This window comes from Hypomesus nipponensis, chromosome 6, assembly GCF_054491055.1.
Source record: "Hypomesus nipponensis isolate SF chromosome 6, ASM5449105v1, whole genome shotgun sequence".
Lineage (NCBI taxonomy): Eukaryota > Metazoa > Chordata > Actinopteri > Osmeriformes > Osmeridae > Hypomesus > Hypomesus nipponensis.
In genome coordinates, this window is record NC_140366.1 from 4,297,571 (window position 1) to 4,369,659 (window position 72,089).

General features: G+C 41.7%; 3 protein-coding genes across 3 annotated transcripts; 1 reads left to right on the forward strand and 2 right to left on the reverse strand.

The window, feature by feature from the left end:
* The first annotated feature begins 16,576 nt into the window (after positions 1-16,576).
* LOC146286459 (voltage-gated potassium channel regulatory subunit KCNF1-like) lies at positions 16,577-18,058 on the forward strand. The gene has a single exon (XM_084700210.1). The coding sequence runs from the start codon at positions 16,577-16,579 to the stop codon at positions 18,056-18,058; it is 1,482 nt and encodes a 493-aa protein (XP_084556336.1).
* A 5,913-nt stretch (positions 18,059-23,971) lies between these two features.
* On the reverse strand, positions 23,972-28,100 carry LOC146286460 (uncharacterized). The gene is made up of 7 exons (XM_084700326.1): positions 27,008-28,100; positions 26,369-26,597; positions 25,977-26,207; positions 25,543-25,828; positions 25,217-25,443; positions 24,985-25,112; positions 23,972-24,801 (listed from the first exon to the last, which is right to left on the reverse strand). Exons 1-7 carry the CDS (start codon positions 27,444-27,446, stop codon positions 24,398-24,400), a joined length of 1,944 nt encoding a protein of 647 aa, XP_084556452.1. The 5' UTR covers positions 27,447-28,100; the 3' UTR covers positions 23,972-24,397.
* Positions 28,101-32,565: 4,465 nt separating this feature from the next.
* On the reverse strand, positions 32,566-34,678 carry LOC146286461 (uncharacterized). Its single transcript, XM_084700458.1, has 2 exons — positions 34,590-34,678; positions 32,566-33,889 (listed from the first exon to the last, which is right to left on the reverse strand). Exon 2 carries the CDS (start codon positions 33,885-33,887, stop codon positions 32,904-32,906), a length of 984 nt encoding a protein of 327 aa, XP_084556584.1. The 5' UTR covers positions 33,888-33,889; positions 34,590-34,678; the 3' UTR covers positions 32,566-32,903.
* Positions 34,679-72,089: the final 37,411 nt, after the last annotated feature.

The following is a 72,089-nucleotide window of genomic DNA, read 5'->3' on the forward strand; positions in this document are numbered from 1 at the left end:
GATAATTATATAATAAATGGAGAAATGTTTAACGCAATCCAGACATCTATGGAATTTATCTCGCTGATGGTAATCATCTTTTAAACTGATCTATGCGTCAACCAGGTTATTCCTGGGGAACAACAACCCAGTAGCTCAGTAGTAGACTGTGCTCCCAGTGTCCCTAGCTCAATATCTTTTGGAGTCTTAATTGTAAGGTAACTAATTAGTGTTCTCAGCAAGGCACAAGGTCATCTCACATTTATATTATTATTAATATAAATTTATAGGGAAAAGTGTGATTGTGGCTGCCTAAATTAGGAAGTTTGTTTAGTTACACACCTATTGTTTTACATTAATATAAAATGTCCAGTATTTGGTGATACAGACAAGTTTTCATGGGGTGTAAAGTATGTATATTTATTTGGGGTTCAAGCCAAGGTGGGGCTGAAAGCCTATTGTCTTTGTGCTGATGTATTTCTACATAAATGAAGCTTGTTGATATATCACAATTGTCAATATATTGGCCAATAAACTTCTAAAGGGGAATGGTTCAGCAAATACAATTTAAAAAGGCAACAACCATTGGGCTATTGATCATCACAACACTCACATAATATGTCCACACAAGTACCAGAAGACAGTTTCATTCAAATCAACCATTAGGGAGCACAAAGAAATGGACATGGTTTAACACAGTTTCTGCCATAAATCTGTGACAGTTTGTCCAAACATCATCAACTTAGTGGATATTTTGAACTAAGTTTGTAAAAATATCTTGGAATTTGCCAAAAGGGGGTGCCACAAATCCATATACTCATGGGCGTCAGCATCATTTAGAGAGTGGGGGGGACACATTTTCCCGCAGAGTCTGGGTGTTGCTCCTCCAGAATTTTTTTAAAGATGTAGATGCGATTTCCTGCATTCTGGTGCATTTACCACAACTATTTACCATAGTTGTTATACATACTGAGGGGCTGGACATTTGAAAACTAAACTTCCCAATAAGCAATGGGACATCTTCAACTACCTGTCACTTTTCAGCACTCACCTCAGCAACAGAGCTGTCTCCACTGCCCCTGCATGCTGCCCCTGCCTCGGTTTAGGTGGTTGAATCAGTTTTCCTAAATGGCACAGCCCATAAAAGTATCATCCACATACTCCAATTACCAATAGCGAATTTATTATGCATGGGCCGCATACTAATATGGAGAGTAGGAAGTGTCTCTTGTCTCATTAGATAACATCCTGAGGGTATAAGATTTCTGAGGATATATGGTTTTAATGGTTGAATCAGTTTTGCCTTCATATTATAGACTAATATGTACAATGAAATTCTGTGAATTGCCAAAATTACAAGTTGAGCAACCTTGTTTAATTTGGAAGACAATTTTAAAATAAAGGTTTTCTGTTTCTTCTTTTTTTCAGTCGTTAGAAAAACTAGCATTTTAGCTAAAGTTAACTCCAGATTAGGTCACGGTTGTTATGGCAATCAAAAAAACACCAGCATTTTTTTTTTGTAGCTACTTGGAAAAAACATCCTTGTCATCTCTTCTGCCTAAAAAAGACGCTTAAGTCTGAACACGGCCAAAAGCACAAGAATTCACGGTTTCAAGTCAGCCGCCTGTAGCTGGCTGCAGCACTGCATGAAGTGAATCCATGTCGAATGCACCTGAAGTTTCGAAGTGACACGAGCAGCTGAGACAAACGGCGTTTTATTCAAACGCTTAAAAATACATCAGAAATCACGAGCTAATATTCGTAGGTTATAGAGAGGAGACATAGGCCTATTTACGGAGGATAGAACACATTCATTTGACAGAGCCAGACATACAGATAGATTGCCAGAGCAAGATAGATAGAGATAGATACAGATGTGAGATAGTAGGCCTAGGTGTAGGCTACACAAGCACATAGCCTACATCTTTCTCTAGTTCTACCAGCCTTCAAATGTGGCCATCCCTTTCCCGGTAAGAGCATGTTCCAAAACCGTAACCGCTAGCCAACATTATCATATAATCATGTAGGCTATTCATTTGGCATATAGGCTACTTCCACTAAAACGCGATGCCCGGATGCAATCTCACTATGTCTGAGTGAGGGGCAGCGCTCTTACCACTAGGCCATACTCAGTTGGGGTGTTCGTGTAATATTATAAGAACCTAAAAATAAATGTTATGAACGTAATATATCTTGTTGTTTATAATACAACAAGATATATGATAACATATTTTTGACACTTGCAAATCTAAACACATAACCTTTATTTCTGCATGAAACGACCGGCGAGAGTAGCCGTTTGCAGACGGGGAGGAGTTGAAAACGGCTCTGTGAAGTCAGACATTCCTTTTTTTTTCTTTTTTTTTGGATTTATATATATATTTTTATTTTATTTGATTGATGCATAGTGACAATACAATAATACAAAGAACATCATACATTACAGCAGTACATTAAAACAAAAACAGACAAATGACAATGAACAATGACAACAGAAAAAAAAGAGGGAGGGACGGTTGAATTGCAATTTCTTCAATAAAAATGTATTGAAGAAATTGTTTTACTCAGCCTCTTCACTAACGGAAAGACTACGTATAATCATAAGTAAAGTAAGCAAACAGCGCTTAATCGGCCGAGACTGACGTCAACGCAGCAAACCACGAGAAGCTGAAATGTCCGACTTCACAGAGCCGTTTTCAACTCCTCCCCGACTGCAAGCTTCAGTCATTTCATGCACCCGCAGTCCATGTCGAACGCACCTATTGATACAGTATGGACAAACCTTGTGTGGAGTGGACACCGTTTCAAGACACTGCTATGAAAAGTGGAGAGACATTGACATTTCTCACCCCAAGCTACCCACCCATAGTTTTTTTTTAGCTTTAGGTAACAAACATTTTACAAGCCATTTTTCACTTGGTAAAATCTTGTCTACACTGTATACAAAATAATACAAAATTATCGCACTCTGTAAATTATTATTATTTTTAAGTATTATAAGTATTTTTGTATTTCTGAATAACATGAAATACAGATAGAAAGACAATGGCAAACTGTACGTTTATAATTTTACATAAGAATTACAGCCAAATGTTGTTACTTAAATACACTAAATGTCAGTTTTTTTACAATTATTAATAACATGTTCTGTACATGAACGTGTAAACGTTCTGTTACAACACATAATTTCACTTAATCAGAACTAGCTATTTTAAGTTACTTTGCAGATATTTACTTTCATCCCATGGACAAATAACTTGATAACATAATTTATGGTTTAGACATGATAGGAACCTTGAATTGTGAACTGAGCTTGGGTAGTTGACGTCATGCAATCCCAGCATGCACCAGTCAATATCAAAGACTACAAAAGCCTGCAAAAGCCTTTTTGGGACTATCTTGTTGTTTATGATCATTGACCAATGCGCTTATAGTAAAGCTCTCTCTTGGAAGTCGCTTTTGATAAAAGCGTCTGCTAAATGAATACATGTAAAGACATGTACATTTCCCCATTTCGGAGTTTGTTTTGCGACATGTGGAGGGCGACACATCACCTAACCGTGCATTTTGCAAAATACGTGACTCGCTGACTGAGCATGTTGTTGTTTATAATAGTCATGGTGAGGAAAATAAATATATCCATGCATACTTTTTGGAGTCAAACTCTTTGGACAAAGCGTGAACAAAATGTAATACCTTATAAAATCAGACTTTTTAATACCTTTATAAGGGCCTTAATTTTCCCTAAATGGATTTATCAACTTTTAATACTTTAAGACCCCGCGGATACCCTGTATAGCAGAGCCTGTTGTCTGGCTATACCCCTAAAATCCACTTTTGTCAGGGTATAATTTTTTGTCTAGTAATTTGAATTCTGAATTTGGGGAGGCAAAAAAAATACACACTGCTAGGGGATAGATTTTTTTAAAGTCGCTTTTCTGTTCTAAAAAGTCTTTTAAAATGTAATTGACGTCATACACATTGTACGGCCCGAGATACTGCTTGACGGCAAGCTCTGGTTACTGCCACTTTTCTCTCGAGGCATCGACAACACAGCTGACGGGGAGGCTCTTCCTGTCAATACACATGTTAGAAAGAGTTTTGGTCAGCTAATATTGTTGCTAATGCTCTGATTGTGGTTCTGCCAGAGATGCCATCAAGCGGGATCTCTGGTCAAAGTCAGTCCTTCACTAACCAATCACCATTCGTTAGCAGAATGCTAGCATGTTATGAGCAACGATTTACCCTGTAAGAAATCGAAAGGACACAAGTACTCGTCCATTTAACTTTCGAACTGTAATCCATGTTGAACATGCAAAAACGACGATCAAATCTGAGATTTCTCAACGACAATCAGGTGAAGAGATATGCACCTATCTCCAACAGAAATGACCATTTCACAGTCTCTCGCTTGCTCGATATACGAAATCCCTGATTTTCAGGAGATTGCATTTGCGGGCGTCAGGGAGCCGCTATTGAAATGTGGGAGACTCCCGGATCTTCTGGGAGACTTTGGATGTCTGCATTAAGTGTTCACCCTGAGTGTGAATATTGTCCAGTTAGATGCCAATCTAACCTTTTTTTACTGTAATTTAATGGTTGTAATCTGGCGTCCCAGCTGCCAGATTGTTCCTGTTTTTTTTTTTCCTGCTTAGTGGCGACGTACTTAGTAGGCATATTTTAAAATACTTTCGAACATACTTTGCTGTGACATTGCCGCCGATAGACTTCCTTACATGCCGTTGTCATATGGTTAGGCTGCTCCTTCTGCTGATAAGCCTTAGAATGTCCCTTTCCACTTGCCATACATGTCACACGCGCTAATGCAATGTTTACAAAGGTCACGTCGCCGCTGTCAATGTTTCCACACGTACTACGTCGCCGCCATCACCCCCATTGCATTGGGAACCAATGACAACCTCCGCAAAATGGCTAAAGTAGAAGCAAAACAACTTAATGTTTGGCCAGAGGAGCAATTCAGAGAGGGATCCCCTCCTCCAGAGACGATTGGTGAGAGAGAGGAGCAGAACACAGGCTTAACAGTCATACAGTGTCAATGGGTTTTGAAACACCAAAATCAATTTTTCGGCTTTAAACAATAACATTACAAACATCTAACTGAAAAAACACAACTGATATCCCTCGCACGGCTATTTTAACCGCACTATTTTCCACAAGTCTTTGCCAATTTGACATACCGCACTGCATAATGGGTACCCAAGGGGCACTGATGCTGATTATCTAGCTGTGCTCCAACTGTGATTTGAGTATGTCCTTTGGTCAGATTTGGAACAAAGGTTAAGAAACGGTTGACATTTCAAGGTGAAATGGCACATGGTATATCAGAATGATGTCATCCTGTTTAACTAAACAGATAATTCAGTGATCTTTTGAGATATCAAGGCAGGGGCAGGCAGGCAGGGCAGAGCAGGCCAGCTGGGTGAAGCTGTCTTGGGGGCAGGGCTGAAGAAAAGCTGTCCAGAATGATTGCCACTGCATTTCACAGTCAAAACTGAAGTCTGTATCAATTGTAGATGGAAAAAGCTTAATTTTTCACCACTGACATGGACCCTTTATTCACCTTTACAGGCCATGCAGAGGCCTGCTCAACAGAGTGCAACAGACCATGCTGAGAGCAACAAGAGAAATGCAGTGGCAATATTTGAACTTGAATCCAAATGTGTTGGAAACCCATGCAAAGTCACTCAAAACACAAGGCTCTAACAAGAGTATTTAGCTCTAAACTGGTCAATATATACACATCTGACCAAAGACCAGCTCGACCTATGCCTGTAAAGTGATTCTGACAGTCAGAGACCTTTTAAATAGGCTGACCGAGTGAAACTAACCTGGCTAACGTAGGTCGCTTTCTCAGGAAAATGGCAAATGAAATAGGCTTGTTTTGAAAGATCCTAGAAACTGGCTATCTTCAGCAGACTGTTGTCTACAAAAAGCAGCCCTCCCTGACGTTTTAGGACTAGAATTTAGTGAATTACAATATTGTTTACACACTGCCAGTGAGTGAGCGAGCCGATTCTGTCTCTGAGGCTAAGTTAAAACAATGTACCCCAGGGGCGCAATCTCACTCCACTTGCAAGTTTTCCACAAATCACAAAAATGATCAGAGCATCTGGCTAAAAGCACAATTCCCACATCTCCTAAAGGCTGCCCTCCTCGACATTTTTGGTGTCGACCAAACTGTGAAATGGTGAACTTATGAACATGACGCAACCAAAACATGGCTGCCACCTAAGCCTATGCGGTCTCCCTGGCACATAGGCTTATTACAAAGACTTTCACGACCAAAATCTAAATTCTGAGCCGACAGGTCTGTGGGGAATTGTTTGTTCTCCTAAAAGCTGCTCTCCTCAGACTTTTTGATGAATTCGTTGAGATGCTTCAGTAATTACACAGAGGGAAAAAGCTAGCTACTTTTGGAGTTCGGTTTTCCATCACTTCAAACTCACGATCTAAAGGTCTCAAAGTCCTCAAACCTTCACCATAATTCAAGAGTATGTACTTTCACGAACCCAATCATTGATTCTAGGTTAAAATTTGTAAAAATAGGACTTACTGAAAGTGGCTGCCTCCAAACCGGCTATCAGGCGATTCCAGTTGAAAACAACAATGGCCGCCAAATTTGTTATTTTATTTGTATCGGCGAGCTGCGATTGGAAGCAAAATTAAACAGGAGCTAAAGACCAAGGGTGGGGGCTTGGTCAGCACACCATTTCCAGAAAGAATGTGTGTGCGTCTCGGCAAGCTTGCGCGTGTGTCAAGTAGTGTGACCACCTGTCCCTCTTTGCGCTGTATCGCACAGCATTTTCAATATGCAACGTGCGGAACAAGGGGTGAAAATGCTGTGCAACACAACGCAAAGCCAGACAGGCGGTCAACCTAGTGTCAAGGAGCTGGATGAGCCTGTGACAATTTGAAGCGCGAGCTGTGGAGCAATTCAATTGAATTCAATCCTATATAGACATACCAAGGTGAAATTGTTTATGGTACTTCAGAGTGATGTAATCTTCAACCCTATTATTTTTGAAAAACCATGAGTCAAAATTATATTAGATTTATTGACACAAAGATATTGAGGCAATGAGGACATTTACATAAATACACCCCTTTCAGCAATTTTGTAATGCATTTCTTATTCAATTTGACTAATTATAAAAACATGTTTTCTACACATCTGTAACAAATTTCAAGTCGATTGAATCTATGGTTCATGAGGAGAAGGGTTTTGAAGTTTGTACCAAATTTGGACAGTACAGCAAAATCTATCATGGCGGATCTTATGGGTTCTTGAGGCTTTTTTGTTCCCCATGAGAAATAAGGCATGTTTACCAATTTTCAGGCATTTTGGAATAATGGGGCGCTGGGGAAATCATGTAGACTTTGGGCATGATTTATAGGGCCACCTATGGGAGCACATGGGCCACTAGCTGTTTGGGGATAGTGAGGGACCTGTTGTATCATTGGGCCAAATTGTAAAAAATTGGGTCCAGGACTTTTTGAGCTGTTGGGCCATTTAGCGGAGAAATATAATAATAATAGGAATACTAACAAAAACAATAGGTTTCCTCCTACCGGAGGAACCCTAACTAACAAAAACAATAGGTTCCCTCCTACCGGAGGAACCCCAAATATAGCTGCAGGCAGCAATGGCGGGTTCCTCCTCAACATTGCAAACCATTACAAAATTGACACAACATTTCAAGACAATTGGATCAATGGCTGATTTTAAGTCATTTTTGGAAATTCTTCACAAAGTGAAGTCACTGTAGAGAAATATCCATGCTGCCGACATTATAGGTTCTTGAGACTTTTTTGTTCCCCATCAGCAATAAGGCATGCTTACCAACTTTTAGACATTTTGGGCTGACGGTTAAAATGCCACCCTTTTGAAAGTGACAACTTTGAAGCATGTTCTGTCAGGCCACCTGTGCTCTGGTTAGGCCGATTTGATTGCAACAATAACTTAATGAAAGTGAGGATGCACTTCACTAAAGGACGTGTGTATGTTATGTACTACTACTGCTTGCTCTGCTCACACACTTTCCCTTTCCATGCTGTTTCCCTCTTTCCCAGTGCAGGTCACGCCAAGGCATGAATGCGGTGGCCGCATGAGGATTAGAAGTAGCCCATAAAACATACAACACACAGTGACACTGTTTTAAAAATTCCGTTTGAAAACCATGGCTATAGGAACTCTCCCTGAATTTACCTCTCTCTCTCTAACAGTATTATTAACATGAAAGCTTGTCTCGGGGGGTCATGCATGTGATCTCACTACAAACTTTTGATTAAACGTGAGGACCCTGTTAGCAAGGTATTTCTATTCATGTTTTGTTAGTGATTGAATGGTAATGTCAACTAGCTAAAACAATGTTCGTTAGCTTGGCTAAAATTGTTTCATAGCAACATATATCAACAAATCAGATCAATTGAACTTGATACAGAGAGGGGGGGTGGTGGGAACATTTAAACTAAAGGTGAAATGGAAGGCATTGTTTTGCCTTGAAGCTGCATGTGCATCCTCATTGTTTGTAACCACCAACCCATCTATATGTAAAGATAACATCCAAGCTAGCAATTTCGCCAAATTTGACTGCAGCTTTTTTACAGCATATGTACTCTGTTATGGTTTTTGAGTCAAACAACTTTGATTAAATGTCTGTTAAATGTAAAATCCAACTTTAAATGTATAAAAGAGAGAATTAAACGTAGAGGTTTAAAAGGCTATCTTTGTCTAAACTGACATGCACAAACTCAGAGCACTGTTTCAACATCCATGTACACATTTTGTCTATTTTTTATTCTACTCTTAACGCATGACTATGTTTAACTTGATGTAAGAAAGGTGCTGACATTAATTGTCTCTGGAGTGGGGGTTGGGGCTAGCCTGGCTTCCAGCCCAACTTAGTCCCGCCCACAAAAAGATTTGGTTGGGAAGTTGGGTCTGGAGGGGCTCGTATTGGGGACAAACCATATAAAACCAGGAGCTGGGTGGACCAATGAAATTGCTAGGGCGGGCTTTATACGATGATGGACAGATGATCAACAGTAACGCAGGGCCGGATCCGGGGGGGGCTGGGGTGGGCTGCACCCCCCCAGATTTCTGCCGCGCCCCCCCAGATTTCTGCCGCGCCTCCCCTCCCCCAAGCTCCTTCTGACTTCAGCCAATATGGTTACATGTTGAAGTTATGAAAATGTCTTAGTGCTTTCAGTAATATGTTTTTTTTTTGTACCAATCTTTTAAAAAGATTCCCCAGTGATTGTCTGGTTGATAATGGGCATCGTAGGTTAGAGCTCCGCGTCCACGTTTACCGATAAAAGTGAGATCAACCTCGGATCTCTTGCCACTCACTTGTTCTCGAAGTTATTGTATATCGGTCTTTTGTGGAGGATTTTTGACGAATAGTAAAGTTTAGCATTGGTGTTTAATGTTAAACCCTGGAATTTCATACTTCTGTTTCAGTTTGAGTAACGTAATCAACAACGTCACGAAAGAGCGCTTGGGTTGAATTTGTTTTCAACAAACAACATATTACGTTGCTATGATTGGTTGTAGGTCTATCCAATTGAGCAAAGAGGCATTTGTTTTACGAGTTCGGTTGAAACACGCCCCATAGTCACAGCCCAATGGAGAGTTATCAGACTCATATTCTGACTAGAATTATGAGTATGAAAACGTCAGGCTAGAGAAATTAGGCATGTAATGAATTTCAGAATTTTGTGACAAATGGGATGCAAATGGCATCACTTTGAAAATGGACAATTGGGGGGTGGCCGTAGCGCTAGAAATGAGCTAAGCATGCATATATTAAATATTCACAATGAATCTACTTTTCATCTTACATGGAACTATTTTTCAGATTTGTGGGGGTGGCCGCTAGAGGTTCTTGAGGCTGTTTTGTTCCTCATGAGAAATAAGGCATATGTAATGAATGTCAGAATTTTGTGACAAATGGGATGCTTGCAAATGGGAACACTTTGAAAATGGACAATTGGGGGGTGGCTGTAGCGCCACCTATGGATAATGGTGGGTCATTTGTGGTGTGGTAGTTACTCATGGCCTGCCCTATACTATCAATGTTTCAGCATTTGGAGAACTTTTTACCATTGCAAACAAAATCAGAAATGCAATACTATCAAGATCCACGAGGCTTTTGCTAAAGACCAGGGAATGAGTGGGGGCTTGGTCAGCCCACACTCTCCTGAAATTTTGTGTGTACATCTTGCCAAGGGAAGACTGAGTGTGTGAGAATTTGGAGCACGCACGGGTAGGAGCAGGGGAGACATTTAATTGGAAATGTCCCTGAAAAATTGCCAAGCATGCATGTTTCAAATATTCAACAAAAATCGACTTTTCATCTTACAGTCAACTTTTTCTCAGATTTGTGTACTAAACATTCTCAGGTGTCTTTGTATGAACTTGTGATGGTATCAGAGTATCGTTTTTAGACCGGTGGATGTGTGCAGCATTATTTTAGCGTTAGCGATAAATTTGATTTCCTTTATTTCAATAATTTTTGAAGATATTAAGTTAATTTTGCACATGGGAACATGTTTTGGTGTTGATATCTCAAAGATTTGCTGAGATTTGACCCAACTTCCCGTTTGGATCCTTGGTTGATGATTTTGATTGGCTGTACCGGACAGCGGTACGGTTTCGAAAGTCAAAAATCTGTTGAAGAATAGAGTGAAAGTTGCTCTGAGGACGATGTGTGGCAATTCTGGGGAAGATTGAACCAGAATTGAAGGAGGAGTAGTGAAAAAACGTGTTTCCTTAATCTTTATTGCACATAAAAATCCAATATGGCGGCCGTTATAGGTTCTTGAGACTTTTTGGTTCCGCATGAGCAATAAGGCCCATATACAAAATCTCAGAATTTTGGGACATATGGGAAGCAAATGGCATCACTTTGAAAATGGTCAAATTCGGGTGTGGCCTGTAGCGCCACCTTCTGTCCAAAGTGACCCATGTTTGGTATGGTAGTTACTAATATGCTGCAGTTTCAACATGCCAAATTTCACAACTTTTTACAGTTGTGGTCTAGGGGCTGCCGTTGACTCCCATAGGACTACCATATTAATACCTCTAATAACAATAGGGTTCCCTCCTACTGGAGGAACCCTAATAATAAGAATACTAACAAAAACAATAGGTTTCCTCCTACCGGAGGAACCCTAATAATAGGAATACTAACAAAAACAATAGGTTCCCTCCTACCGAAGGAACCCTAATAATAGGAATTACTGACAAAAACAATAGGTTCCCTCTTACCGGAAGAACCGTAATAATATTATAAACATGTACACTGTAGAAGATACAGAGTTGGACAACAAAAAAGCAAAACCACTTAATGTGTTCATGCCCTCGCGCTGACAGAGACGTGGATCCGCCCAGAGAACACTGCAACTCCAGCTGCTCTCTCCGTCAACCACTCCTTCACTCACTCACCTCGCTCAACAGGGCGGGGTGGTGGGACAGGTTTACTTCTTTCCCCACATATTAAATACACATCCACACCACTCTCTGTTACTGCCATTATGTGATTTGAACACCATTATGTGATGCTAACTGATCCTATCAAAGCATGCTTAATTGTTCTTTACCACCCACCAGGACCTGTAGCCGACTTAGTGGAGGAGCTGGACATGCTCCTCATCGTCCTCCCGGATAATGGAACCACGCTGATAGTCCTTGGGGACTTCAACATCCACCTCCAAGGAACGCAGGCTGTCGACTTCTTGTCTCTCCTGACTTCCTTCGATCTGGTGCTGCTGAGCACACCGGCGACCCACAAGGCAGGCAAACAGCTAGACCTCATCCTGACACGTAACTGTATCACTGACTTAACCTCTGTAACCCCACTGCATATTTCTGATCACTACTTTATCCAATTCTGTCTCTCTCCCTCCAACTCCTCCTACCTCCCCTCCCCTCGTAACTTTCGGACGCAACCTCCGCTCCCTATCCCCCTCCCATTTCTCCTCTATTGTAACATCCTCCCTCCCATTGACAAGTTGTCGTCCCACCCCACTACCACTGCCACTGACACCCTGTTAACCACTTTAACTGCATCACTTGACTCTCTCTGTCCCGTCAACCAGGCCTAGACGATTTTCTCCCTCCTGCCCGTGGCTCACAGATGTTATTCTTGAAGAACGGTCCACCCTTCGAGCAGCTGAGAGGAGATGGCGCAAGTCCAAAGACGGTCTTTACCTTGATAAGTATCACTCCCTCCTTAAATCTTTCTCTTCTCGCATAACTGGTGCTAAAACCCTCTACTTTCTTAACGAAATTAACTCTGCTTCAAACCCCCACAAACTTTTCTCTACCTTCTCCACCCTTCTTAACACACCTCCCCCACCCCCTACTTCCACCCTGACAGTAGACGACTTCTCCTCCTTCTTTGAGAAGAAAATCGCCGACATTAGCAGTCGGTTCCCTAAACCCACCTTTCCTACCCCCTCACCCTCCATGACTGACCCAACTAAATGTCTAAACTCTTTCTCTCCCCTGTCCGAGGCAGAGCTCTCTGACCTCATTCTCTCTCATCGCCCCACCTCCTGTCCCCTTGATCCTATCCCTTCCCTTCTCTTTCAAACCATCTCCCCCTTCATCATAACTTTTCTTCTCCATGTCCTAAACTCCTCTTTTACCTCTGGCACCTTCCCCTCTGCCTTCAAACAGGCCTGAGTTAACCCTCTACTCAAAAAACCCTCCCTTAACCCTGCCGTCCTCCAGAACTACAGACCGGTATTACTGTTACCCTTCTTCTCTAAAACAATTGAATGTGCTGTATCTCACCAAATGTCTAACTTTCTCTCTCAGAACAACCTGCTTGACCCCAACCAATCGGGCTTCAAGACCGGCCACTCTACAGAGACTGCCCTCCTTTCAGTCACCACTGCCCTCCAGTCTGCCAGAGCGGCTTCAAGGTCATCCGTCATCATTCTGCTGGACCTTTCTGCAGCGTTTCATACGGTTAACCACCAGATCCGGCTCTACAGACTTTCTGAGATGGGCATCACTGGCACTGCATTCCAGTGGATCTCATCCTACCTGTCGGGAAGATCCTACCAGGTCTCCTGGGGAGGCAAACTGTCAGACCTTCGCCAGCTCTCCACTGGTGTCCCACAGGGCTCCGTCTTAGGACCCCTCCTCTACTCTCTGTACACCACCTCACTAGGACCAATCATCACCTCCCATGGCTTCTCCTACCACTGCTATGCTGACGACACGCAGCTGTACCTGTCGTTCCCCCCGACCGATCCGGGGATCTCAGCTAGGATTGAGGCCTGCCTCGCAGACATCTCCGCCTGGATGACCAAGCACCACCTCCAGCTGAACTTAACCAAAACAGAACTCCACATCATCCCGGCCAAACCCTCCATCTTCCACGATCTCTCAATCACCCTGGGATCTGCGACGGTGACCCCCTCATCCTCTGCCAGGAACCTTGGGGTTGCCATGGATGATGAGCTTTCCCTCACGGCCCACATTGCTGCAGTCTCCCGGTCTTGTAGATTCACCCTCTACAACATCCGGAAGATCAGGAGATACCTGTCTGAGCACTCCACCCAGCTGCTTGTCCAAGCACTTGTCCTCTCCAAGTTGGAATACTGCAACTCGCTGCTCGCCGGTCTCCCAGCATGCGCAACCCGCCCTCTTCAGAGGATTCAGAACGCAGTGGCACGCCTGGTCTACAACCTACCCAGACGCTCCCACGTTACTCTGCTCCTCATCTCCCTCCACTGGCTACCCATCATGGCCCGCATCCGATTCAAGACCCTGGTACTGACCTTCCGAGGAGTGAACGGGACTGCACCCGGCTACATCAAGTCTCTCCTGCAGCCTTACACCCCCACCCGCCACCTACGGTCTTCTTCAGACAACTGCTTGGTGGTCCCACCGCTCAAGACCGCCCTGTCCCAACACAAGCTCTTCTCCTGCCTGGTCCCCCAGTGGTGGAATCAACTCCCCACCTCCATCAGAGACACAGACTGTCTCTCCACCTTCAAGAGAAGGCTCAAGACACACTTATTCCGGGAGTACAGCAGTACTTAGGAATGGTTTGCTGGACCCGATGCTAGTTTCCTCAAGGATCACAATGACTCTTGCTTAGAGACTTGTTGCTCTTCTTGGTTAGTGGAAACTGATTTAAACTGTTGTATTCGCTGCAAAATATTCTATTTTAGTTAATCTTATTTTTATTTTTACTGCTGCTGTTTTTTCTACAGGTACACTTGCACTTAGAGATTCATGTTGTTTAAATTGTAACTTGCTTAACTACATGCTCTTATGGTTCTTCCCTTTGGCACTTATTTTTTGGTTGTTCACAATGTCTGCTTCTTGTTTTGGCTACCCGCAATGCTTTGGGGCTGTCTTGTTGTTATCAGTGACCTATGCACTTTGTAAAGCTCTCTCTTGGAAGTCGCTTTGGATAAAAGCGTCTGCTAAATGAATAAATGTAAATGTTTGGCCAACAACAGGCTGAATGGGGATTTGAACTCATGAGCATAAAGCTACAAGTCAATCTCTATCCTCTCTGCTACACACCAACTGTTGAGATTGTATGAATAGACAGGGCAGAGTATTAGCTTTGGTCAGCTTTGGGACAAAGGTTGAGAAACGGTTGACATTTCAAGGTGAAATTGCATGAAATTGTGCATGGTATTTCAGAATGATATCATCCTGTTTAACTAAACAGATAATCAAAATGATGACAGGCCAAAAGATTATGGCTGGATTCCAACCTACCACCATATACTTTACAGGTCACCATCCCAGCCCATTGAGCTATTCTCAGTGTTGAATAGTGGCATGTTCAGTAACTGTATTAAAATTAAGCTGTTTCTCCTGTGGTAAGCGTTGTTAGATTCAGCCAAAGTTGAAACTACTTGTACATTTTGTATAAAAATGGGACAACGGGATGACTGGGTTGCTGCTGTAAAGAATAACTTACTTATAGTAAAAAAAAAAAAAAGGTTGTTTGGAGTGCAATAACTTGTCATGGAAGGGAATTTCAAATCATGCCGAGCATCAGTCGGGATGTGTCCTGGCTTAGTTTACTGAAATGAATTTGTGCAACAGACAAGGGATCCACCTGAACAATCAATTTACTTCATTAGAGATAACCATTAGCGTTATCTCTACCATGCGGAGACTACAAGTATCTACCCTACAACCCTTTGCTTACCAGAACAACGTATCAGTCAATTGAGCCATTCCCAGGCATGGAATACACAAAGTTCAGTAACTGGATAATAAAAAAGCTGTTTTTCCAATGGCAAGCATTGTCTGATTTGGTCCAAGTTCAAACAGCTGTAATTCAGTCATATTTTGACATATCAAGGTGAAATTGTTTATGGTACTTCAGGGGCGTGTCACCTTAAAGCCTATTAGGTTTGAGACCCCATCATTCAAAATGACATTTGATTTAGTGACACAAGCATATTGAGGCAATGTGTACATTTACATAAATACACCCCTTTCAGCCATTTTGTATTTTATTCAATTGCTATAAGTAACATTTTTTAAATACGTAAATGGTACAAAATCTCAAGTAAATTAGACCTTTGGTTCAAGAGAATAGGTATTTTGAAGGTTTTCCCAAATTATCACTGTACAGGAAAATAGATCAGGCGGACCTTATGGGTCCTTGAGGCTTTTTTGTTTGCCATGAGAAATAAGGCATGCACACCAAGTTTCAGAAGAATTTGAGCAATGGGGTGGAAATGCTATCACTTTGAAAATCGGACTTTTGGGCGTTTCCTGTGGCGCCCCCTATAGTCTGATGTAGCGCATAGTTGGTGTGGGGGTACCCACTCAGATGTAGTATCACTGTGCCAAATTAGAAAATTATTTACCAATATCATGTTGAGTTATTGTGGCGCAAGGAGAAGAGGAATAATAATAATAATAATAAAACTAACGAAAACAATAGGTTTCCTCCTGAGGAGGAACCCTAAAACTAACGAAAACAATAGGTTTCCTCCTTACGGAGGAGCCCTAAATACAAATAAAAACTAAAGGTTTCCTCCTACCGAAGGAACCCTAAAAAGACCACAGGGACATTGTGGGCAAAGCTTATCTACATTGTATGCTGTATGGGTGTGCGCGTAGCAACGGTTGCATCCCCCTCATAGCTGGTAACCCTAAATTGTCCCTTTCCGCCTGCCATATTAATTTACATAAACATAATTTAATAGACCAACAGCTCTCCTCACACGTCCTCGCTCCGCCTCCACTCATTCTCATCGACCCCTTGCTTTACGATTTTACATGACGCGCTCTCTGCAACTGTGCGCGCACTCCTGTAGCATTAACTTTCACCAACCATTGACATCTTTAAGCAAACAATATGCTCGTGCTGCGGACTAGTGCTTCCGCAACCAATTATTAAATGAAACTAGGGCATTTTATTGGAACAATCACATTCGGGGTTCTTTTCCTTAAGCAGATTCCAAAACTTTACATTGTCGACTTTAGATTTTGTACATGCGTATTTTCATTTTAAATTGACTTGTTTTAGTGACCGTGTCTTGAATTGTATTTAGTTTTTCTGACAATACGAGGATCGGTATGTGGGGACATAGGAGTCGGAATGCTTATTGCAATGGCTCGGAAGCCAGCGAGAAGGCTGAAATTATCGTAAATATCGGCGGAGTTAAGCAGGTGTTGTATGGAGACGTACTGAACCGCTTCCCGGAGACGCGACTGGCAGAATTGGTGAAGTGCTCCATTGGTAGTACGGAGGATTTCTTCTCATTTTGTGACGATTATGACCCTGGAAAGGGGGAGTTTTATTTTGATAGGGACCCAGATGCCTTTAAGTGTATAATTGAGTTGTATTACTACGGCGAGATACACATTAAACGAGGCATATGTCCAATTTGTTTCATGAAGGAGATGGAGTTCTGGAAAATCGACCCAGATTTCTTGGACGAGTGCTGTACAAGCAACCTGAATGAAGTGGAAGATGAGCTCGCAGAGATAGCCGAAAAAGTTAAAACGATTCTGGTTGACCAGGAAGAGGATCTATCCTCCAGAGACTGGCAGCGGTTTCAAATGTTCCTCTGGAGACTTATGGAGAAGCCAGAGTCCTCTATGCCAGCGCGCATTATCGCCATCATCTCTTTCCTCTTTATTCTTATATCCTCCGTCGTGATGTGTGTGGGCACCATACCTGACCTGCAGGTGGAGGGCGCCGAAGGAAATCACATTGAGCACCCAACCTTGGAAACCATTGAGACGGTTTGCATCGGTTGGTTTACTGTTGAGTATGTTTTACGTCTAATATCCTCTGCAAATAAGGTGAAATTCGTCCTGTCTTTCATGAATATAATAGACTTTATGGCCATTATGCCTTTCTATGTAGTACTGACATTGACCTCCTTGGGCACGACGATGATGGAGCTGGTTAACGTGCAACAGGCAGTTCAGGCGCTGCGCATTATGCGTATTGCACGTATCTTCAAGCTGGCGCGCCATTCCGCAGGGCTACAAACTCTCACCTCTGCACTGAAGAGTAGTTTTAAAGAGCTAGGACTACTTCTCATGTACATGGGTGTGGGAGTTTTCCTTTTCTCTGCGCTGGGCTACACACTCGAACAGAGCCATCCGGAAACAATGTTCACAAGCATCCCACAGTCCTTCTGGTGGGCTGTCATTACCATGACAACGGTTGGCTATGGAGACATCTACCCCAAAACCACCCTTGGTCGGTGTAACGCCGCCGTGAGCTTTCTCTGTGGGGTTATTGCCATTGCGCTGCCCATACATCCCATCATCAATAACTTTGTCATATTTTACAATAAGCAAAGGGTGCTGGAGACCGCTGCCAAGCACGAAATCGAGCTTATGGCTTTGCGCTCCAAGGAGGGTGCAGAGAATACTGGGTCCCGAAAGCTGCGCAGGCCTGTCCGCGCTGCGTCCGCGGTGTGGGACTTTGCCATCGGCTCTTCTCACAGTGACACCTCTATACCCCTACTGAATGACTCGACCAAAATTGTTAGGGCGCAAACGCCCAGCCTGTGCACAAGCTTTGATAGTTCATACCATTGAATCTATTTTTGTCGCAGCACGACTTGTCAGTTTGAAGATTCATACTGCAAAAAGAAAGCATCCAAAATGCCTATTATTTCGGAATATTAGAACATAGGTAGATTGTATGTATCTAATCCATACATATCGTTAAGTATCTAATGTATATACAATAAATAGCCTAGTGAATAAGTTGTAAATTGCTTAAAATGAATTGTATTATAAGCTAGTTTAACTATACTAGTAGTACTAATATGTATTTTTGTCACAGCGCAACTTGTAAGTTTGAAGATTCATACTGCAAAAAGAAAGCATCCATTAGGATTTAAAAAGACAAACAGCACTAGTATGGCTTAGCTTATTATTTCTAAATATTTTAAGATAGGTAAATTGTAGGTTATATGCATCTGATCCATGTATGCATATAATCTATACATATCGTTATCTAAGTAGTGAACAAGTTGTAAATTGCTTAAAATTAATTGTATTATAGGCTAGTTGAACTATAGGAAAACCCTGTCAGCATTTATATCTTCATGGACGCTCTTATCCAGAGCGACTTACAGTGTGTACAGGGACATTCCCCCGAGGCAAGTAGGGTGAAGTGCTTTGCCCAAGGACACAACGATTTTTGATTACTAGACCAATACCCTAACCGCTCAGCCACCTGACATTGAACAGCTTACAGTATTATAGCCTACATACTTTGTTAATGCACTTTTGAGAAATGTAAAGTGCTAAAGGAACTTTATGTCTCCCTCATCTTTGTCATTCATCATAGTAACATGTACAGTGCGTCCACTTTTCATCTGTTTACATGTATTCTATTAAATTAATTTTGATCATTAATATCTAACTAATTAGATCTGTTGCATTATTTAAATGCAACGGTCCAAAACACAATCTTGTCAGCTAGTAATAGCTTGGATTTAGATTTAGATTAAAAGCCATTGACCACTACTTTCTCACTGACAGAGGTGGGATGAACTGGCTGCCAGACACATTTCCTTAAGTACATTTAGCTGTAGGACATTCAGTCAGTACAAGGCTTACGTTTTACAGCAGCCCTTGCAGTGTCCCCTCAAGGTGTGTGGTGTGGTTGGGCAGGCACAGAAATAACAGAGGGAGGGAGGGGGTGGGGTGGTGGAGGTTAGCAACAGCTCATCAAGCTGTCCACCCACACATCTCCTGTTCTGGGGGCCCTATCTCCCCTTGGCAGTGACCAGTCGCACTAACACAGGGCTAGTGAGAGAGAGCATTTTATGTTCCATGACAGCTGAACCTAGAGTTTCAACGGCTGTCATTGTGCTCAGGAACAATGTATTCCTCTTTCTCTTACACAAATTACACAAATTACATTGCATTACATTTCATTTAGGAGACGCTCTTATCCAGAGTGACTTACAGTAAGTACAGGGACATTCCCCCAAGTAGGGTGAAGTGCCTTGCCCAAGGACACATCATATGGCACGGCCAGAAATCAAACCGACAACCTTCTGATTAAATAGCCCAATTCCCTAACCGTGTATACACTTACAGAAAGTACACATGCAAGTGCACAAATGTAAATGCATGGACACATATTTCAGACACAGTGTCTCTACTACTGTATAAACAGACACCCACAAACAAACTGTCTGCTTTACATGAACAACACTGATACTTTATGGACCATCGCCTCATGATTTCTGTTGAACTAGCCTGAGGCATCTCAAACAAGGTCAGCACTCAGGACCACATTCAGTCTCCAGCCAACAGAAACCCACACTCCAAAAATACATTTAGACAGACCATCTTGCCAAAAAGAAAAATATACTGTACATAACTATCATACAGTAATCATTACTCTTTAAGAATCTTTAAAACAGGTCCCTCTTCCTAGATCAAATTTAAAAGTCTAAAGTGCTGGACTGCTTTCAGTTACATGGATTGGTGTTAAATTACACACCAACAATTGTGGCAACAAGACACAGTACACTAATCCCTTACCCTTCCTTTCCGCTCTCTACATTTATATTGAGAGAACGGTCATCGATTTTCAACCAATGACTGTCTATAAATAAGGAGAGCCCTTCTGGTTATCCTTGTGGGAAAATAAACTGCAGAGAATACAGTGGTGCAACATTATAGACAGATTTTAGATTTTTGACAGTGTGGACAAAACCAGGGGTTGGATGATTCTGAATCACATTGTTTTTTGGAGTGCAATTTGAAGAGGTCTATCCTTAAACCATTTATCAGTTAACAACAATTAAAGATAGTGATTACTTTATTACTTCTATACTATATGAAATGTTCTGAATATAATAAACAATGTTTGATCTATACCTTGCAATGTTAAGCTCATGAGCACATAACCCTTGGTTATGTCCAGGAGAGAAATATGTTTTGAAATATCTATCAATTATGTCTAATCTAAAATATTATCTTGTATCATTGATAAACTGTCATTATATTGTTTTACTATGCCTGCATAGCCATAAGTTGGGTATTTATAAGAAGCGACTAGGAAATGCCAGTGACACTGGGGTAAATCAGAGGTCACAATATTACCAAAGTGTATAATGCCATGCAACTTTGAAGGAGGAAAATAGAAGGAGTGGCAAGGCCATTTCTAGGAGCCCTATCTAAAGACCTAAACAAAAGCTATGTAGCATAGTGTAATTTTTCAGTGCCTGCGAAGGCAATGTTAAATCATCTTGTATCCCCCCATATTGTGATACCTTATACTCTCTTGATTTCCTGTGTGTATTGTCCAGTCTTCTGTGATACTCAACTTCAGTGTACCAGACACCTGCACCACACATTTGTGTAATAAATACATAGATTTTGTCCTGAACTTGTCTTGAACTAATATTAACAATTCATTTCATTGACTTGGTACTTTCAGAGCAGTTGGGTATTGTCTAATACGTCTTCAAATTTCAAAGCTTAAAGTTCCAGATTCCTTTTCCGCATTTTCCCTCTCATCTTGGTTTTACATACATTTACTTACTGTAAGTCATCAGAAGTGAGAATGGAAAACGTCTGCAGAAGCTGTTACAATTACCTATTCTCTTTTCCCCAGAAGAAAAGTTTAAAAGCTTGAACAGGTGCTCTATGGAGCAGTTTGACTCAGCCAGAGAGTTTCATCATATTGCGAGACAATAATTATGCAGATTAAATCTTACCTTTCTGAAAGCAGTGAAATTATATAGTAGACTACACCTCCAAGAAAACAACTGCATGCCATTATCTCAAACTATTCTCTAGTCATTCTCTGTCCAATTCCTTTGTGGTAGAGCGATTTCTTCCTCTTGGCCAATGTTTAAAAACAGCCCATGGGTACAGTAGAAATGTATAGAGGGCTGTTGTACAATACAAATCAGACAGTATTAAGGACGTGAGTAATCTTTTCCTGAACCAGTGCATTACTTCCCACAACATTTTACAGATAGACTGATCATGTCAGTCCTAGGGACTAAAAATTACACCAAATACAAAATGATAATCAGATCAAATTAATGTAATCAAATCCATAATAATTATGACCATCAAAACATAAGTTCCAGACTGAGAATACTGTTAATAAATATGCAGCCTAGGTTCTTATTTACAGCCCTCCTTTGAGACCAACACTTTACTAGACACATTTAAATGTAATAGCATAAAAACATCCAACATGAATTGTTGTGAACTGCCAGTAAGATTGATTAATATCTACATTTCTATACCGTTTATACCAAGTTTTGTCAGAAGAGAAAAACAAGTGCACATGGCTAATTGACATATCTTTGCAGCTAGGAAAGGGTACAAGGAACAGTCCAACAGGATACCACCAAGTAAAACCAATTGTATTCGACAGCTACTGCATATGAAGACTGGTTTTGTGTAAAAATAAGTGATCAGTCCCATCAAAATTATAAAATGATCTGTACAATTTGCTTAAAATGTGTCTCCAAGATATTCACTTAAAAAGAAGCAAACTTTGCTGTCAAACATCAGGTTATGGACAATTATATGGAGCTAGAAAGCTGACAAAAGTATCTGAATTTGAATATGAAAGATCTGAAATATTTGTGTGTCGAATTTCATAAAACTGAAATATTTTGCTGTTGAATATATAATATATATTTTGTTCACGAGTGAGGGAAGAATGGAGCGCGAGGTCGACAGGCGGATCGGTGCGGCGTCCGCAGTGATGCGGGCTCTGCATCGGTCCGTCGTGGTGAAGAAGGAGCTGAGTCGAAAGGCGAAGCTCTCCATTTACCAGTCGATCTACGTTCCTACCCTCACCTATGGTCACGAACTATGGGTAGTGACCGAAAGAACGAGATCGCGAATACAAGCGGCCGAAATGAGCTTTCTCCGCATGGTGTCCGGGCTCTCCCTTAGAGATAGGGTGAGAAGCTCGGTCATCCGGGAGGGGCTCAGAGTAGAACCGCTGCTCCTCCGCGTCGAGAGGAGCCAGCTGAGGTGGCTCGGGCATCTGATTAGAATGCCTCCTGGACGCCTCCCTGGTGAGGTGTTCCGGGCACGTCCCACTGGGAAGAGGCCCCGGGGAAGACCCAGGACACGCTGGAGGGACTATGTCACTCGGCTGGCCTGGGAACGCCTCGGGGTCCCCCAGGAAGAGGTGGTGGAAGTGGCCGGGGAGAGGGAAGCCTGGGCCTCCCTGCTTAGGTCGTTGCCCCCGCGACCCGATCCCCGGACAAGCGGTAGATGACGACGACGACGACGAATATATAATATCTGAATTATTTGTATGCCGAATTTAATAAAACTGAATTATTTTGATCCAAAAATACACATTTTTAAAATTCAGATTGCAGGAATTCAGATACTTGAAATTCAGATTGCAGGTATTCAGATTCTTGAAATTCAGATTGCTGAAATTCAGATTGCGGAAATTCCGATTGCTGAAATTCCAATTGCGGAAATTCCGATTTTGTCTGAACTATGCCAAAGGTGAAAGAGCTTGCTTTCACAGGGAAGAGTAGACGATTTCAGAACGACCGAATCTAGACATTCTCTGACCGAATTTTACCTTAGAACAAAAGCTAAGAGTTGCTCGTTGGAGGAAGAGTATTGAGCAAGTGCTGATGAAACTTGTAAAAACTGGTCTTCTCCTCTGCCAAAATCTGTTACCAAGTGAGCCGAGACAGAGGGCAGCAGAGACCGATGGAAGACCTGGAACAACTGGCAAAGCCTATATTTATGTTCCGTAACGTTGTTCTCTTTTCTGTGTTGGAGTTATTTTAAGAGCTTGATGGAATCAACATCCAGCCTGATATTAAATCATGAACTTCAATTGTGTCTCTTAATTATAATACCCACACAGAAAATCCAGGTTGAATCAAGTCACGCTAGCTAGCTACTATATTAATAGCCAATTTTGGATGTTCACGCATATTTTTCATCTCCTATCAAAGTCATGGTTCAGGCTATGTTAATTTGCTACGTGACATTTCAAATCAGTTATGGATAGTGAAATATTTGCTGTCTGAGAGATCGGACATAGTATTTAACAGCATAGATATAAGGAGTTATCTATGGCTAACAGGATATATCTGTAGTGCGGCCGGGTGTGATTTGATTCATGGTCCACACATTGTCTGGAAGTCAGTTTCGATCAAATGCCAACGATCTCCATACTACATCTTGCCGACGTATCTTCTACCATACCTGCCAACATTTGACTAGCAAAATCCGGGAGATTTCGGCGGCGGGGGGCGGGGCCGGTGTGGGGGGTGGGCATACCTGCCAACATTTGACTAGCAAAATCCGGGAGATTTCGGCGGCGGGGGGCGGGGCCGGTGTGGGGGGTGGGGGTCATGGATGGCAGAGGCGTAAACATTTTTTTGAGGGATGTTGTGCATATAAGTAGCTATTTATAGACAACGTTTGTATTATGTAGTCTTCAGTATATAAATAAATACACAATAACTGTATTCATTAACAAAAAACTTTTTTTTTTTTTATGATGTATGTATTCACAATGAATGTATTCACAATCACTTATTTATTATTATAACAACTAACTATTGCAATAACTTATTATCAATTCATGACATTTTTTAATACAACAAAATCATTCTCATGAACATGAATGTACAATGAACAGTTGATGCAACTTGCACAAGTCTTAAAACTACTGTTTTGTTTATTAACAAAAACTATTTATTTTATTTATTATTATGTATGTATTCACAATCACCTATTTATTATTATAACAACTAACTATTGCACTAACTTATTATCAATTCATGACATTTTTTAATACAACAAAACAATTCAAGAATAAATAATCAAATTAAATTAAATAATTCATTAAAAAAAACATCAAAGAAACAGTTAATGTAACTTGCACAGGTCTTAAAACTACTGTTTTGTAGTGTTGTAAATGTAGGTGGCTGACTTGGCTGCCCTAAGTGTTTTTTTAGATGGGGTGTACTTTGAAGCAGGCTTAGTGAAGTTAATTTTGCAAGATAAGAGAGCACACAAAGTGCTGTTATTCAAGCTGGTTCTATTTTCTGTAACAATTTTTTTAACCATACTGAAAGTCCTCTCTGAGGAGGCATTGCTGTGTGGAATGCAAAGCAATGCCTTCATCAGCCTAGCCAGCTGACTGAAGCGCTCATCTTTCCCTACAAGGCCCCAGAATCTGTCCACTCTCTGTTCCTGAGGTAACTCCTTGCTGTCTGCAACCTGGTAGTCAGTCAGTTCCTCTCTCAGCTTATCAGGATCAAGTCTCAGTTGAGGAAACAAGCACCCTAGCCTTGTCACTACACAGTATGAACAAATTTGCAAACATCTTATTAGTAGGGTTACTTACAAAATGCTGAATGTACTTAATTCTTATTAAAAATCTTTGCTCAGTTAGGTGACTTAAAAGTCTGAAATTTTTTTTTTTTTACAAAAACATGATCATTTGAAGGGTAGGCAAATGATAAAACAAGAAAGTCAACCTGTTTCAGGAGAGAGGTCTAGGCGAGAGGCTGGGTCCAGCACGTCCAGGTCTTTAAGCAGTGGAGAATCTAGGGGGAAAGCCTTAAGCATCTTCCTTATGACTTCAACGTAGAAGGCCCTGACTGTCCTAAAAACACAATTGTGACAGGATAACACAATATATTAACCAGGAATCCCAAAAAAATACAAATGAAGAATCAAGGTATCGTTATAACTGAAGCTATAACTTACTGATATATTTTCGTCATTGTAACCGAGGGCAGTTCCTCTTTTTCAAGGAATGCTCTGGCCTCAGCTCCAATGAAGAGATCCTCATTTTTCAGCTGGTGTTCCTGACTGAGTGACACCTCTCTGACTGGAATATTCGCAATTAATCTTGCCGGGAGAATGTAGCCCAAATACCTCTTCACCAGTCTTGTCATTTCATTGTGTAGTTTGTGTATCAGCACCCCCTCTCCCTTTTGGTAAAAATGGGTAACATGGATTAGAAATGTAATGTGAAAAAACTATTTCATGTGTATATATAATGCTAGATGTCCAACATTCATCCTACCTACCTGGAAGGCAGTGTTGAATGTAACCAATGGCTTGAGAGCAGCACTCAGAAACAGGAAATCGAATTTGATCTCAGGATCATTAAGGTAGTCTGCCAGATCCCTAACTTTAACACTCGTCTCATCCTCATAGCTGTTGAAGTAGGCCTGAAGAGCTGGCCACTGATTTAACATTCTTTGAATGCACGTGTGGAGGCTCAGCCATCGCGTTGTGCAGTATCTGAGCAGCTTAAGTTGGTCTGTGTCTGTGAACTCCACAAACTCTTTGTAAAGCTCATTTCTCTTTGCACTATACCAGGAAACACAAATAAACAAATATGGACAATAGTAAGATGTGATGATAAAATAGCCTAGTAAAGATAAACCAGGTCATCAAATACTCCAAGTAAAATTACCAAGAATCTCTCTCAAGCTTCCTTTTTTTCTTTTAAACTCACCTTTTGTCAAAGTGGGAGTATACCCCGACCAGCAAATTTTCCACTGGGGCCTTCATGGCCTTGATGCCACAGCCTGTGGCAAGTTGTGCAAGGTGGCATACACAGCCCACATCCTGGATGTGAGGTTGCTTGGCTTTTAATTTAGTGATTACTGAATTGTGCCTTCCTTTCATAACATTGCAGTTGTCTGAGTTGAAGGCCACCAGGTTATCCCATGGAATTCCTCTGGTTCTGTCATTAGACAAGTGCATTTGTTGAAAACATAGGATACAAAGAAATTGAACTGAGCCTTAAGTGCATTCCACATCATTCCCTTGCTGAACTTTTAACTTGTTCAGTGACAATAAAGATTACTCTGATGTTATATAAATCTAAATCGCCAATAAACTTACGTCAAAGAGGTTGCCAGCTTCTCAAAAACGCTGTCTGCTGTTCCCACGTTGCAGACTGGCATATCAATAAATTTGGTGACAACCTCAAGACTTATCTCGTCATATTGGCGAGCCAAAATGACAAGTTCCTTTTCTTTTTGAAGTGTGGTGGACTCATCACATAGCAGACCAAATGGCTGGGTCTGGCAGGTGGCTGTCACCTCATCATTGAGCTCTGGGGCAATGGCACCTAAAAAAAGAAATAAGTAACAGTGACTTTCAAATACTACTACTAATGTTTTGTTTTAATTATGCAGGTGCTTTGGGACTATCTGCAACCAAACAGGGGCGTAATCTATAGGGGGTGCAGCAGGTGCGGTTGCACCTGGGCCCGTGGGTATTGGGGGCCCGTAGTTGTGGGCATTAGACATATCTCTACGTCAATCTAAATAGTCTGAAGGCGAAATATGTGCGCGGGGCGAGGGGGCGTGGCAGCGGCGGTTATAAACATGAAAAGAAGGAGACGGGACTGTAAAATGTTTGGGAACCACTGCCTTATGCCACTGACTAGGGCCCGTCGTAACTACGGTATGCCACTGAACCAATAAAGGAATACACCACCGTTTTATGGAAATTGTGAGGAAAAAAATGATAACTTACCTTTAAGAAGTTGGGTGGTCTTCGTTCTCCCGGACGAATACTTTTTGGCAATTGCGGAGTCCGGGAACATCGTTGCCACAGTGGTTGAATATTCGTCACAAAATGAAAATGAGAGGTTGTTTTTGGCAACCAACATTGCCATTTTGAGTTCAGCCTGGAGCACTTGATCTTGTTCGATCTGTCCCTTGTTGATAAAACCCGAGATTGCCTGAGTGCCCTTTTGTGCCTCGGCAGCACGGACATGTTTCTGAGACTTTAAATGTTGACAGACGTCATTCATACCGCCGTGCCCTATGTTAAAATTAACACGACAGGCTTTACAAAAAGCATGACTATTATTCAGGTGACTATTTGATATGCCTTCAAACTCTTTTGTCCAACACGACTTAAATGTACACATATATTTAACTTTCTTCGCTGGTACACCTGCTTCTGCCATTTTTCCGTCACTTTGAAAATATCAACTGAAATATCAACTTTTCGCGGCAATAGCTTGCGCAGAAAGATCAACTGCGCAATAGAATGTAGGTTGTCAGATTGACAAATTGGTTGAAAATGGTTTATTGTATTGTGTTTATTGTACACAGAATGCGTTGATCGGTCAAGGCTGACGGATTCCCATTCAAAGTGAATGGTAGGGGGCATAGACACTTCGCAAATCCACTCAGACGTACTTTTCAGTTACAATAATTGGGTTTTTACATTGTACAGTGTCTATTTCTCGGTAACTTTCAAAAAATATAATCAAAGAAAAGTCAAACAAACAACTTTTGGGTACAAATACGACCATCTACGGAGTTTTGGTCCGCCATCTTTTTTTTTTTTGAGCTTCGCGCTATTGAGAAGTGACCATAAACGTGATCTGATTGGCTACAGCCTGTGCTGTCGTATTTGCACGAAAGGCATTTGATTGGCTGACGCTCGCGTTGCCTATCATGATTACGTTGCCTCTCATGATTGCGTTTCATACATGATCTGGCAACTTTAGAACATTGGACACACATTTTGATTTGATTATAAATAAAATAAGTTTGGACATCCTGAAATACGGGAGATTACCGGGAGAAATGACAAAACGGGAGGGCGGCGGGAGATGGATCAGAAAACGGGAGAAACCCGGGAAACGGGAGAGTTGGCAGCTCAGGCTCCAACTAGCAACTCAGTTTGTTCTGAGGTAAAGTTCGGTAGTTCTGAAATCGTCTACTTTTTCCTGTGAAAGCAGGAAAAAAAAAAGCAGCTGTTTCACCTTTGGCGTAGTTCAGACAAAATCTGACCAAAATTTCCGCAATCTGAATTTCAAGAATCTGAATTCCTGCAATCTGAATTTGTATTTTTGGATCAAAATAATTCAGTTTTATTAAATTCGGCATACAAATAATTCAGATAATATATATTCAACAGCAAAATATTTCAGTTTTATGAAATTCGACACACAAATATTTCAGATCTTTCATATTCAAATTCAGATGCGTTTGTCAGCTTTCTAGCTCCATACAATTAACCACCCACACATGTATTTGTACAAATGCATTTACACCAATTGCTGTACAGCTCTAAAGGTGTCTGACCGTTTAGTCTTCTGTCACCTACCTGACCCACATCTCTCCTTCCCACAGCTTGTTGTGTTGCACTCTTGACAGCCTTCTGTTGTCTGAATGGTATATCAATTCACCTGATAAATGGATAGACATCTTATTAAGAAAATGGACCATGATAGATTGAGACTGTCATGATGGATCAAGTTGCTGATCAATCTACTGCCAAAGTTTCATGTGTTATATACTGTAACATCTCTTTTTGTGTTGCACAATGATTCTTAATTATTCATTGCAGGCAGCCATATAAGCAAATTGAGTTTGTTTCATATAACTTATTCCTCCTATGGGCCTCTCGAATTTACAAGAAATGTGTTAACAGATTTTAAAGTGTTACAACCATGTTTGCATGCATGTAAACAGCTCCAGGCTATTGCTAGAGGGTAATCTAACGTCTCACTAACTCTGGATGCAAATGGGCAAACTATGTAAAAAACTCTTTAGCAAATGCATGGGAGGAGAATATCTCTGTCGCACATACCAGGGGACCTCAGTATCCTAAAAACAAGAGCCATACCGTAAAAGACCAAAGAGGCCACAAACTGACTGCATTAACAACAGCTTAGAGGTCAGATATAGCCTGGCTGCCAGCCCAACTTCTCCCCGCCCACAAAAAAATGTGGTCGGGAAGTTGGGTCTGGAGGGTCTCGTATTGGGAACAACTACATAAAACCAGGATCGGGACGGACCAATAAAATTGCCATGGCGGGCTTTATACGATGATGGACAGATGATCAACAGTAACGTAATCAACAATGTCACAAAAGAGCCCTTGGGTTGAATTTGTTTTCAACAAACAACATATTACGTTACTCTGATTGGTTGTAGGTCTATCCAATTGAGCAAAGAGGCATTTGTTTTACGAGTTCGGTTGAAACACGCCCCGTAGTCACAGCCCAACAGAGAGTTTTCAGACTCATATTCTGACTAGAATTATGAGTATGACAACGTCAGGCTAGGTCAGATATAGACAACTGGGTAAATCCCAACAGGATAAAATATTTCAAAGACACATTTATAGGACATTCTACAAGACGAGCTTGGTGGTCAAGCCCCAGATCTATATAATCTCCGTATTACAAAAGACAAAAACATGACTGCCCAGTAGTCGTTTCCTACTTATCCCAAATCTATCTAACAGAAAAGTTAAAAGCCCAATCAGTAATAGACAGCTGTATCATTGCTTAGGTGAAACTCGACTAAACTGACAAGCTTTGTCCTTCTACAGTGGGAGTCAGATGGCTGAGAGGTTAGGGAATCGGGCTAGTATTCAGAAAGTCGCAGTTTGATTTCCAGCCGTGCCAAATGACGTTGTGTCCTTGGGCAAGGCACTTCACCCTACTTGCCTCAGGGAAATGTCCCTGTACTTACAGTAAGTCGCTCTGGATAAGAGCGTCTGCTAAATGACTAAATGTAAATATTGGTGTTTTTATTGATTTATTGGCTATGGGTTAATCAATAATCATCTTTATCACCAAACCAAAGGTTGGACAAATTGTTCAGATAGTAGTACAAGAATGTGAAACAAGTTTGAAGTTTATGTGGTCAATTTTGACAAAGATATTGATGAAATACTGGAAAATGTGTGTTTTTATTGATTTATTGGCTATGGGTTCATCAATAATCAACTTCATCACCAAACCAAAGGTTGGACAACTTGTTCAGATAGTAGTAGAAGACTGTGCAACAAGTTTGAAGTTTCTATGTTCATTTTTGACAAAGATATTGAGGAAACACTGAAATATTGGTATTTGTATTGATTTATTGGCTATGGGTTATTCAATAATCATCTTTATCACCAAACCAAAGGTTGGACAAGTTGTTCAGATAATAGTACAAGAATGTGAAACAAGTTTGAAGTTTATGTGGTCAATTTTGACATAGATATTGATGAAATACTCGAAAATGTGTGTTTTTATTGATTTATTGGCTATGGGTTAATCAATAATCAACTTAATCACCAAACCAAAGGTTGGACAAATTGGTCAGTCAGTAGTAGAAGAATGTGCAACAAGTTTGGAGTTTGTATGGTTGATTTTGACAAAGATATTGAAGAAACATTCGGAGTGTCAACTCTTTTACCCAGGTCCCTAAATATGATGGGGAGCCTGAACGGAGGTACAAAAATGAATGTCTGTTGAATCTCGAATATGAAACTGATTTCACCTCGCATTTGGCCGATCAACTGAACATTTATTGGTTTTATAAAATAATAATTTAAAAAATACAGATTTTATTTTTGTGCGCTGTACATACATTTCGCCTAGGGCGCTGAATGTGCTAGGACCGGCACTGGTGGTACCGTAAGGGGAAGGGCTAGTGGGATATATGGCTATCCAAGCTGTTTCATAGGTCAGTCAAGTGGACTGACCTATGACGGTGCCCTAAGATCAACAGCAGGCAAAATAAAATACACATTTGACAGGTTAAACACATGTTGAACACATGGTTTTGCATAGGTTATTATGCAGAGTTAATTCACTTGGTACACATAGAAAAAACTGGCACTATTATCAAACCTTGAAAGAACAGGATTAGCTTGTACATCTTAAACCAATAGACAATAAAAATCACATTTCCAATTTTTTCTAATTTACAACTCCAGCATGGAGATGCCTGGATATGCCTGAAGATGCTTGACCAGTGTAGTCAGTGTGTCATGTGGTTGGGGAAAGTGAGGGACAGTGTGTGAGGGTGGAGGGGCATAGTTTCTGAGGGGGCTTCAATTTCTCTTCTTGCATGATAATGCTCTAAATCAATTTTATCAGCGTGTCTGGTCATTTGTTTTATACAATGACACTACGTTATCAAACTGGAGCCAAAAACGTAATGAAGATTAAACTTTAAAACTTTCCAAGGACGGAAGGTGGGAACACTAATCATCTAACTTACGCTTTTTATTTATAAAACATATAATCATGATTTAGGCATCACTCTTGATATGTAAATTTCACCAAATTGTCTTCTATAAAAGTATTTTTTCAAGTGACTTACCTTGTTTTCCCTGTTACTAAGCACAATCTGGTCACACATACAACGTTTGATAACCGAGCAAACCCATCCAGCAAATGTAATTTCACTTCACCTTGTCTTCCAAGGGGTGGAAATTCAGTATGGCCAGACGTTTTATGGACATGAAAAATCAAATAGTGAATGAAAATGTATTTCCATTGTCATTAGAATAGCTGCCAAAACCCATGTCCCATCTGTCCATGCTGATCAGTAAGGAAGGTCACCATTGAGTTTAGCAAGGGTAACTGAATTGAATTGAGTAAACTCACTCCATAGTATAAATAACGCCCATCACGCCATCAAAGAGCTAGCTTTTTGGGTGGTCTAGCTGGTTAAAGCTATGTTTATATAAGGTGGTTGTCATGTTCATAGGTCAGAGGGCCCAAATTTGAACCTGGTGTGGGTAGGATCGGGAGAAAACAATACTGATGGCCTACTTAACTACATCTGTGACATAAAGCTGGATAGTAAATGAGAGCTGCTCCGTGCTTCCATATATGGACTACAAGTTTCCTCCCTGTCTTCAGACAGCATTTATGATCAGGGTTTAATTTTCTTAAGTAGCCACCTTAGGAGAAAGCCCTCTTTACAGGAATCATAAATAATTGGCTTTCTCACTCACTGTGATCAGGGCTTCTTAAGAACACAGAGGCACGTACCTGCTTAGAGGACAAAGACATGCACACACACTTAAATACACCACACTTCACAAATACACAGACAGGCAGGGAGGGAGATGACGGGAGTTTGAGTTATGGAAAGAGTGAGATGCAAACAAACAATGAGGCCTACATTTACATTTTAAAAAACCATGACCTGCCCACAAATTGCTCACAGACACACACATGGATTCTAACATAATTAAAAGACTAAATTGCTTTTGTTCAAGGAGAAAATTAGTTATTAATTAAAAAATCATAATTTTTTATCAAAGAGAAGCCAAATATGTACTTATTGAGACTGAACCAATGCTTTATTGGGCAAAATATCATATTATACAAAATCATCTTTGTTGTATTTACAGATCGTCTTTCTTCAGACATCTCTCAAAACATTAAACATCTAATGCCATCTAGTGGCTTGAGAAATAGCTTTCCTTTTTCTTTATAAGTACGTATTCAACACATCTATGGGACAGTTGATCAATTACAGATATTCACTGACACAGTCAAGTTTTCAAATCCAGCACCAAACCTTATCTACTTTTGATCAGTATGAGTTTGATATAGTATTGATAAAATAGGAATAGAACAAACACTAATGGGATTGAGTGGGTATGTACTCTTGGCTTAGACAAGCTCACTTTTGGTCAATGACAGAACTGGACGCTCCTTTAAGGACTTGGGACTGGCACATGTGGTATTTTCTACCAGGAAGGTTTTCTCCTTGTTTTTCTGCAGCCACCTCCAAAGGTACTCCATCTTTCCATCACACACCCATGGGTTGAGAGTAAGGTCCAGTCCAATCCATTCCAGAGAGAAGAGATTGTCCAGGACACCAGGAGGGATGTTACTTAAACGGTTGTCATTCAGACTAAGGTCCTTAAGACTGTGGAGCCCTTCGAAAACATCTAAGGGAAGTTTCTCCAGTCGGTTTTCTGACAGGTACAGGTGAGTCAGATTCCCGTTGGTGCTGAAAGTTGCTGGCTCTAGCCTGCTCAGTTTGTTTCCCTGCAAGTTGAGTCTCTCAAGCTTGGTCAGAGGGCTTAGTGAATCAGCAGCCAACTTCTCCAGATGGTTATGGGAGAGGTCTAGAATCTCTAAGTGGTGAAGCCTCTGCAGAAGGGCTGTTGGTGCAGCAGTTAAGCGGTTCTTTGATAAATCCAGCCAGGTGACATTACTGTCCTCTGGCAACCACTCAGCATCTGCACTCTGGATCAAGTTTTTTTTGAGCACCAAACTTTGTAGTGGAGCATGACTGAAGACCTTTTCAGGAAGATGATCTAGCTGGTTTCCTGTGAGGTCCACAATGCGCAGGCGTGGAACCCCACGGAAAAGATTGGAGGGAAGCCTCTTCAGTTGGTTGTGATACAGGTGCAGCTCTTCCAAAGCAGGTAGAGCAGTGAGTTGGTCTTCAGAGATGAAGCTGATGTTGGTGAACTGGATGGACAAGGAAGTGGTGTTTCTGGGGAGGTCTTCAGAAGGGAAGTCTGTGAGAGGGACTTCATTACAGACCACCTCAGCCCTTCTTGGGTAGCATGTGCAAAGTTTTGGACACAAGAGAGTTCCATGGCAACAGCATACCAAGAGCAACAGAACAAGGAAGAATTTCATGGCTAAAATGAGGAAAAAGGAGACAAATTTAACCTCTGACCTATTTACTCTCCATTATGATCATAAGATTTCATTTTAACTAAAATAAATTACCAAACTAATTCAAACAGCCTGGTATGATACAGAAACTAATTCTACTGAAAAATAAACACTTATCCGTGATCGATTTTTTATGTATCTCTATCTATTTTTACATGTTGTCGCATTATGGAAGCCCATAGAGGACTATATTAAAATGATACTGCAATTTCAGAAATGCATGATAATTTTCAATATATGCAATTGTTATTTGAGACAGTATTCAAATGCCCATGTCATATATGGGCGTTCAATGACAATATGAAAATATTGTTTTGACATTTCCTTTGCAAAGATGTACCCCTCTTTACAGTGGTCTATATTCAAACGTTAATGCAAATATGAAAATGTTAATGCAATATAAACAATATAAGCCTTATTTGAATCTCAATAAAAATTCAACTATTTGAAAATGGAAATTAAAACGGCATTTGAAAGACACGAAAGTGCTGTACAGCTTACCACGGTAATGCAGTAAACTGAATAGCGCCATTTCATTTGAACATTGTCTCTAATAACACCTACATATATCGAAAATGATAATGCAAATGCATTATCATTTAAATATAGTCCCCTATGGACTTCCATATGGCATTAAATAACATTTCTTTAGACAAAACTTACCTTCCTATTGTAGTTCAAAGGGAAATAGTTGTTTCACCTATTTCAGTTTTATGCTAAAACTGCACAACCTTTATATAAACAGAATTGGGTCAGTCTGTTAGTTCTGCAGTGTTTCATAACACAACCACAGTCATTATTTGTTTACGCAAATATTGACATTTCAGTGGACTTTAGATTTGTGCCAAACAAGCTCTTTGCATGAACATGCAAACATGCACACACACAGAGGGAATAAATACAATGTTAGAAAACAAGGTTATAATGTAGAGATCATCCAATAAATAATGATAAATGTCCACATCCATGCATAAATACATAAATAAAATGAATACATACATCAATTTAAACCTAAGTAATGTAAGGAATACATTTTTGAAGAGGAAATACAGTAAAAATGATTATAGATAATTGGTTCACTTTAACATAATATGTCTATATTTTTATATTTACATGTTGTATTTATTTTTGCATTTATTTTTTTATTCATTCATTCATTTCTGTATTTCTTCACCTCAATATGTTAATAAGATGTGTCAATCAAAAATAGGTAGATGGTATTTGACACACCATTGGCCAATCGTTGTATTCGATTATGTTAGCCTTACATCCATCCTTGCTGTCATCGACAACATAAATAGAGCAATTGCCAGAGACTTGGACCTCGTTGAAAATGAATATTTATGTTCCGGCCTCCTACTGTTCTATGTAACGCCTGGGACACCAGTGGTGATTTTAGACTCTTTTTAGGGGTGCTCAAGCACCTCAAAATTTAATTTAAGCACCCCTAAAAATAATAATAATAAAAAAAAGAATTATTATGAATTATTATCTTAAATAAGTTTTAGTGCTATAACGTATTAAAACAATGTTTATTTATTGTTGACACATCATTATCGTTTCATTTGATGAAGAAAGGGACTTTCTTCGTTTTTTTCATTCATTCAATATTTTGCATTATAATAAATAAATGTATTAATTAGTGGTGGGCATACATTTTTTTTAAAATCTAGATTAATTTTACGGTAATCTTGGAATGAATCTAGATTATTCTAGATTAAAATGGCTCATTTGAATTCCGCCGAAGGCAAAGTGTGCTACCCAAATACTGACTAAAAGTAAATCTTTGAGATTTGGGTTTCTCAAGCCAGGTAAGCGAGGAAATTAGTTTGCTTGGCTGATAGAGCTGTGCTGACGGGCTTGCCTTGGTTGCATTCAAACATAGTAGTTTGTCGATGACTCTTCCCCTGCGCTACATCAGTGCTTGGTCCGGCATCTTCCGCATTAGCTAAGGGAAGCTTTCCGTTTAGGTGGTATTTGAGACTGGAAGAACTTGTACAGTAAACTAATTCTGCATCACACAAGGTGCAAACAACCTTAGTCATGTTGAGGTTTCCATTGGAAAGCTTCTTAAAAATACATTTTCCCTGAAGCAAACCCAGCGGCTTCATAGCTGCATCCATGTCAGCACGTCATGTTTGATGGGGTAATTTCATACACAGGGCATACACACAGGTTTGAAAACTTGTTCTTGCCCCCTACAGTGTGATTCGGCTTGGTATACATACGCGCAAAAATATCAAGATGAAAGTCATTATAGTCATATAGTATAGACCCAGCTCCCAACTCAACTTTGAGAATAGATTAACGGCAAAAAAAATTACGCCCGATAAGAGTCTCACTTTAACGCAGAACATTAACGCTGATAATGGCCCACCACTAATATTAATTGTTATCCAGTAAAATGATTTATTAGCAAGGGGGTTTAACACTTTTGCAAGGCACTGTATCACATTCTCATTAGGGGCTGAGCCCCCTAAAGGTCTGATCCTAGAATCGCCCCTGTGGGACACACTGGCTGCAAAGCGCTGCAATTAGCTGCGAAGCGCCTGGAAGCGCTGCCTACGGTGAACATTTGTTAAATTGTATACTTTATAATTTTTTTCAAATGACTTTGGAGGCCTACGTATACTTTATCAATATTCACCCTATGTAAATCCTAATCCTATTGCCTACTCAATGTTGGTAACGAACGGCCGTTCCATGTGGTTACCCTGATAAAAATAAATGAATATAAACAGATTGACCTGTTGAGCAGGGGCAGCTCCAGAATATTTTCAGTGGAGGGGCACAGGGGGAGCAGCCGTGAATTGGGGGGGGGGCATCCAATTAAGTAAATAATACAAAAGTAATGTCACCACTAACTTTTTAAATTCAATTAATGGGCATTATAGCAACACAAACATTTAGTTTCCTTAAATTGCATGATATGATACTGCACTTTCCTCACTAGGTTTTTTCTTGATGAAGAAGTCTTTAATTTCACGAGTCCTTTTCATTGTTCCCTATAACATTTACATTTTACATTTACATTACATTTATTCATTTAGCAGACGCTTTTGTCCAAAACGACTTATATAAACCATATAAAGCACACCATATTATTTTGTTAATTTCCATGCTTTTTTCAACAGACTCACTACCTCATGTTTTATACTTAGGTAATGTTAGGTTACACTCAACGTCACTAACCCTCTTCTACAATACCGAAGCACTATGATGAGAAAATCAATGAATGCAGTACTTAACTACAATTGACTCATAATGTTACCCAGATAGCAGAGTAGGGAGGACAAACGTTCTGCTCTCAATGTAATCACAACAGAGAGTTCCAAGCATCAACAAATGCAAAACTGAACTTATTGCTCATTTAACATTGTGGATTTAATGTACATGGTGGCTTTGTTTTAGTTTTACAGTGCTTAAGTGTGATGACATGGTTGCATTTTGACGTTTTTGGTACATTGGGCTTCATCTAACATCACTTTGTCACATAGATTAAACAACAAATGTAGCCAATCCCAAATTTAAGTAGGCTACTGTGTGAAAGGTGTTATGGAGGGCATTTGGATTTCATTGAGTGACAGTGATCAGCTCAACGTGACTTTCACTGTCATGAAATGACAGTTTACGGCTAGCTAGCTAGCTTAGTCTGACTTAGCCTAGCAGTTACATTTAGCTAGCAATTTAAGTCGACATAAAATCCTAAATGTCTTGCATTACGCTAACAGAATTACAATAATAGCTAATATTTATATTTTATTTAGCTAACTATATCAATATCATAGCTTTGTTATCTTAACTGTTAGACCAAGGGAAGAAAGTGCTACTTACAGAACGGACTCATGTACAGTAACATTCAAACTGGTTGTCTTGAGAATGAGCGCGGGTCTTAAGAAAAATCTACAGTAATGCTGCAGAATGTTGTCGCCGCAAAAGCCCAATTCAGCAATAAAAACTGTGCTATCTGGGGAATGTGCGATTTAAATTATATTGTATAAATACAATTCATGTATCCTCTGTACACACACTATCAAAACCTACCTCAGTTTATGCTGTCCACAGAGTTAAGGAAAGTGGGAATATAAGGCTTCTGTTATGTTCTGTCCAGGCAATTATTTCTTATTGAGATTGACATCATTCAGAGCCAATGAAAATAGGGGGGGGCACCTGAGAACCAATCAGATTCCAGGGGGGGCACGTGCCACTCCGTGCCCCCCCATTGGCTCCGCCCCTGCTGTTGAGCCAGCATGCCCGTAGTTGTTTTGTTTGTTTGAGAGAAACAAGTTGTCACGCGTTGCACACAACACACACACGTGCAGGCATAGCCTACCGAGAGAAATCCCCGAAGTCGATTTCGAAAATCAGCGAGAAATTCAAGAAGATGGACGACATCAAATTAATTCTCGAAGTTGAATGGGAGGTGAGTTGTATGACCCCCAGCACCAATTTTACAAGGTCAACGTAGAGAAGGATCAATGCTGGGATGCTGTCGGAATAACATATGTACATAATACATATATACATTAACATGTACTTATGTATTTATTTGTGTATTTATTTATTCATTCATTTATTTATGCATTCATTTATTTATGCATTCATTTAGTTATTAATTCATTAATGTATTTGTTCATTCATTCATTGTTCCCAATATGATAATGAGAGGAGGCCAGTAGGTGTGTAATCTGGCGTTCAGACATTGCAATCAATCCAGAGCCATAGAATTAATCTAGCTAACGCCTGGGACACCCTGGCTGCTCAACATTTTGTAGCCAATTCCCTGGCCTTAATACGTCCACTGCAAATATTTATCATGTTCTCATGTATATGTTAGTGCATGTAAACCAGCAGATACTATTTTAAATAATAATTAATTCATAAAATCAAAATTCATACATCATGACAGTTTGTATGATTTGAATGGTCATTTATTACACTAGAATTTAATTATCATGGCAGACAATTACACTGCAAAAGTAAAATAACACTTACACAAGTTAAAATAACAAAACCTTTTATTTAGTGGTGGGCCGTTATCGGTGTTAACGTGCTGCGTTAACACAAGACTCTTATCGGGGGATAAAACATATTGCCGTTAATCTATTTTCAAAGTTGGGTTGGGAGTTGGGTCTATACTACACAAGCTATGATGACTTTCATCTTGATATTTTAGCGCGGATGTATACCTAGCCGTATTGCACTGTAGGGGGCGAGAACGAGTCTTTGAACTTGTGTGTATGCCTTGTGTATGAAATTACCACATCACACGTGACGTGTTAACATGGATGCAGCTATGAAGAAGCTGGGTTTGCTTCAGCGAAAATGTATTTTTAAGAAGCTGCCCAATGGAAACCTCGACAAGACTAAGGTTGTTTGCACCTTGTGCGATGCGGAACTAGTTTACTGTACGAGTTATTCCAGTCTGAAATACCACCTAAACAGAAAGCATCCCATAGCTAATGCGGAAGATGCCGGGCCAAGCACTGATGTATCGCAGGGGAACAGTCGTCATCAAACTACTATGTTTGAGTTCAACCGAGGCAAGCCCGTCAGCACAGCTTTATCAGCCAAGCTAACTAATCTCCTCGCTCACCTGGCTTGAGAAACCCGTTCTCAAAGACTTACTTATAGTAATTTTTTGGGTAGCACACATGCTGAATGGCTTTGGCGGAATTCAAATGAGCCATTTTAATCTAGATTAATTCCAAGGTTACAGTGAGATTAATCTAGATTTAAAAAATAATCTATGCCCACCTCTACTTTTATTACTTGTGAATGAATATCATTCACGTCTTAGTCACCCGAAAGTTAATCAGGTAACTTGTTGTATAAATTATAACTATTGATTGACAATTGCGCATTCATTAATAAATTAATTCATTTATATATTATGGAAGCAAATCAGTGACATAATGTTTTGAATTTTAAAAGGCATTGAATACTTCATATTGAAATTTAAACTAGACCGAATTCTCATATGAATATATTTCAATGTAAACTAAAATTCAGGTTGCTTAAATTGTAGCCTAAAAAAATTTGATCAAAAAAAATGTGAGCCTAAAAAATTTGGCCTTAAAAATCTGCTTTCCAACATCCGGGATACCAAGCATAGGTAGAGCAATCGAGCAGTAATGCACGATTTGATCACATCGGACTCACCGAAGCATGGTTGTTTTCCCTGGTAGTCATCATGCGTTTTCTCTTCTCTATTGCTCCATTGCTCAACCTATCCTTGGTATCCCGGATGTTACAATCCTGAATTTTTCAACTAAAATTTGATATGCTCTTATTTTTTGGGCTCTAATTGTTTTAGCTCGATTTTTTGGGGCTCGAATTTGATAGGCTTGAATTTTTTAAGCTACAATTTTTTAAGATACAAATTTTTCATTTTCAAGTTTTGAGTATCAGTATAACTGTGGCTGACAATCAGTTTAAGTTAACCTCAATGGGTTTCATGTGAATGGGTTTTTCTGCAAGTCCTGCATGGTGTGCTTAATACCCGAGTGGTAAAAAGCTGTTTGATTTGGGGATTTTATTATTATGAAAAATGTATGGCCTATTGTGTATTTTTATTTGTTGTAGACACCACCCTGCTTCTTCTCATCCTTCACTGCAATGGCACCTTGAGACAGGGTCTCATCTACAGCATATTGTGCAGTTAAACCTAAAAGTGTGTTTTTCAATTATTTTTGTATTGTTGACCTTCAGCTGTTGTAGACCTCAATGTCCATTTCCAGATTTGAAGGTGGATGTGCTGACATTGAAAAGGTAGATCCTTGATATGGTTTTTGTAAGTGTTTCCATATACTTAAGACACACAGTCACACACTAGCAGTAGTACTTGCAGAGCCATGATATGATACTTCAAGGTGTGCAGTTAGAAATGTTTGCTGATGTAATGCAATTTTACAATTTAATGTGACTGAAATAATTTTTAGTTTTCTGTTGCTAGTTGTCTAACAATTACAGTGAGGCCTGAAACACAGGTACTGGACATAACCTGACATGCATGTGCTATTATAAACTTTATAGACTTCTTCACCAGACTCTTATTTGTAACAGGTACAAGTCTGTAACAAGTATATGTCAGCAGTCCACATACTAAGACATACATATAACACAACATAAATTTAAGCTGTGTGTGTGTGTATTTCTTGCCAGGACTTGCCACTGTTCAACAGAATTATCTTTATGTACTAAAAGTAACTCAAAAATAATAATTTCTCCCCAAAAGAACAAACAAAAGTATCCACCACACATTATATATTTTCATATGCGTGTTCTATATTTATTCCATATTTTTTCCAATCAAAAGCATTTACTGCAATGCAATCTGTGACATGTTACTTCAGGACCATTGCAGATTCTCTTGATTCCATCAATCCCAGAGCGTATCCACACTCATCAGCTCTAGTACTTATGGGAGTTCAAAGACTCTACCCAGGTCAGTTCCCTATCTTGGGCCATGTCCACTTTCACCTGCCTGGATAAGTATCTAAGCTATCTTCCCCAATTAGCCCTTATGTTGAGATTTTTCATCGCTCATGACTCATTTAAGGAAACGGAAAGGTGTCTTATACTACCATGCCTTCTGTGTTTCAGCAAGGGTGCTCACTACAGTGCTGACAACATCTGACATGCAGGGTCAGTATACGGGCCGAGGGGGTTTGAAACTGTAGCACTTCTCTAGACTGTTTCCAGTGGCATGACATAGACTGAAGTGTTGAGTGTGTGCATTACAAAAACCTTCCTAGAACAGATGCCAGACCCAGTTTTCTTGCAAAAATATATATTACAGTAATACCTTAAATAGGATGTGATCAGTTTATTGAAAAACTATGCAAGAACGTAAAGAATGTAATGCTATCACTACCATCTCTCACTTCGTTTAGATGCTTTCACATCTACTCTGGTTGTATTTGTTTTATTGTTCGGACCAGGAACATTATGGATCATAACTCTTGGTTTACTTGTTTTCACTAGTTCTTTTAAGTTTCTTTGTATTGACCATGCTCAACGGTTGGGTCCTGGCTACCATTGCCCTCTACAGATGAGGCAGCAAGAAGCAGCCCAGCTAACACAGTTACGCCCTTACGTTGCCGTAACGTCACTCAATGACCAAACATACGTTGCCACAACATCTTTGGCAACGTTGCGGGACCGTGCATCTGTAGGACGCCAGAAGGTAACCGCGACGTAATCTTGTGACGTTGCCAGTCCGTAACCACAACCTCTTAGCGATGTAATGTTCTGACGTTGCCAGTCCGTAACCGCGACCTTCTAGCAACGTAAATTGTGATGTTGCCAGTCCTCAAAAGTCGCAAAATGCCATTTGTTTTTGTATAATAGGCTACATGGTAGTCAACTTTCGGATGACTATGTAGGGTGACCAGACATCCTCTTTTACCCAGACATGGCCTCTTTTCGAGACCTAAAAAATGCGTCTGGCAGGGATTCCAAAATCGTCCGGGATTTTGCCTTGTTGGATATTCGTGTTTCTCTGGCTCTTTCACCAACTATTACGCCATTACAAGTTCAGGAAAGGGTATCTCCCTTATGTTCCACCTTCTTTCGCGAACTCTGACAGTAGAGAGAACTGTCTTTTTGATCGGATAGTGCGGCATGCAATACACGACCAGCGTGTCCAGCGTGACCAAGTGTCCTCTTTTTCACAAACTCAAATCGGGTCACCCTATGACTATGTTTGTGTGGTGTGTAGCCTAACTCAAGCTAATCATAAACAAGGCAGCATTTACATGTACAATACAGTCATTTTATTGCAAACAAAGTGCCAAACAGTGAATTTACATTTAATCATTTAGCAGACGCTCTTATCCAGAGCGCCTTCAATTAAAATCTTCTGCCAGTCCCCGCTACCGGTCCTGTCTGTTTGCCCTGACAATGAAGCTCAAAATGAGTTAGTGTCCTATCAACATGTATGTGTGAAAGGGGCTATCAAAAAAATATGTGATTCCAGTTTGTTGTCACATAGCCATGTGAAAGGTTGGATATGGAAGCTGCAATCATGATTCATTCACTTGGCTTGTTTTTAATAGGCTGCCGGGGCATGTTTGAGTGTCTCCGCTATCAGGAGGTCCACAGCGTTCTCTCCCAGTCCCGTCTTCCACTTCATCACAGCATCTGCAATTAGAAGTCATGAACTTATTGTCAGCACCAATTTGAACATTGAACGCTGCGTGTAAGCCATAGCTCTGCGTGTAAGCCATAGCTCTTTCGGAACTCCAGCTCCTTAAGGCGCTCCTCAAGATCTTGGAGTTCAGCCTGTGTTTGGGCCACCTGTAGGTCCATCACTGGCACCTCTTCAGTGTGTCTGCCCTGTAGTCGCTTGAATAGGAGAGCCTCTCACTGGTTCTCCTCCAACGTCTCCATCTTCCGGAGCATAAGCTGTAATGTGTCTGTCAGTAAAGACAAGTAAAACAAGTTTTCAGGATTGGCATACACTGTGGTTCTTCTAGATTAGCTGTAACATTGATGTAAATAACAAATGTTACCTTGAATGGTTGTATACAAAGCATTAGTAAGACAACATTTGTTGTTTTGACAAATAATTATCCCACTGCCACGATCAGAACAACTTAGGTATGCCTTACAATGAGTTGGAAATGCTATTGAAAAGCTTGGAGTATTTTTTAAAATGTTTTATCACTAGTTAGTTATTGGGGTGTGCTTGCCTTCGGCGAGCACAAACCATTGTTATCTCACATATATATTATTTATTATTTATTGTTTCTTTTCGCCCCCCTAAGGATGCCTCAATATTTGGACTACATAGACAACGGCGATGTCAAAAGGTTCGTCTCGGTAGCGATTGCGTTGGTTGTATTGGGATTTATGTTCCATTGCACGGTTTAAGTAGAAATTACGTTTTTGTGGCAAAAAGTGAAGCTAACGGTGGCTAACTTGCTAGCCACAGTCACTGACGCCACTAACGTCACCAACGTCACGAAAACTCGCGTGACTATCTCTAGCAGAACATTAGTTTCCCATCTGTTAACTTGGGGGATACTAATCTGCAAGGCAGCTGCAGAAACGCCACAAGCAAAGAGGCCAGGGTGATATTTAATCATTTTACTTTGTGGTGTGAAACATAATTGTGAAATGTAATGTACAATATTAGCTGATATTATTAAGTAAGTAGGCCCACATCTACTTTCGGAAATGGTAGTCTACTATTTCACTGAAGCATTAGCATCATGACATTAGCCTCTGTTGCTTGGGCAACACATACTACAGTGGTCATGATGCATCTGTTTTCAATCGTTAAAATAAACATTCCTCACAAATACGTTTTTGTTGTAGGATTTATTTTGACATTAATAAACGATTTGTTGGTGAAATGACCATTACCTGTGGTTTCAAATCAGTGTGGCGGCTCACTGCAACGCTGTAGCCTACCCGAGACACTAATGAGTAGCTAACAAAAACATCTCTTTAGAGATGTTTAGAAAGTCAAACGGCGACGGAACATGTTTGGCTTTCCCCTTACTCAAAAGTTTTTCAATAGGTGAAAGTATCTGACTACTAACCTGAACTTCATTGCCACAGCCTAAACTTTGTCAATGTCAAAACTTTGTCTGTTCATGAAAATAATTAATGTCAGCCTGCTTCAGCCTTGCTTAGCTGTAGGATATACATTTTACTGGGTCTTGCTGCGCTGCTTGATTTATTGAAATTATTATGAAATGTTATGTTTTACTAGCCATTTGCCTTCTTAAGCAAATCACAGTATTTCCCACCCCTCATGGTGTAACTGAGACGACCGTAAATAGCCTAATTCATCTTTCACGTAATAAGCCCCCGTTGAAGTGTTGAGCAGGAAATTAGCTGGTCTGTAGAGATCTTGGGTTGGTGGTTTTACTGATGCAGAATTCGCTCAAATAAAATCGATAGACGTAACGAGTGGCACATAACGTGAAGTAGGCCTAACATTGCATTTTATTTTGTTTGAGTTTTAATAACTTGTCCAGTGCATCGGGGCAAGTAGCACTAGCCTAAATTGATCTTCCAGACTTGCCGTAAAAAGAAAATGTACTCTTCCCGGACAAGCCTTAGCTACATGGCTAGACTGTTGATCCAGATCAGAATCCATCATATCTTGGACACTCAAAATCAGCGAATCTTGCAGCCAAATCAAGTAGCCTATATTTATAGGCCTTTATATGGCTACAAACTTCTGCTCGGTTTCTAGCTGGCTACTTGTTACCAAGTTACAACTTTGTTGCAGGGGCATTCTTTGTCTACATTGCGAGCTAACAGTGTCCGGTAATTATGTCGCTATAAATAATGATGTTAAACCGAGACCACTAAGCCCTCAAAGAAAATGTAAGGTCAAAGAAACAAAAGAAAGGTTTGAGGTTACTCTGAAAATTATTAATAAAATAGGCTTCTAATATTAAACTGCTAAATCCTTCTCTAACTAGGCTCCTCTATGATGCATAATGAAACTTAACGTTTTTTAAGTAATCAATAAGCCTACGCTTGCCCTCATTACTCAAATGATGCCGTTCAGGGCGTTCAAATTACATAATAGGGCGATGATAGGAGGATAATAGGACATAATAGGGCAACCAACAAGTTGTTTATATCTGATTACAATTTAATAAGTTATCTAGCGCTGCATCTTCATGAGCTACATTTGGCCTCCTTCTCTTCCAACCAACCAGTATCACCTCTCCTCCATCTGAGTGATGCATGTCATTTTTACAAACTTATTATCAAGGGAACACAATGGTCAGAACTGTAGTCATACACTTAAATGCTTTTTGAAATATGTAAACACCAGGAGTGTATGGAAAGCTGGGGCAGCCACAAGCACACCCTCACAATTTCCCCAGAAATGGTATGCTCTCTAGTTAGTTATTATAATTACTAGTGTTAGCACTTGCCTGGCTGCCAGCTGTTTTCCTGAGCCCCCAATGGGTTCTCCTCCACCAGACCAGAGTTGACATCTAGGGGTCTGGCATCTGGTGATGCAAAAGTTTTAAGTCATACTTTTGCTTCAAAACATAGCCTTCAGGGTTGCCATGGCTCATACAATTATTGTCACTGTTATAAACGGTCATTCATTACTTTACCATTATTTCCCAGGGACACTGCTAGGCCGTTTGACGGTGGTAGGATAATCTGTCCAACATGTTGCAGTCACTGGTTGTGGTCGTGGCAGAGAAGGAAAAGTAGTCTCTATGCACAGTTTAAGATAAGTGACATTGTGATGAAATGATTGCATTCATAGTAGTACAGTCTTTGTGACATAAAAAAAGTGATCTAACCTCTATTAGTCCTTTTTTTGTTGTCCACCGTGGCTTGGGATGCATCTCAAAGCTGTGTTTGTGTTTTTAAACTTCTGCACTCCGATTAATGTGGAGTCACAACCCACATAGGAGGGGACGTTATTGGGACTTTGCATAACGTTCCCTAAAAGTTATCTAAATGTGACGAACGTCCCGAACCTTTACAGAACATTGGGGACGTTTTTAAAACCGTTCTCATTTGGTTCTGAATGTACTTTTTTGAACGTTTCCTGTATGACTTTATGGAGACGTTCCATGTTCGTTATTTTGTGGTCACCCTGCAGACTTTAAAAGAACGTCCCCGTAAAGTTAGCTGAAAGTCACATGGCGATGTTCTGTGTATGACATTGGGGGAACGTTGTTTTTGTTATTTTATGGTCACAATACAACATTTGCTGTATTATCGTGAGTCGTACAATTTTAAACCAAAACAAGATGGATTGAAGATCTTGGTCGCTTTTTACGGAAGATGTGCAAGCTTAGCCTATATAGACTCATAACCTGTGTCATCTGAACATTTTCCTTATATGTGTCCTGAATAGCCCTAATCTGTTTTTTCGTTTTAACTTTAAAACGAGGGGCTAAAACGAAGTCGTAGGCTAAACTAGTTCTTAACTTCCTGTGGCTAGCCTGGTCTCACAGAATGTAACGTTAATGAGGCCTAACTTTTGTAATTGACCCATTGTTTCGCTAAGCTAGATACATTAATAACTAAAAAAACTGTTAAATATGTTTTATATCTAACGTTACAGATCACCCTGGACACAAAAACGTGTTCGGAACAGTTCATGACCCAAGTTTGCATGCAAGAGTTGGAGGAGGGCCCTGTGCCAACTTGTCTGAATTAATAGGCTGAGGCCTGGAAGAAGTAGCCTTTCTCTGCCCTCCTACGTACTTCCGCTCAATTTGGATTTTGCTTCTGTACTTGGTCTGGGAGTTTGACTTTGAAGTCTGTTTTCAGAAACAATTTTGTTGTAGGTCCAATCAGCGAACAGAGGGAGTGGCTGAGAACGATGCCGTTAATGTTGTGCACTAGTTTGAGTAGTACAGTAATGGCGACGGAGAAAGATGCAAGCGAAGCTATTCTGCGTTTGTGGCAACGTTGCCTGATATCGATAAGTTAAAGCCGGAGCAAGAACAATCCTTGCTGAGTTTTGTTGGTGGCCATGATGTTGTGGCCCGCCTACCCACAGGGTTCGGGAAAAGTTTGATTTTCCAGCTACGGCAGCTAGCTCCGTTACAGTAGTGGTGAAGGAGTTGGCTAACGCGAACGCTTGCGATTGGTTATGGCAGATCAGAGTTGCTCTGGGCAGATCCAATAGTTTTAAACTTCAACAGAGGACCCGCCTTCAAGGAAGTTAACGCTTGTCAATGGAGCGATCCCAGACCCTTTGTACAAATGAAATGTAAGAGGGTCTGGTTAGAACCAGGCTATGGAAGAAGAGCTGTTTAAGAGAAACTACAATAGGCCTACTTGTCTGTGCAGTTAAAATCCAAGTCAGTAAAAAATCGTTTTGTCTGATTTTCATGTTAACTTCTTCCATTACCTACTCCCTTTTCCATCAACATTATTTGAATAATTTAGTTTTGAGTGTGATTTCTTTGCTGGTACGTTTTAGTTCCTATTACTATTTTTTATTTTGTCTGCCATTCCTTCAGCCACTTCATGGAAGAGGACATCCGACCAGACACATCAAGGTACTTTATTTTCATGCATTGGAAGGTTTATAGTTGTATTTAGTTGTTTAATATTTTATATAGAGTAGTAGTTTTTTGATAGTTCTTGTTTAGAGGTCCGATATAGCGTTAGCTTGTTATTTTAGCGAGGAGTGTAGCCTAGTGTAGTTAGTAGTGTACAGTAGCTTATAGTAGTTTTTGTATATTTAGTGTAATCAGTTGTTCAATAGTAGTTTAATAGTAGTGTTTTGTATTGAAGCCCACAAGCTAGCTAGCTAGTCTAGGTTTTAGCATCAGTTACAGTAGCTAAGGCCGACCATCATCAACATACAGTTACTGTACAGTATATCTAGATATATATAGACCTTTAAATATATGATATCTATGATCAACAACACCAATTGACAACGCAATTTATTGGCAGGTGAGTACACTGTCACCATGCACAATGTTATTACCGTTTAGTATTTATGGTTAGTGTGGGTCTGAGTTTCAAACTACTTTAAATTTAGGGATCTCAAAAATCTCATTTTTTATAATGGCCTTTATGAATAACCTCGGAGCAAACGGCTAAAATCAAACGCATTGCGCGAGTGAATGAACTAGCTTTAGCTAGCGAGCTGGTAGTCAATGTTAATTTACACATAGCCTTACGATATTGACAGTAACCTTTCAAATACACGATCACTGATAAACAAATATTCATGTGACAATTAATCTACAAAGCATAGAGGTGAACAATTTACCAATTTGTGTGTTCATACGAATGACTGCCCATTAAAGAATTTATAATACATTACAATTCTAGAACTATAATCATTAGCTGTATCACAGGCACAGCACTATCCATAATTCCAGTTATTAATAATTGTGACATCTTAATCACCAAATGCATCACGGGCACTGTGCACTAGTGAATATAGCAATGGGAACAATGCTCGTACGACTTTATAAAGGATGCATGTATTAAAAAGTCTTATGAACTTAGAAGTGTGCTCAGACTTAAACATTGTGTCTCACACAGGGTGTGGGAAACAGGCTGTATTTTGTGTTGTTATCTCTCCATTTTAGAAGCAACCTTGAAACCGGTCTGAGACAGCACCCGAGCAGGTGGGATGCGTAGGCAAGAACAACTCCCTACTGCACAGGAGAACAAGCGCGCAACCCTCTTCTTGCGTTTTTTGTTTTACTGCACTGTATAATATATGCAGGGGCAGGGACAGATAGCCAGATGGACTTCGTGAACCAGCCTAATCTCTGTTGCGGGTAGGGAAACGTAGACAGCCCCAGAGCTCTGTACTTGTTTATTTCCAACTGCTGCATTAAAGCTGATATTATCGGACCTCTGCAACTCCAGACCACTCTTTCTAGAACACAGACTTGTGTCATTGAATACAATAATTACATATTGGAATAGACACAATAAATGTAAGTCCTTCACCATGCTGAAGTTCATTCCTCGACTGGTATCGACGCAAGTGGCTGGAACTTGTTTAAAGAGTGCAGTAAACAATTGTTGCGATACTTACCAAACTACTTAATTAACCCCTTCAGTCCTATGACAAGTGTAATTAACAAACAAAAACATTTAGCCTAATGCTACTACATTTACTTGAACATTTAAATGTTCTCCTACAGGAAATTGCTGACTGAAAATGCCAGACTTTGTGCAGCCTACGGATGCCCTAATCACCGTTGTCTCGAAACGTGAATCCGTGGGATCATCTTTCACATGTTGGATATTACAATATTATGATTTATTCTTTAGGATAATCGTTAGTTACTTAGTGGAAGTATGTACAGGAACGGTGACATAAAGCTATGACATAATAGTATCACTAAATTGTTGTTGACATGAGGCTTTTTAGAATGTTTGTTTACACAATCACTTTTATTGTTTTTAGTGTGGTTATCTTATTTTTTAAGTACATACATGCATGCATACATACAGTTACCCCCAAAATATGATCATTTAGGTGTATATGTGTGTCCTTACCCTTAATGTAATGGAATTACGGATTGAAAATGTTGATTATAATTGATATATCTGGGTACATTTCTCACTTTTTTAAGATTTCCCCAAAACGGAGAGAGGAGGAAGAAGTGGGAAGTTGCCCTAAGAAGGGACGGTATTGCTGCATCAGACAGGACACTGCTCTGCAACGAGCATTTCAGGAGTGAGGACTTTGACAGGACGGGGCAGACTGTCTTGAAGATGGTGTTGTGCCAACCATTTTCAACTTTCCAGCTCATCTTCAAAGGGTATGTGTATCAATGATGATTAAATGTCACACTTTAGTTTATTGTTATATAGGCAAGTTATATAATGTATTGTTTATGAAAGCACATTTTAGAAACTTAGAACTTATTTACAGTTTATTTTAGTCAGTAACAACAAGAAGCACAACTACTTCTAGTAAAGCGAATGACAACCTGCCAATGGACTTTATTCCTGATGTTGTATTTGCATGTGGAATATCACAAACTAATGAGAGCATTATATGGCTTGTTGTAGTAAATCCTTTATCTTGGTGGTACCCAGAAAGGTCTATGATGATGTTAGTACCGTAATTTTCGGACTATAAACCGCGCCTTTTTCCAATTTTTCGACCCTGCGGCTTATATAACAGTGCGGCTCATCTATGGATCTTTACAGCTAACGGCTTCCTCAAGCAGCCATCTCTTTCCCAACAATCCCCTCTGTGCACGAACCCTTACATATAGTAATTCAACATTAAAAAACCTGTGGCTTCTAGTTGTACACATCATTCAATTTAGCTGCTGCAGCTTGTAGTCCAGTGTGGTTTATAGTCCGAAAATTACGGTACTAGTCTAAGAGCCCAATATAAAAAATAAAAAAAAGGGAAGATTGAATTGTTGAAAAAGTAAATTATTTATATATTTGTATTTTGCCTAAACAACAGGGAGCCGCCGGAGAGAGGAGATTAGGGCGCAAGCGGCAGGCCACTGACCACTTATATACATTGCCTGCGTCCCCTAAGGCTATAAAGGCCAAACTTGAAGACTCCTCAGCGCGAGTGAGGAAACTGCAGCTGGTGAAGAGTAATGCCTTGAGGAGAGAAAAGAGGGCCAAGAACAACATGCAGGCTCTTCTGGAGGAACTGAAGGAGAAACATCTCATTGTGAGGTAGTGTGGCTCAAACGTCCAGAAAGGTAGAAGGTAAGCAGACTCGGTGGACTCGGTGGAGATTTGCATGAATTGAGGATTTAATAAGAGGTTCTTACTTCCACGAACCAACAGAAACAGAAACAAAAAAAACAAAATACGTAGCAGGTTCAAGTCATAATTTAACCAAAACAAAATTACCTCATTGTGGCAGCACAACCTCGTCTCGTCTCGTCTCGTCATCTTCCGCTTGTCCGGGGATCGGGTCGCGGGGGCAACGACCTAAGCAGGGAGGCCCAGGCTTCCCTCTCCCCGGCCACTTCCACCACCTCTTCCTGGGGGACCCCGAGGCGTTCCCAGGCCAGCCGAGTGACATAGTCCCTCCAGCGTGTCCTGGGTCTTCCCCGGGGCCTCTTCCCAGTGGGACGTGCCCGGAACACCTCACCAGGGAGGCGTCCAGGAGGCATCCTAATCAGATGCCCGAGCCACCTCAGCTGGCTCCTCTCGACGCGGAGGAGCAGCGGTTCTACTCTGAGCCCCTCCCGGATGACCGAGCTTCTCACCCTATCTCTAAGGGAGAGCCCGGACACCCTGCGGAGGAAGCTCATTTCGGCCGCTTGTATTCGCGATCTCGTTCTTTCGGTCACTACCCATAGTTCGTGACCATAGGTGAGGGTAGGAACGTAGATCGACTGGTAAATAGAGAGCTTCGCCTTTCGACTCAGCTCCTTCTTCACCACGACGGACCGATGCAGAGCCCGCATCACTGCGGACGCCGCACCGATCCGCCTGTCGACCTCGCGCTCCATTCTTCCCTCACTCGTGAACAAGACCCCGAGATACTTGAACTCCTCCACTTGGTTCAGGATCTCCTCCCCGACCCGGAGATGGCACTCCACCCTTTTCCGGTCGATAACCATGGCCTCAGATTTGGAGGTGCTGATTCGCATCCCAGCCGCTTCACATTCGGTTGCGAACCGCTCCAGTGAGAGCTGAAGGTCACGGCCCGATGAAGCCAACAGGACCACATCATCTGCAAACAGCAGCGACCCGATCCTGAGGTCACCAAACCGGACCCCCTCAACACCCTGGCTGCGCCTAGAAATCCTGTCCATATAGGTAATGAACAGAATCGGTGACATAGGGCAGCCCTGGCGGAGTCCAACCCTCACCGGAAACAAGTTCGACTTACTACCGGCAATGCGGACCAAACTCTGGCACCGGTCGTACAGGGACCGGACAGCCCCGATCAGGGAATCCGGTACCCCGTACTCTCGGAGCACCCCCCACATGAGCCCCCGAGGGACACGGTCGAACGCCTTTTCCAAATCCACAAAACATGTGTAGACTGGTTGGGCGAACTCCCATGTACCCTCCAGGACTCCGCGGAGGGTATAGAGCTGGTCCACTGTTCCACGGCCAGGACGAAAACCACATTGCTCCTCCTGAATCCGAGGTTCGACAATCCGGCGGACCCTCCTCTCCAGGACCCCTGAATAGACTTTCCCAGGGAGGCTGAGGAGTGTGATCCCCCTAAAGTTGGAGCACACCCTCCGGTCCCCCTTTTTAAAGAGGGGAACCACCACCCCGGTCTGCCAGTCCAGAGGCACTGTCCCCGATGTCCACGCGATGTTGCAGAGTCGTGTCAACCAAGACAGCCCTACAACATCCAGAGCCTTAAGGAACTCCGGGCGGACCTCGTCCACCCCAGGGGCCCTGCCACCGCGGAGCTTTTCAACCACCTCGGCGACCTCGGCCCCAGAGATAGAAGGGCCCCCCCCGATGTCCCCAGACTCTGCCTCCACGTCGGAAAGCGTGTTGGTGGAATTAAGGAGGTCTTCAAAGTATTCCTTCCACCGATCCAGGACGTCCCCCGTCGAAGTCAGCAGCGCACCGTCCCCACCGTATACAGTGTTGACAGAGCACTGCTACCCCCTCCTGAGTCGCCGGATGGTGGTCCAGAACCTTTTTGAAGCCGTTCGGAAGTCATTCTCCATGGCCTCGCCGAACTCCTCCCATGCCCGGGTTTATGCCTCCGCGACCGCCAGAGCCGCGTTCCGCTTGGCCTGCCGGTACACATCAGCTGCCTCAGGAGTCCTACCAGCCAATAAAGCCCGATAGGCCTCCTTCTTCAGCTTGACGGCATCCCTCACCTCCGGAGTCCACCACCGGGTCCGAGGGTTACCGCCGCGACATGCACCGACCGCCTTGCGGCCGCAGCTCCGGTCAGCCGCTTCAACAATGGAGGCCCGGAACATGGCCCATTCGGACTCAATGTCCCCGGCCCCCCCCGAGACATGATCGAAGCTCTCCCGGAGGTGGGAGTTGAAGCTCCTTCTGACAGAGGGTTCCGCCAGCCGTTCCCAGCAGACCCTCACATTACGTTTGGGCCTGCCAGGCCTGACCGGCGTCCTCCCCCACCATCGGAGCCAACTCACCACCAGGTGGTGATCAGTTGACAGCTCCGCCCCTCTCCTCACCCGAGTGTCCAAGACATGCGGCCTCAAGTCCGACGACACGACTACGAAGTCGATCATCGAACTGAGACCTCGGGTGTCCTGGTGCCAGGTGCACATATGGACACCCTTATGCTTGAACATGGTGTTCGTTATGGACAAGCCGTGTTTAGCACAGAAGTCCAACAACAGAACACCACTCGGGTTCAGATCGGGGGGGCCGTTCCTCCCAATCACGCCCCTCCAGGTCTCACTGTCATTGCCCACATGAGCATTGAAGTCCCCCAGGAGGACGAGGGAATCCCCGGGAGGAGCGCTTTCCAGCACCCCTTCCAGAGACTCCAAAAAGGGTGGGTACTCTGAGCTGCCGTTTGGTGCATAAGCACAAACGACAGTGAAGACCCGTCCCCCCACCCGAAGGCGGAGGGAGGCTACCCTCTCATCCACCGGGGTGAACCCCAATGTACAGGCACCGAACCGAGGGGAAACAAGTATTCCCACCCCAGCTCGACGCCTCTCACCAAGGCCAACTCCAGAGTGGAAGAGAGTCCAGCCCCTCTCAAGGAGACTGGTTCCGGAGCCCGTGCTGTGCGTCGAGGCGAGGCCGACTATATCTAGCCGGAAACTCTCTACCTCGCGCACCAGCTCAGGCTCCTTTCCCGCCAGCGAGGTGACGTTCCACGTCCCTAAAGCTAGCTTCTGCAGCCGAGGATCGGACCGCCAAGGCCCCCGCCTTCGGCCGCCGCCCGTCTCACACTGCACCCGACCCCCATGACCCCTCCTGCGGATGGTGAGCCCACTGGAAGAGGGTCCCACGTTGTCTCTTCGGGCTGTGCCCGACCGGGCCCCATGGGAAAAGGCCCGGCCACCAGGCGCTCGCCATCGAGCCCCACCCCCGGGCCTGGCTCCAGGGGGGGGCCCCGGTGACCCGCTTCCGGGCAGGGGCAACTGGGAACCATTGTTGTGTTTCTTCATGGTTGGTTTTTTGAGCCACGCTTTGTCTGGTCTTTCACCTGGAACCTGTTTGCCTTGGGAGACCCTACCAGGGGCATAAAGCCCCCGACAACATAGCTTCCAGGATCACTAGGACACGCAAACCCCTCCACCGCGGTAAGGTGGTGACTCACGGAGGGGCAGCACAACCTTCCCCCCCAATCAAGCAACCCTTCACTGGCTTTATAGGGTGGGTCCCCTACCCCTAGCCCTCTTCAGACTGCCCAAACCAAGATGCGGGTGATCTCAGCCATCCAATGCAACAGAGACATACATGAATACACACAGTACCCCCCTCCACTTGGTTCAACCCATGATGTCATCTCTGACATCACCTCCACCATAAAATCAGGAAGTGCTGGGTGGCCCCCTCCCACACTGGAGTCCTGAATGGTGGATCTAAACAAAGAACCGTGATTGTGCAGAAATGAAACATTTGTTCAGTCTATCCTGCAACATAAATAAAAGGTATCATTACTAATCAAAGATTGTGACTGTGTTTGACAATAACTGAACTAAATACTCCCACCTAAACCAAGTAGAGTATGTACAAATGTAACTGGTAAGACTCATCAGACCTCATGGCCTTAACGTGACAAGTGGTGAGTCCAGGCGTGTCCTCACCCACTTTGTCACACTCATCAACGAAGAGCTGAAAGACAAGCTAGAATGCTACTCAGGTCAACAACAAAAAAATGGCATTGAATATTTTGTGTATTTTATGTTGTTTGTTGACTTCCTAGTTACCATTAAAAGGAGACCTACTGAATCACTTTGGCTAATTGAATTTTAGATCTTCTGGTTCATCTCCTGTCAAGGCAGGGTGTAGAGTACACCAAGGCCCAGAGAGCGTTTGCCCTTAAGCTCCATCTGCATGGTCCAAAGGCATATCACTACCTGAGAGATACTCTGCATATTCACCTACCACTTCCCAGTTCATTGCAAAGGTATTCTTCATGATGTCTAATTTTACACTAAATTACATTAAGTACTAGAGACAATATAGGGCTGCTTGGGTTAGTGGTTAAATGGTTACGTGGTTGAATGTCTACTTTTTAATTATACAAGGTGGCTGAGCTCTTTTGATTCCAGACCCGGTCTCAATATAATGATGTTGGACATGCTGGAAAGACGGCCCGAGGAAGATTAAGTCAAATACGGATGTGTCACTCTGATGCTGGATGCCATGTCCATCAAAACACACGTTCAACATGATCCTCGGACACAAACAATGTTTGGATATGTAGACATGGGGGATGGCTTGAATTAGACTGGCATAGCTTCGGAGGTTCTTGTGTTTATGGTGATTGGGCTTCAAGTTTATTGGAAAGCTCCAATCGCATATTATTTGACCAAGTCCCTCACACCTGAATCACAGAAAGTGTTGGTAGAATATGCATTAGAAGAGCTGCATCACCGTCAGATAAGGGTGGTGTGCATGACAATGGATGGTCATGCATCAAATACCAGTATGTGCTCCCAACTTGGGTGCAGTCTAAAAGCAGACTTCTGTGAGCCCTTGACGACCCATTTCCCACATCCAGTAACCCATGACAATGTTTTTGTTATGATGGACGCTTGCCACATGCTGAAGCTGACACGCAATATGTTGCAGGTACATGCTCATTGATGCCTATCTGCTCTGTTTGACTGTTCTGTTTTTTATACATTTTGATTGTATTTACATAATTGTGCCGACTATGGTGCTTTACAGTTGACGTGTGCTATGAAACAAAAATCTGATTCTGCAGGCATAAAGCCCAATTCCAAGCATAATTGGCAGTATCAATTGGAAGTACAGCAGAGTGGGCATTGCGATGCAGCAATTTAATTTTAAAAAGCGTAGCCACAGAGGAAATGGAGGGGAAATGAAGAGAAATCAAACTATTCGTCTACTTGGGTGTTTACTATCTGATACCTGTTGACACTAAGTTAAAGTGATGTTTTTCAGTGCTTTCAGTTAATTTAAGCAGGCTGTTTGACATCATAAACAGTCGCAATCCCAGAGCCAAAGGGTTCAAAGCCCCCCTTGGTTCTAGGAATTGGACAAGTACCAGGGAGTTCTTGGTAAAAGCCAGGGGGTACTTGCTCACTTTGAAGATGGAGGATGGCAAACCCCTTTACCGTATTTAAAAATAGTGACTATTCAATTAGTGATGCACTGACACCATTTGTAGTTGCCAATACCCAGTACAAATTCTTAATTTAATTATCAGAATGAGACTGCTGATTTAGAAAATAAGGGTTTATTTTATTGTTTGTTAGATGTATACAAGTAGTCAAACTTACAAATCATTAAATTATTTAATGTAAAACTCTACCAGTTTCAGTGCATCCCTTAAGTGCCTAATATAAGTTCAACAGATGCTCTGTTCTCTTGTTTATCTACTATCTTTGCGTCTAGTTCAGATGCTCTATCCTCCTGTCTGCATTGAGTTCATAAGATGCTCTGTCCTGTAAGTTTGCATCCCTCCTTTCTTGTGTCCTGTATTGGCAGAATCATCATATCAATATTTGCTTTTAAGGTTCCTCTCTGTCCTGGGCTACATCATCAACATTGACACGTTGATGTTGATGGTTCCTGTGCTGATTGAAGGACAGCGATATGTCCTGACCTACAGATTCAGCCAGGACCACTTGGAACTTCTCTTCAACTTCATCAGAGCATCCGGTAGGGTTCATAATTTATATTTCCCAGCCGCACACTAAGTGACAAAAGGTTTCAGAAAATGCTTGTATTGTTTTCAGTTTGTTGGTCCATATGTTTTTCTTTTTTGATAAAATGTGTTTTCTGAAGACATACACATTACCTGGAAGTGTCACAAAGTATTTTGAGTGTTTGGAAAAATGTGTGCATTTCCAGTACTTTAGTACCACTGATACAGACTGAATTGTTTGATAATGTCATTCAACTTAATTTATGTGGAAAGATCATTCAGGGGTGGCTGTTTTTTTTCAAGCATAAAACATTTTGAATATCTGTGTACTCTTATATCTTGTGTTTTTTTAAGGTGGCTGGAATAAAACCCCTACTGCAAGCCAGTTCAAGTACATCTTTAGAAAGCCGATGGCCCGGTGTGGAGTTGTTAAATCGTGCAGAGGCCATGTAACAGCACAGGATGAGACAGAGTCCCTACCAGTTGTCATCAACACAAGCCTATCAGCTGTAGATATGTCCTCTGCAGCAGGAGGAGAAGATCTCCCATCCCCGTTTGCTGACATTCCTGCCCAAGTACATGACCACAGCTACCTTTCCGTCCGCTTTGATGGTCTTGTGGACAACGCTCTTGTGTATATCTCAGTTAAAGGCTGTCTGAAAGTTGATTTTGCCTATAACCGATAGAACCGATCTGCTTAATTTCCCTGTGCTTATTAAATATTATGTTATATTATTATAATTGCTCAAATTTCAGGATTTGTTGTGCGACGGGCTCTGAAGAAGCTGTCCTGTGATGTCTGCCGTGCCAGCCTGGTGACAGATGCTGCATCCGCCATAAAGGACCAGAGCTCCCTCCTGCTGTTTCTAAAAAACAATGGAGGCCTGGTGATCCCATCAGAGGGCAGAGTGAGGGTTGTCAGGGCAGCAGAGTGGGTCATTCGCCAAGCATCTCGAGCTTCAGACGATCACAGCCCATCAAACTACTGGAGGTCATGTATATTGTACGGAAAAGGATCGGGCCAGAGGATGTGTTTGTGCTCGGGGAGCACATCAGCGACATACAGTATGGCATAGACAGCCACCACCATACATTACTAACATTAGTTGTGTCCCTGTTTTTTAAGCTAAGGCTACACCACTTTGCTAAAATTACTACACTTAGCTTACAAAGCAACAACATGTCGTGGTGAAGGAGCTGAGTCGAAAGGCGAAGCTCTCTATTTACCAGTCGATCTACGTTCCTACCCTCACCTATGGTCACGAACTATGGGTAGTGACCGAAAGAACGAGATCGCGAATACAAGCGGCCGAAATGAGCTTTCTCCACAAGGTGTCCGGGCTCTCCCTTAGAGATAGGGTGAGAAGCTCGGTCATCCGGGAGGGGCTCAGAGTAGAACCGCTGCTCCTCCGCGTCGAGAGGAGCCAGCTGAGGTGGCTCAGGCATCTGATCAGGATGCCTCCTGGACGCCTCCCTGGTGAGGTGTTCTGGGCACGTCCCACTGGAAAGAGGCCCCGGGGAAGACCCAGGACACGCTGGAGGGCCTATGTCTCTCGGCTGGCCTGGGAACGCCTCGGGGTCCCCCAGGAAGAGCTGGTGGAAGTGGCCGGGGAAGTCTGGGCCTCCTTGCTTAGGTTGCTGCCCCGGCGACCCGACCCCCGGACAAGCGGTAGATGACGAGACGAGGCAACAACACAACATGTGACAAAAGCTTAATAAAACTGTCCTTTTCAAAGGGCATTAGCCCAATGTTAAGACCCTGGTGGGTCTCTCTGTGGGCCCGCCCATTTTTTGCTGTCTCTGTCTGTGTGCAGGGCAGGAGTTCTCAGGTGCAATTGGAGGTTGATTGAAGGGCTAGGGATATATATAGATCTATATATATCTATATATAGATCTATATATCTATGGACGGGCCTTCAAAAGGCCTGCCTAGTCTGTGCTCGAGGCTGCTTTCCTCCCCCTCTGTGTTTTGACTTTTTGTTTGGTTTTACAGGACTGAACTTTGCACCACACTTTTGGTTCCCTTCCACTTGCTGATTTACACCACCTCCTGTTACTTTATATTTTTATGTATTGTTATTGGTAATCGTTATCGTAAATATTATTTATTTGGATTGATTTAACAGTTTTTGGTCATTTTTAAAATCTCTGTCCTCCATGTGTATACCTCCACAGTAGTCTAGTCGCTCATTTCTTGATGTATGTGCCTGTAGAAAAAGCAGCAGCAGTAAAAATAAAAATAACCTCAGTCCGAGCTGAGATCCCCAGATTGGTTGGGGGGAACGACAGGTACAGCTGCGTGTCGTCAGCGTAGCAGTGGTAGGAGAAGCCATGGGAGGTCCAAGTGAGGTGGTGTACAGAGAGAAGAGGAGGGGTCCTAGGACGGAGCCCTGTGGGACACCAGTGGAGAGCTGGCGAGGGTCTGACAGTTTGCCTTCCCAGGAGACCTGGTAAGATCTTCCCGACAGGTAGGATGAGATCCAGTGCCAGTGCCGCTTGTCTCAGAAAGTCTGTAGAGCCGGATCTGGTGGTTAACCGTATCAAACGCTGCAGAAAGGTCCAGCAAAATGATGACGGATGACCTCGAAGCTGCTCTGGCAGACTGGAGGGCAGTGGTGACTGAAAGGAGGGCAGTCTCTGTGGAGTGGCCGGTCTTGAAGCCCAATTGGTTGGGGTCAAGCAGGTTGTTCTAGGGGAAAGTTAGACAGTTGGTTAGATACAGCACGTTCAATTGTTTTAGAGAAGAAGGGTAACAGTGATACCGGTCTGTAGTTCTGGAGGACGGCAGGGTTAAGGGAGGGTTTTTTGAGTTGAGGGGTAACTCTGGCCTGTTTGAAGGCAGAGGGGAAGGTGCCAGAGGTAAAAGAGGAGTTTAGGACATGGAGCAGAAAAGTTATGATGGAGGGGGAGATGGTGTGAAAGAGAGGGGAGGGGACAGGAGGTGGGGCGATGAGAGAGAATGAGGTCAGAGAGCTCTGCATCGGACAGGGGAGAAGACCTACTGACCTACTACCTTACTGACTACTGACTGACCTACTAACTTACTGACTACGAAAAACCATCAACCCACTGTTGCTCCTGAGAAAAGGCCCTTTCACCCAGTGGTGTAATCTATGTTTTTGTAGTGAGCATACTGTGATTTTCCCCTCCCAGCCTCTTACCCGCCTGTCCCAGAGCGACACCCCATACACTAAGCACTGTGACGTTTCCATATACAAACTGTACAAGGACAACTCATGTTTCAGTATTGATGACATTTATTTAAAGCCCTGGAAAAAAAACACTTTAAGTTGAAAACAGATGAGCTGATTTAACTTTTTGAGAAACGCAACCTAACCTGAACACAACAAAACCTCACACAAATGAGCCATTTAATCGACACCCCTTCACTGACACAGTACCTTGCAGAAAATCGGCAGATCCTCTTTTGGCTATTTTAACGTAGCCTTAAGTCACTACAGAGATGGGTGGGCAGCCTGGTAGTTTACAATGCTTTCCAAATATGTTTGTACTCAAGGATCTGAGGTGTGCATTTTCTCCTTGGTTGTGTGGCGGAGCGATGGCTTCTTGTCCATGTTGTCACATACTTTCTTGGCTCAAAAAGTCTTACAGGGGGCCCATTGATGCTGATCATCATCAAATTGCTCACATTGGACAACAACAGGCTAGATCTCGTCTGTGCAAACATTGTTCATGAGACTGAAGCCCCTTTCACACTCAGCAGTGCTGCAAGGGATGGTCTGCATGCAGATCATCATTATGAGTGGTTTTAGGCTTTCAGGCTCACTGTCTGGGTGCTCAAGGAAATCTCCCATACCATTTACTGCTTGCTCTTCACAAAGATTGAACCGCCTGCACCGTCTTTTTTACTTGTGCCTCCCCATGCTGTATGCCAGGTGTTGATGGCCAGTTGCTTATATCCAGAATGCTGAGATCATGAAGCATTTCACCTTCAAATGAGAGGCCCTTCTCCATGTTGTTAATCAGACTTTGTAGGAACTGCTTTGCATTGATTGGTGTGAGCTTTGCATTTGAATCGAGTGGAACTGATGTAAATTGTCCCAAAGCCTGTGCTGTCAGTGGCTCCTTTGATTTCTCTCCTGGGGTGTCTTTGAATGATGCCAGCATTCTAATGGTGCGCTTCAGAAGCTGGTCTGCTCTCAAGAGTGTGACTGAATGGGCCTGGAGTTGCTGGGTCAGGTTTGCAAGCTCAGACAGTGCAGAGTCCAAGGTCACACAGAAATTCCTTGCTTTGCATACGACGTGCCAGGCCTCTGTAAGTTTGTCTCTCTTTGCTGTTTCTTGTTTCGTCTCCTGCAGCATTTTCAAAGTGTCTGTTGAGTGCTTCATAGGATCTCCACACAGCATTTACAGAACAGAAGCTGCTGGCCACCCATCGTGTAGATAAAACTCTGCCAATTGTCAGGACTTCTGAGCCCACTTATTGCGCTGCTTCCAGAAGCTCCCTTGAGTTTTTATTAGACTGACTGTACAGGTTGTGGATCTTCTCCATAAAGACTTCACTGGTGATTCACTGCCTGAACCTCATCCACAGCATCAGATACAGCCAATTCCAAACGGTGGTTCATGCAGTGCCATCTGAAGATGTTAGGGTACCTTGCAGTGAGCCTGGTTGCCACACCAGAGTTCTTGCCTAACATGACACTGGCTGCATCAGAAACAAATGAGACCCAATTTTGAAGCCACTCTTCACTGATGCCTGCAGTGTTTAGACAGTTAAGTAGAGCTTCTTCTTTACCCTCTGCCCTTTGGCTGTCCAGCTCAACTAGCTCTAGGAACACAGATTGAGGCGTAGCTCCATCTACTGAGGCTTTAACGTTTACAATCATGGCAGATTTGTGGCTGAGAGATGTAGCCTCGTCAATGAGAACAGACAATTTGCTTGGAGATGACACAATAGTGTTAACTATTTTGTTCTGCATCTCTTTTGCTATGTGTTCGACGATTTTTGTGGAACTGTACCTCGAGTGGAGACTAGTGCCCATGTTAACACCATTTTGTTCCTGAAGCTCAATAAGATTGTCATGGTCAGTGAAGGGTTGGTTCATCTTTGCAAGGTAGTATGCTGTTCTAAATACAGCATCTGTCTCAGCCAACACAGTCTCTGACATTGTTTTCACCAAAGTTCCAAGTACATCCTGCCTACCTTTTTCAGTGAGTTCCTGGGCTATTTCATGTGCCCTCGATGTCTCATGTCTTTTAATTTTGTGCGTGTAACCCTGTGTCTACAGAGACTCTGGGTAGACACTATTATTAAGGAACTCTAAAATATCCGTCACTAGATTCACTCAGGGGTATGTTATCTCTAGGCTCATATAGGAGGATTGCAGTAGTGCTTAATTATATCAAAATATCCACCCAAACCCACGATCACAACAGCAAACCAATCAGATAATGTCTCAAAAAGTATGAAGATATATTTATAAAAGTATCAATACATCATATATCATTTCAGGATAAATGTAAAGAAATTAATAAAAGTGTGTAATATGCAAGTGTGTGCGTTATATTTAACTATAGGTTAAAATTATAAATATATTGAGTAGTCTGGGGGGATGCTGATAAGGATATTTTGTGTCAAGTTTAATGGTTAAGTTCAATTATCTAGAACATTCAGTGTGGTATAGTAACGGTCTAAAATATATAATGTAGTGCTGTAGTGTCAGTGAGTGAAATGGCAATAGGAATCTTGAATCATCATCAATTGAATTAATGGCTTGTAATATAAAAAATATAAATGAAGACCTTAACTAACACTAATAAAACAGGTGGCATATGCTATTCAATGCAGATAATCAACTTTTCCATACAATACACATGAAATATTAAAACAATCACCCTATGTTGGATCCAACACCAAAACAAATGTAATGTCTTTAAACCTGAGATCTCATTAAAAAAAAATTAAACTCGAGCTGATGTCAATATCAAAAAGGAGAGGGGAAAAATCTGTCTGATCGCAAGGTCCCGTCCTACCACGCTCCTGTGTGAGATGGTCCAGAGGAGAACGTTCTACTGTTTAGCGGGAATCAGTCAGTCCATGGAACACAGGCTAGCGCAGCAAAATGGCACACCTCGATCCTTCCCTATAGCTGTCGATGCACGTCATTCAGGGGTGGGGGGAAAACCAGCCTGAACACACGTTTATGGCGATTAGCAAAATCTCATTTTAGAACTTCATCGTCAACACAAGGACTAAATAGTTCATTCCCTGTCATTACTTTGTAATTTGAACATACAGTGTGTATTTTGTCGAAAGACAGGTATTTCTCTCCTTCCTTTACATAACCTATGTCTCCTCCTAGCTCATTCACGTTTAGCACCATATCCATGTGGCTAACACAGCTAGTTTACATGCACATAAAACACGGTAATTAGCCTACACAAGTTTATGACAAATTTCATGACAGGGAACATCACACTTGCAATAGTTGTCACCTATCGTGACTGGTTTAAATGACTATTAATTTAATTCATTACGTAATCTGCCGTAAACATTTAGCTAAGTGTGAACAACGTTTTAACATTATAGCTAGACAACATCAACTCACCAGGATAAGTTAAAAATAAACCAACAGTTCTTCTACGAAATCTTCCTGTAGTCAGTCTCTAATTGTAGTCTGTGGTAAAAAGTTCTATGTTTCATCTAAGCCACTTATTTGGCATCAATCACATCAACATCTTGACTTTAACTCTGTTTATGGTTCTCTCCGTTAATGGTGCGAAAGCGGGAACGCAAAAGGGGAGGGTTTAGGTAGTGTCTCACAATACACAGTACAATACTAATGTGACTTGAGTTAGGGTTCATCCAATTCTAGCAAGTGAAACTAACGAGGGTTACACACGCAAAGAAGAAAGAGCTGTGGATCTGTTTGTACTAGATGACTGGATCTTAAAATACGCCCATTCAACAGATATGGATATTCTTTTTTTCAGTTTTAAAGATGGTGGTTAATTTTGTTGAGCTGCATAACGCACAACCTGGAAGTATACAAAACCATGACTAATATCATCGTTCAAGTTTTGTATCTATTAGCAATAACATCTGCTTAACAGGGCCTAAATTTACTCAAAAGTAATCTGTATTTGTCTGCATTACTCTGAGGAGGAAATGCTGTGGCATAAAAACGTCAGTAGTTTTTAATTAATAAACATGTCCTAGAGCTTCATTTTTGGCATGGTTTCAGTCTGTGAGTGCTTCAACTATTCCTTGATTGTTATTACCATATAGTAATACAATTCTGTAATGTAATGCACATTTAAGATAAACATGCATTTACTCTCATTTGCATTGTAATTGACCTTATGAATTTCTATTGCTTATAAACTTGCATGTGTGCTGATATCTACCTAACTTTCTGTCCCTCCACTCTAACAAAGGATGCCTGTTCTTAAACTCCCGAGCTTGCCTTTCAGTCCACAATGCTGTCCAGGAGTTTTCACCATCTCTCTCATCATCTGAAACAAGGAAATATAAACGTTGTATTCTGTTTACTGCCGTACTCGGGCACATGCACAGACACACACACTATGCAAGTTACTGCACTTACAAGGTAACAGTAACTTTGCGGTATAATTTTCCGGTTGGTTTTCTGTGGTACTAGTAACGTTTACAATCGGGTCATCATGATCTGTGGGAGCTGCAGTGTCACCGGACCCGACTGACTTAAAACACTGAAGTAGTGTTACTTGGGTCTATTTAGGTTTCATATCTTGTTTTTTTAAACAAGTTCAAACTGTAGTTGCGAGAAATGAAAGACCGCGCAAAGAATGACAGCCAAACGTAACTTTAAGTGACGTCACGTAGGACGTCAGGGGCACGGCAACGGAAGCCCCACAAATCCAATTGTCAATGATTCACAATACAGACGGGGAGAATTTATGAATAAAACCGAGAACGTTCTGTCACAAAACGATGTTGTTATGTATCATCGCGCCTTTGTAAGTGGGTAAACGGAAATCCTTGGCTTTTCCTAGTGGGTATACGGCATATACCTGCGTATCACGTAGACTACACCACTGCTTTCACCTGCCCCCTTTATACTTGCTCAATTGTACTGTACAGATGTGTGCAATTACTGTAATTGATACACTCCTTTGATAATTGGCATGACATAGAAATGGCACAGACATTATCCTACTTTTGACAATCATGGCAATTTAACCCTAACAGATAACCAGCTGTTTTGGATTAACCCAAACCAGGTGCTGATGTTCGGGGTAAGGGGTATTCAATTGAATAATTAAATAATTGTTACACACAACATGTGTAGTACTTCACATAATAAAGGAAGTACGATGGCAATACATGTGTCGTGTGTTTGTTAGACACAAAATACAAATGTATGTATCATAGAAACCTCACAAAGTTACCTGGATGCTATTGACAAATGCATGCGACACTAAAAAGCCTACTGTGTTGCGCGTAGAATTTTACCCCATGTATAGAGGGTTTTCACCGTTGTCACGTTCTGGGCGGTAACCCGGATGCGCGTCAATTGTGGAGGCAGGTAAATAAATGAACGGAGTACAATGGAGTATTGTGCGCTTTTGATACTATACGTGAATGTAGCCATGTCCAAACAACCAAAAAGCTCATCAAAATTGGTCCAAGATGCAAAGGCATAAAGGGAAGGACTTGGACCACAAGAAAATGCGCAATATTTTGAGAAATTATGATTTATTGGCGGTGCAGATCCCTATGAGTTAGCTCCCTCTTGGATCCGTGACGACCCGGTGATTCTTTCTTCATTTGCATATCCCGATATAGTCAACTACCTGTTTTTTTCGCCAAGCCCATACACAGCGGAAGACCTTAAATTCTACAAAGGTTTGGAGGCCTATAACCAAATGGTGTGTGGATGGGTGAGGGAGACGCAGTACCAAGTTATGAACGACCATTGTGTTGTGAAGGCCAAAGTAAGTAATGCAATAACGTCTTTAACCAACCTAACCTTAACTGTATGATATCATTGCGATACTCAAGGTGTAGCCGAGTGACTCTTAATCCTGTTTTTTCCCTGGTAGATCTTGGTTGAGCATTGCCAACCACAAGCGCCTCCTTTACTTTGATAATCTCTGACATTCCTCTCCCTAAAATAATTATTCAACTCCAACTATTTCACTTTATCTTTTTATTGTGAAAGTTTTCACAACATGACTTTGACTCACAAGGATGAGTTTGGTTCGGTGGAGCATTTGGGGCAGAATACATGCAAACAGGTTCTGCAGACATACTTCTTACACCTGTGACAAACGGTGGTTGTTTTAATGTCCTTCTTCACCGGGCAGACTTGACAAGAGGTGACCGGTGAGGAGGATGAGTCCTGCCGATGAGGAGGTGGATTGTGACAGCTGGACATCCGGAGACCTCTCACAACCGCCGCGGCTGCTACCGTGTGGGGGCACGTTGTCTTCTTTCGATCAGCGGATTCACGAGTGCCCTGCTAAGCTGCTTGAGGAAAAATCTCCTCTTGTTACGCTTGCCAGGCATCCAGTTGGGGTTGAGCTCTCTCCATATCACAAAGGCGTTGTAGGTGGAGACGTCAACCATGTTGTCAAAAATGACGAGGGGCCAGCGGACAGTCTTCCTTTTACAGCTGTAGTAAGTGACGACCTTGTCTAGATTGTCCACACCTCCTTTGTTGCGGTTGTAGTCTAGGATGAGGGTCGGTTTCCCGTCGTCTCTGTCACCGATTTCGCCGTCTGTGTGGCGTGTGTTCATAAGTAAAACGTTCTTGTTTTTCTTGGCGAGGTAGGAAACTAGAGTGGTGGTGGCCGACAGCACCCGTCGCATGTTTGTTGTTAGCAGCTCGGACCTGTTCTTTCGCAAGGTGCCAACCAATGTTCCCCCTAAGCTGCGCGCCTGCGCAGCGCACACCAGTTGAAGGACCCGCGCACTAGATTTTCCAGACCGCGCACAAAATAAAATCTGTATTTTTTTTTCAAAAATTATTTTATAAAACCAATAACTGTTCAGTTGATCGGCGAAATGCGGCGAAGCCCACTTCATAACATTTCAATGTCACTCTAGACGCAAGCTTTTAACAAAACAACGACCCTCGCACTCTACTCAAGCTTTGACTGGCAACAAAAATCATGGCTGAAGTGGCAGGCAGTCAGAAACACTTTGTGAATTGTGACTTGCAGAAAGAGAGCTGGCAGTATTCCAGGAAATAATAAAGCCTCATATTAGTATTTCGTTTGGTCTCAGCATTTATATTTTTGACCCTTTTGTGCTTTATAGAATGTCAGGAAAATGTCACCCAAAAAGAGAGATATCAGAAGTTTTTTCACCACCCAGAGAGTAAGTAGCTAGCAAGAAGGTCGTTGTTAGTTAGCTAATAGGAAAACTACACACACATTGCAAACCTGCTGGCCTTATATTGACACCCATTCTACAATGGGAACATGTTTTGAAAGTATAAGTGTAGTGGAGTATGTAACTTTTGCTTGTATTCAATCTATCCATAGCATCTGCAATCTTTCGACCAGTGTGTTAGCAGCAGCTTGTCTTGTTGAACAGGTGAGCATGAAGATGGACGATGAAGACAATGACAAAGATGTTGTAGTCGTTTAGTTCATTAGTAAGTTTAGTGAGTTACTTAGTACATTTTAATCTTTTGAAAAAGAAAGAACGAAAGATCCGTATACATTTGTTTATTATATGCACCTTCCTGTCAGAGTCAATTCCTTGTTTGTGTGAACACATTACACAACATGGCGGATAAAACAAATTTTGATGTAGAATATGACACACACACAGAGGGGTTTTTCTCTGTCCCCCAGGTCAAGTCTGACAGACCGCTACCGGCTGCACCTCTCTGCTGCCGATCTTCTCTTTGTGCTGACACTCCCGTTCTGGGCAGCGGATGCCGCACTGACGGACTGGCATTTCGGATGAGGCACTTGTGTGGCCGTGCACGTCATCTACACGGTGAACCTGTATGGGAGTGTGCTCATCCTTGCCTTCATCAATCTGGGCTGCGTTTCCCGATAACGATGGATCGTAGCTGTTACGAGGGTTTTCTACAGTAAAAATAACGATCCATCGTTATTTCTTACGTGCGTTTCCCGAACATGCTCGTAAGGAGAACCATCGAACGTGTCTCTTAAGTTGCACTTAACAAGACACTGTCCATTGTACTGAAATGTGAATCTTCTGACGCAACTTTAAGACTTTAAAATTAAAATTCTGCCCAATCAAAAAGGTAGTGTCAAATTTAGGTTACCTTATAGCCTAAGCATACAATGTTTATTTAAATTAAGTAAAGGCTGAATTGTGTATTGTATCATATATTCAGTGTTGCCTGTCCTATCCTTACATGTTTTTTCACCTAGATCCATGTGAGGAGCAGGAGCAGGGAGAACAAACTCCCATAAAACAACTATTTCTCAAATGACTTGTGCCTTGGTTTTTAACTCTTCTTGGTACTACACTTTCCATAGGCAAATATATATGAGTCCTATATTTACTTCTTCATTGAACTACAAGGTTAAAAACCATGCATATAAATGGTATCACACATGGCATGTCCCAGCTAGCAGCCTAAATAATTCAATGTACAAATACAAGCTTCTCAATCCAACATATTTACTGTCTTGTTTTCTAGTGCTGACTATGTTTACAATCTTGCATAGGCCAACAGCTTTCCAAGATCATGTTTGCAATCTCATAATTCTCAAATATTGGCCACAAATGACATTGTGACAAATGACAAACACATAAGTAATGAATACCCCATATCTTCAACATGGAATCATTGTTTCTGACATGAATAATCAACTCTACTTTATTTGATGGTTGATCAATTATACTCATTATGAGTGTAAGATATGTCAGATGACATCATGATATCATATCATCCTGATCCATAGAAGCAGACATGCAGAGGTTTAACAAGGAGGTCCTTTGCACTGACCCCTGCAACCCAACTACTGGCAGTGTTAAGGTTCCATGCCGCTAGCAGTTTTCTGGAGGTTATTGGAGATGGACATGGGCTCTCCAAGGCCTCAGTTTCAAGATCTGTGCAGTCTGTCACAACTGCATTACTTTGCCACATCCCAGACCACATCCAATTCCCCACAACCAGAGGGGACAAGTCTGTGGTGCAGGACTTAGGCTATCTTCAATGGCTTTTATGATTTTTGTATTTGTAGTAGTTTTCACTCCCTCCTGGCCCCTTCACCCTGTGTGACTTCCCAGTCAACCCTTTGGAGTCTTTCCATTTTCTGGGCCCAATTTACCCAATTTGCGAGCTAGAAAGTCTCTATCACGTTGTATCCATGCGTCGTTGCTAACGTGTGTTGACGTGCTGACGTAGCTAGCACAGGTTACCCTTCGTCGACAAAAGGCACTTTGTCGCCACAAAAACGTAACCTCCTAAACTGTGCAATGGAACGTAAATCCCAATACAAGCAACGCAATCGCTAGCAAGACGAAACTTTGGACTTTGTCTATATAGTCCAAATATTGCCGGAACCTTAGGGGGGCAAAAATAAATACAAATAAATATATATGTAAGATAACAAGGGTTTGTGCTCGCAGAAGGCAAGCACACCCCAATTACCAAGAGTTCGACAGGGAAGAGACTCAGGAGGTATACTCATTTGGTATCGGTCAGACCTAAGTCATGGCATTAAATATATCAAAAAAGGAATATTTCACATTTGGATAGAAATAGATTGCAAAATACTCTCAAATGAGAGAAATGTCTTATGTGCCATTTATATACCCCCAGTAGAATCCTCCTATTTTAAAGAAGAGAGCTTCTCCATATTATGAGAAAAGATAACAACTCCCAAAGCCAGGGAAATGTAATGCTTTGTGGTGACCTAAACTCCAGAACTGGAGAACAACCAGACATCCTTAGCAACCAAGGGGATAAGCATCTACCTGGTGGAGACAGCCTCAGCTTCCCTAGGTGCCCAGTGAGACTGAACTACAACAAAATGACAGAAATGGGTCTCAACTACTACTACTGTGTCGCACCCTTGGTCTCTATATAGTCAATGTTAGGCTAAGAAGGGACTCTTATGGAAGGTACACCTTCAGCTCATCTATTGGCTGTAGTACTGTGGACTACTGTATCACAGACCTCAGCCCAGTCTCTCAGAGCATTCACAGTAACCCCCACAGTAATCCCCACAGTAATCCATCCCCTTATCAGACCAAAATCACACTGTAAACGAACAAAGAATTAACTAATCAAGAATCATCTAACACAATCAATCTACATAGCATTAGTAATCGATACAGATGGCGGAAAGATAGCCAAGGATAGCTATCAGGATGCTATCCACCAGCCACAAGTACAATCTCTATTGGATAATTTCTTAAAACATTCCCCTATAGTGAAGGTGTCAACGTATGTTTTTTGGGAAAACTGGAACAGACTATATAAACAACAACATGAAAAATTACCAATTCAAAATGGGGATATATGGATTAACCACTTCTCCAAGCTTTTCATGTACATAGATAAGAACCCAGAACAAAAACACATACACGATAAGCTCCAATTACTTGAATCTGCAATTAAGAATTACCAGAACCCTCTTGATTTTTCAATAACATTGAATGAACTACAAGATAAAATACAATACCTAAGACCCAATAAAGCCGGCGGTGTTGATGGTATACTAATTGAAATGATCACATTTACGGATGACAAATTTAAATTGGCCATACTAAAACGTTTTAACATCATCCTCAGTTCTGGTATATTCCCTTAAGTCTGGAACCAAGGTCTGATCACCCCAATATTTAAAGATTGAGAAAAATTCGATCCCAATAATTACCATGGGATATGTGTCAACAGCAGACTGGGTAAAATCCTCTGTAGTATTATTAATAACAGACTCCTGCACTTTCTCTGCGAAAACAATATACTGAGCAAATATCAAATTGGCTTTCTACCAAAATTCCGTACATCAGATCATATATTCACTCTACAAACAATTGTCTAACAACAAATTAACCAAAACATGAATAAAATCTTCTCTTGCTTTGTTGATTTCCAAAAAGCATTTGACTCAATCTGGCATGATTGAGTCATTAGAGATTCATGTTGTTTCAATTTTAACTTACTTAACTACATGCTCTTATGTAGGGTTCTTGCAGGTTTCACTAAGTCAAATTTAAGACCTTTTTAAGACATTTTAAGACCATAAAGATTGAAATTTAAGACCTACACAACGCATTACCCCAATAATATTTAAATCAAAAGACATTCTGAAAAAACATGTAATTTCTATGAATGGAATTCATTAAAAAAAGCATAAATGTAATTTTCAGATAAAGCAATCACAGTAACCAAATTTAATATTTTTGGGGCAAAGTTTGCAGCGAGCTCGTACCTGGAGCTGGGTAGGCTACTGCTTGTAACCAACAGCGGAAATCGCTGTGATCTAGCCATGGGTGCGTTCGACTTCATGCAGCGCCGGCGTCATCTGCAGCCGGCTGTGGCGCTGCATGAAGTCGGTGCATGTCGAATGCAACTCATGTCTCATTGAAAGTAAACTTTCCCATTTTCCACAAACTCTGAGGAAGCGTAGACGTATTTTGCATGCAGGTATTGCAGTTATCACGGGATTTGTAGTTTTATCACAGCGTACGTACCAACACCAATAGGCTATCCTCCAGAAAGAAATACAATGGGCAGCGTTCTGCTGGTTTTGTTTGTAGCAAAGACTCGCTTTGTAGGCTACGACTCAATACTTTTTTGCTACCTTGTAACAACTTTCTGCAGCCTGCGTTTTTGGAAATGAACGAGGGTAAAACCTTTTCAAGACCTGACTAAATGAAATTTAAGACCTCAGATGAAAATATTGACGTTTTTAAGACTTTTTAAAGCCTTAAATTTAAAGTTCAGAATTTCAGACTTTTTAAGACCCCGCGGGAACCGTGTTATGGTTCT

What these genes read in the sequence shown, in the direction of transcription:
- LOC146286459 (XM_084700210.1), top strand. Translation starts at nt 16,577, where the DNA reads ATGTGGGGACATAGGAGTCGGAATGCTTATTGCAATGGCTCGGAAGCC.
- LOC146286460 (XM_084700326.1), bottom strand. Translation starts at nt 27,446, where the DNA reads ATGGCAGAAGCAGGTGTACCAGCGAAGAAAGTTAAATATATGTGTACA. An exon ending in CATTCAACACTGCCTTCCAG is followed by an intron (nt 25,444 to 25,542) that starts GTAGGTAGGATG and finishes TTTTACCAAAAG; the next exon opens with GGAGAGGGGGTGCTGATACA. An exon ending in ACAATGACGAAAATATATCA is followed by an intron (nt 25,113 to 25,216) that starts GTAAGTTATAGC and finishes TTGTGTTTTTAG; the next exon opens with GACAGTCAGGGCCTTCTACG.
- LOC146286461 (XM_084700458.1), bottom strand. Translation starts at nt 33,887, where the DNA reads ATGAAATTCTTCCTTGTTCTGTTGCTCTTGGTATGCTGTTGCCATGGA.